The sequence below is a fragment of the Zingiber officinale genome, chromosome 10B (genome assembly GCF_018446385.1).
Source record: "Zingiber officinale cultivar Zhangliang chromosome 10B, Zo_v1.1, whole genome shotgun sequence".
Lineage (NCBI taxonomy): Eukaryota > Viridiplantae > Streptophyta > Magnoliopsida > Zingiberales > Zingiberaceae > Zingiber > Zingiber officinale.
Window position 1 is genome coordinate 76,193,387 of NC_056005.1, and position 72,089 is coordinate 76,265,475.

Below are 72,089 nucleotides of genomic sequence, written 5' to 3' on the forward strand. Positions count from 1 at the left end.
ATCTTCGTTCTTGATGAAACCAAACTGTTTGATTGCATCATCGAATCGAAGATTCCAGCTCTGAGAAGCTTGCTTTAGTCCATAAATGGACCTATGTAGCTTGCATACTCTGCTAGTATGCTGTGGATCTACAAAACCCTAAGGTTGTATCATGTACACATCCTCGAGCAGGTTTCCATTCAGAAACATGGTTTTGACATCCATCTGCCATATCTCATAGTCATGGTAAGCTGCAATAGCAAGTATGATCCGAATGGACTTAACCATCGCTACTGGAGAAAAGGTTTCATCATAGTCAATACCATGAATCTGCTTGAAACCTTTAGCTACCAAGCGACCCTTATAGATAAGTCCATCCATGCCAGTCTTTCTCTTAATGACCCACTTACACCCAATGTGTTTTACCCCTTCAGGTGGATCAACCAAAGTCCATACTTGGTTGGTGTACATGGATTCCATCTCGGATCTCATGGCCTCTAGCCATGTCTCAGAATCTGGTCTCATCACAGCTTCCTGATAGGTGGTAGGTTCATCCTCTATGAACACAATGTCATCATGGTCAGACAAGAGAAATGAGTATCTCTCAGGCTGACGACGTACCCTAGCAGACCTGCGAAGAGGTATGTCTACTTGAATTGGTTGTTGTTCCTCAACTCTTTGTGGAACAAACATCATCCACAACACTTTGTGGTTCCAGTTCAACATCCATCGAATCTTCAGTGCTATGGTCCACATCTTGAACTTCTTCAAAATCGAACGTACTCCCACTAGTCTTTCTAGAAACAAAGTCCCTTTCTAGAAAGACCCCAGTCTTTTCCACAACTATCTTGTGCTGACTGAGAATGTAGAAGTAATATCCCTTATTTTCCTTGGGATATCCAATGAAATAACACTTGTCGGATTTGGGTCCTAACTTGTCTGAGACTTGACGTCGAATGTAAGCCTCACAACCCCAAATCCTCATGAAAGACACCTGGGCATCTCTCCCAGTCCGTATCCTATATGGTGTCTTTATCACGGCCTTGGATGGAACTCGGTTGAGTTTAAAAGCTGCCGTGTCTAGAGCATAGCCCCAAAGGTATGTCGGAAGATCTGTGTGACTCATCATAGATCGTACCATATCTAATAGGGTATGATTCCTCCTTTCGGATACACCATTCCATTGTGGTGTTCCAGGAGGAGTGAGTTGGGATAGAATCCCACACTCAGCTAGGTAGTCACGAAACTCATGGCTATGGTATTCTCCACCTCGATCTGATCGAAGTATCTTAATACTCTTGCCAAGCTGGTTCTGTACTTCATTTTTGAATTCTTTAAACTTTTCAAAGGATTTTGACTTATGTGTCATCAAGTACACATAACCATATCTACTGAAGTCATCAGTAAATGTGATGAAGTACCTATAACCGCCTCTAGCAGCGACATTGAAAGGGCCACATACATCACTATGTATAAGACCTAACAAGTCAGTCGCTCTCTCACTGTGCCTACTAAAGGGAGTCTTGGTCATCTTGCCTAGTAGGCATGACTCGCACGTCTCATAAGATTCAAAATCAAATGAGTCCAGCAAACCATCCTTATGGAGCTGGGATAAGCTCTTGTCATTTATATGACCTAAGCGACAGTGCCAGAGATAGGTTTGGTTCAGGTCATTTGACTTGAACCTCTTGGTATTTATGTTATAGATAGGGCTTTCAAGGTCTAGAATGTAGAGTCCGTTCATCAGAGGTGCACTATAATAGAACATATCTTTTAAATAAATAGAACAACATTTGCCCTTAATTATAAAAGAGAAACCTTTCTTGTCCAAACAAGAAACTGAAATTATGTTCTTAGTTAATGCAGGCACATAACAACAATCATCCAACTCTAATACAAGCCCAGAGGGCAGAGATAGAAAATAAGTCCCTATAGCAACAACAACAACCCGTGCTCCATTGCCTACGCGTAGCTCCACCTCGCCCTTCGCCAATGCCCTGCTATTTCTCAGTGCCTGCACATTAGTACAAATGTGAGATGCACATCCTGTATCTAATACCCATGATGAAGAAATAGATAGATTGACTTCTATAACATATATACCTGAAGTGGAAGTCTCACTTCGCTTCTTCTTAAAATCTTCCAGGTACACCTTGCAGTTCCTCTTCCAATGCCCGGTCTGACCACAGTGGAAGCAGGTAGCATCCTTGGCGACCCCTCCTTTAGGCTTCAGTGCCTTGCCTTTGCCCTTGGCTTGGGACTTTCCTTTACCTTTGGGCTTGCCCTTGCCCTTGTGTTTCTGAACCATCAGAACAGAGTGGGGCTTTGCCTTCTTAAGGTTCATCTCAGTAGTTCTTAACATGCTAAGCAGCTCGGGCAGTGGCTTGTCAATTTCGTTCATAATGTAGTTTAGAACGAACTGACTATAGCTATCTGGAAAGGATTGCAAGATCAGGTTAGTGGCCAGCTCTTGGCCAAGCGGGAATCCCAATCTCTATAGGTTTTCTATGTACCCAATCATTTTGAGTACATATGGGCCTACGGGAGCCCCATCTGACATCTTGCACTGAAACAATGCCCTTGATATCTCAAATCTCTCATGCCTCGCTTGTCCTTGATACAGTTGATGAAGATGTTCAACCATATCATAAGCGCCCATCAACTCGTGTTGCTTCTGAAGCTCAGAGTTCATGGTCGCGAGCATTAGACAGGACACATCTAATGTGTCATCTTGATGCTTCTTATAAGCATCTTTATCTGCTCGCGTGGCATTGGCAGGAGGAGCCTCCGGAATGGGCTGCTCCAGAATGTACAACTTACGTTCCTTGGTGAGAACTATTCTCAGATTCCTGTACCAGTCCAGGAAATTTGCTCCGTAGAGCTTGTCCTTCTCAAGGACAGAACGCAGAGAGAAAGTGTTCGTATTCGACGTCATGGTTATCTACAACAGAAAAATGTAGAAAATAAATATCATATTCTTTTAAATCACTTAATTAGGCCTTTAACTAAATGATGCTCCCATTGAATTCTATAATTCATGTGTGACAAGATCCACATCATACTAACCCTTGAGTTAGCTTTGGCTAATACGCCCAAGATTTAGTATGATCGGTAGGTAACGATTTACCAATTACATCTCTATGCGACTCTTGTTTATAGGATCATTATCCAAAGTTATATTAAAACTTGAGTTAGCTTTGGCTAATACGCCCAAGAATTAATATAAATGTGATTTATGTCCAACCTTTCCAACCAATGGAAGAATGCCTATAGTTGTACTCGATCCAACCGAGTTAACTAGGAATACTCAATCTAATTGAGTTTGTACTCACCCATGCGTTGATAAGTGGGACCAAGATTGTCCCTCCGTACCCTACCAAGATAATATGTGTTGCTCTGCTTTGGCATATTCAACAACACATGTGATCGAGGTAGTGATAGGTATCACGGCACGGTAGGCATTAGAGTTGACGTGATTTAGATCTAATCTAAATGATGATGCGTATCATATACTCGATAGATCTAATCTAATCGAAAGGGTGCATCATGTGCACGACTTAGATCTAATCTAATCGTTAGGCACTAATTAATTACTTAATCATGCATCACATATACACAAGCAATTAATTAAATTAATTTATGATTTTTCATGGCCCTACTACGCTCTTCTCAAGCCAATGATAAGATCGGATGGTCAACCTAGGGTCAACAGCTTCTTAAGCTCCTCCATTTGACCACCTTGTGTTGCTCGCGCCCTCCTCGTAACTCCGTCTCGAGTGGACCTTCCACGGCTCCAATTTTGTACATTACAATTTTGAAATTCGAGTTACATTCGAGTCTAAACTAATTTACAACAAGAATAAATAGAGAAAGGCATGACACGCAGGTCGCGTATCAAACAATACAGCACATACAATCACATGACGGCACGCAGGCCATATTATGAATTACAACACAAAATATACCAATCCAATTGGGTCTTTTTGGGCCATGACTATAACAAATTATACATAATTCTAAATTATGTATTTTATATAATTTTATATAATTTTAATACCAATTTTTATAATTTTTACGAGTAAAAATTCCCGGCGGTCCCATTTAGCGGTTTTCGGGTGTAATCGCGGAATGAATCCCCTTAAGAGGCCAGGGGCAGCGCCTCTACCCGCGATCTAACAATCGAGAGTGTCCCTAAGTGATCCTACAATGCCTTAGTCCGCTGTCCCAAAAATTTTTGGGGCGAAACCTTGCCGTTTCGGAAAAATCTTCTCGGTAGTCGAAGCCAACAAGTATCGAAACACTTGTGCTTCGCTTGTACGAGAAAAATACCCATAAAAACTCTAAAAATCAGAAACTTACAGAATGTTACAGTACTAAATTTTTGCATAAAAACAAAAACTAAACTCGTACAAACTTCGCACGTGGCTCTGATACCACTGTTGGGTTTTTCGGGCCGCGAAAACCGCTTTTTCGCGTCGTGGAAACCCCGAAGCCCTAAGCCACCGGATCCGTACGAAGTAGAAATAAAAAAATAAATATGAGTACGAGTTTCTAATCTAAATCTACACTAGATTTACAAAGAGGAAACCCTTTATACCTTCGATGCATGCCCTTTTCGTATCCCGCTCATCCAAGGAGATGCCGGATCTCAAGTTGTCAAAGTAGACAACTCTCTAGAAGTATCCACACGAACTAATTAGGTGGAGAAGACCAAACAATAGGTGTTCTAGCACCTAGATGGTGTTCGGCCAAGAGAGGAGAGGAAGAGCAAGAAGAGAGAGCACTTGAGGAAGAAGAAGATGTAAATGACACTTAAATGAAAAATGAATTCATTCCCTTCACAAAAGTGGCCGGCCACTTTCACAAAAGTGTAACCCCCATTTTGCATTATGTGTGGCCATTAAAGAGATTTGTAACCTCCATGAGGTGGCACACACATGTGCTAAACATGATGATGTGGCACCTCATCGTTGGCCACTTAATGCCAAGTCACAAATGATGTGGCATAAAGTCAAGTCAAACATGACTCTTCCTCTTCCTCTCAAGTCAAGTCAAACTTGACTTAATCTCTCTCATGGTTGATCTAATCCAACCATTTAATTCAAGCCAATTTAATATAATGAATCTAATTTATTTAATTAAATTGATTCAATGAGTCATAATCTAAATTAGACTCATTGAACACATGAATCAACTTGAGTCCAACTCAATTAGCCCAATTAGGATTACTCTTAATCCAATTTGATTCATCAAATGAATCTAATCCTCTTGGTTCATCATATGAACCTAATCTCCATCTAATTGTCCTTAGTGTGTGACCCTATAGGTTCTTATAATGTTGGCAATGCCCCTAAACCTGATCCGGTGGTAAGAGCCCGGGACCCCTAACGAGGGGTGAACGCCACGTGGAGGTCAAAAGGCCAGGTGGTCCATCGAAGAAGGGTGAGCCGACCGGACTCATGAGAAAAGGGCAAGCCGATCGGTCTGCCAGTAAACATCTGATAGTAAAAAGCGCCCTGATAGGGATCGGGGTTCTGACGCTCAATGAAACAGTAAGTAGTGGCCGAGCGGAAGGCCTAAGAGAAGGCAGGACGTAATGGGCGCGCCGCCCGACCGGCGCAGGGAATTAGGGCCGTCCGAACGGCGCTCTTCGTCGAGCCGGCCGGATGGACGTCCTGGCTGGCGGTGGGTAAATAGGGACAGGAACATCTGCTGACAGCCGTCAAGTCGTATGGCTAAGCCATACTCCTAGTCTGACAACGGGGTGTCCTGTTGTCCCATCGAAGGCGCGATGGGACTGTTGCAGTATGGCGTCAGGTAAGCTTTCTGACAAACACATACCGAGGTATAGGCTGCGGACACGTACGTGCCTCGGTAGGCGTGTAGAAGCTCTTTCACCACTCTATATAAAGAGCCGCAGACTTCGCCGGAGGTACGCGTTCTACAACCTTTGGAGCCACTTTTTCCACCACTTGCTTACCTGACTTGAGCGTCGGAGGGTCGCCGCCGGGAACCCCTTCCCGGCCTGACTTCTGTGCAGGTTCGTCGGAGCTTCGTGAGACTAGCCGAAGATCTACATCGGCGACCCGGAGAGTGCCACGTGCCCAGCGTCCGTGGATTCAGCGTTCGGACTGGATCAATTTGGCGCCGTCTGTGGGAACGCTCCTGCATCCGATTGGAAGCAATGGACGAGGCTGGACGACAACACATGGTGACGCTTTCGAACGAGGAACTCAACGCTCTGATCGAGATAAGGGCCGCCAAGCTCGTGGAGCAAAAACAGAAAGCCACAGCCGAGCGGCCGGAGCAGCAAGCAACATCAGCATCTGGTGGTCAAGCGGAAGCACCACCGGCCACCGTTGCCTTTCATCGAGCCCTATTCCGTACCCCTGAGGCCATACCAGCTCATAGAGATAGGGAATCTTCTTCGGATGAGATGCCTAGACGAGATGACAGAAAAGGGAAATCCCCCCGAGCGGACGCATCACCCGAGAGGATTAATCGCCAATTTTCAGAGGCTATTCTGAGAGATCCTCTGCCGAAGCACTATGTGCCTCCGACGATCGGCAAGTATAATGAGACAACTGACCCAGATGATCATCTGGGTAAGTTTGATAACACAGCTACTCTCCATCAATACACAGATGGAGTAAAGTGCCAAGTTTTTCTTACCACCCTCTCGGGATCGGCTCAACGGTGGTTTCGGAGGTTGCTGGACGGATCTATCACCAGCTTCAAGGACTTCCGAACGACCTTCCTCCACCATTTTGCGAGCAGTCGACGCTATCAGAAAATGAGCGTGAGCCTGTATGACATCAAGCAAGAAGCCCGTGAATCACTCCGAGCTTACATCCAGCGGTTCAACAAAGTGGCGATGGATATTCCAACGGCCACTTCGGAAACCATGATGAATGCCTTCACACAAGGCCTGGTGGATGGGGATTTTTTCCGGTCACTCATCCGAAAGCTGCCCCGAGATTACGATCACATGCTACACCGGGCTAACGAATACATCAACGTGGAAGAAGCGCAAGCGGCCAGGAAAAAGGAAACTCCAGCCGAGCGGGCTCCTCCGGCCCAGCGGAAACCGCACGCCGCTCATCAGCCTCCTAGAGGACCAAGGGCCGAAGCAATCCGATCCCCCCACGCCAGGTCCCATATGCAAGAGGTAGCTGCCGCTCGGCCCAAGCCAAAGAAGAGATGGACCCCGATGTTCTGCTCCTTCCACCGGACGGATACGCACAACACAAGGGATTGTCGAAGTCTTCCCTTCGTGGCTCATCCTGTGCCCCGGAATGCCGTACGACGGTCTCCCTCAGTCGACAGGCGACAGAGAACTCATGGAGCCGATCGGACACGAGCTGATAGGCCACAGCAACAAACTCCCGATCGGCATCGCTCTCCAAGGCAGGAGAATCGCTGAGCATCCAGAGAACGGTCTCGACCGTCCGCTCGGGAAGAGGAAAATAGAAGCAATACTTCCTGAGGCGAGATCAACGTTATTGATGGCGGGTCGACCGGAGGAGACTCCAACCGAGCTAGAGAGGCGAGCGTCCGGCAGTTCCAGATTCATGCGGTCGGCTGTAGCCGAGAACGAGCGGAAGGACCCAAAATTAGTTTCGGGCCCGGAAACTTGGAAGGAGTTGAAGTACCTCACGACGATGCTCTGCTCATCAAAGCGGTAATAGCCAATTACACTATTCACCGCGTCTTTGTTGACACAGGGAGCTCAGTCAACATCATATTCAAGAAGGCGTTCGATCAGCTGCAAATTGATCGAGCCGAGCTGTTGCCCATGACAACTCCGCTCTACGGGTTTACGGGTAACGAAGTTCAGCCGGTCGAACAGATCCGGCTGGCTACCTCGTTGGGAGAAGAGCCGCTCAGGAGGACAAGGACAACAAACTTCGTGGTGGTCGACTCTCCCTCGTCCTACAATGTCATTTTGGGACGACCGGCGCTCAGCGAATTCCGAGCGGTCGTCTCAACCTTCCATCAGAAGATCAAGTTCCCCGTGGAAGACAAAGTGGGAGAAGTACGGGGAGATCAGCTAGCAGCTCGACGATGCTACATCGAGGCCAATTCTGCTCGGAAGGCGCCCCGGATCGAGGTAAACGCCATCACCGAAAAGCCACCCTCTTTAATTTATGAAGAAAAAGAGGAAGTGCAGATTCATCCAACCCGATCGGAGGCCACGACTTTTATTGCGTCCGATCTGGAGGAGAAGCAGAAAGAGGAGCTGATCCAATGCCTCCGAAGAAATCATGATGTCTTCGTCTGGTCGACACATGAGCTGCCCGGAATTTCGCCGAGCATAGCGCATCACGAGTTGCATGTCCGACCGGACGCTCGGCCAGTAAAGTAAAGAAAAAGGGACTTCAGCGCCGAGCAGAATTCCATCATCCGAGCAGAGGTGGAAAAACTTCTGGAGGCCGGCCATATACGTGAGGTGCAGTTCCCGAGCTGGCTGGCGAACGTAGTATTGGTCTCCAAGTCGGGCAACAAATGGAGAGTATGCATAGATTTCAGGGATCTCAACAGAGCTTGCCCGAAAGATTTTTATCCTCTGCCCCGGATAGATCAGCTGGTGGACTCTACGGCCGGCTGCGAATTAATCTGTATGCTTGACGCCTACCAAGGCTATCACCAAGTGCCGCTCGCCGATGAAGATCAAGAAAAAGTCAGCTTCGTGATGACCGACGACACTTATTACTATAATGTGATGCCGTTCGGATTGAAGAATGCGGGGTCCACATATCAGCGCTTGATGAATAAAGTATTCAGAGAGCAGATCGGGCGGAATCTAGAAGTTCATGTGGACGACATTCTCATTAAGTCCGTCCGAGCGGCCGATCTCTTCAAGGACATGGAAGAAACCTTCCGAACGCTACGCAAATATGGAGTCAAGCTAAATCCCCAGAAGTGCCTGTTCGGAGCAAAAGGAGGGCGATTCTTGGGGTACATAGTGACTGAGCGGGGCATCGAAGCAAACCCCAGCAAGGTGAAAGCTCTGCAAGATATGCCGCCTCCAAGAAATACAAGGGAAGTGCAGCGTTTGACCGGTCGGATAATTGCTTTGTCCAGATTCATCTCCAAAACTACCGACTGGAGCCTCCCTTTCTTCAAAATCTTGCGCAAGGCCACTAAGTTTCACTGGGATGAAGAATGCGATCGGGCGTTCAAAGACTTGAAGGCATATCTGAACTCTCTCCCGGTATTAGCCAAGCCGACTGCGGGTGAGCCACTTTATATGTACTTATCTTCAATCGAGCATGCAATCGGCTCGGCTTTAGTGAGGTCGAACGGAGAAGAGCCTGTGTATTTCCTTAGTCACATTTTAAAAGATGCTGAATCTCGCTACACTGGGCTCGAGAAGCTGGCTTTCGCTCTGGTCCTCGCCGCTCGGTGCCTTCGTCCATACTTCCTGGCGCATACGATCATTGTCAAAACCAATAGCCCGCTCGGACGTGTTCTACTAAATCCAGAGGCATCCGGACGGCACATCAAATGGACGACCGAGTTAAGTGAATTTGATATCCAATACCAGCCCCGCTCGGCGATCAAAGCGCAATCCTTGGCCGATTTTGTGACTGAGGTGCAAAGGACGGAGCCGGAAGCTATGTGGAGAATATATGTGGATGGGTCGTCCACTCGGCTCGGAAGCGGGATTGGAATATTGTTACTCTCCCCTCAAGAAGAGAAGATGCACTTATCCGTCCGGCTGGATTATAAAGCTACCAACAATGAAGCAGAGTATGAGGCCCTCATAGCCGGCTTGCAGGTAGCTCGGCATGTGGGAGCCGGTCGGGTAACGCTTCACTCGGATTCGCAGTTGGCCGCTCAGCATCTTTCTGGTACCTTCGAAATTAATAGTGCTCGGCTTAAGCTCTACACTGAAGCCTTCGAGAAGCTCAAAGCCGATTTTAGAGAAGTTGTTGTCCAGAAGATACCCAGAGCAGAAAATCAAGCAGCTGATGAGTTAGCCAAACTCGCGAGCTCAATAACGCCGGTCGCCATTCAGCAACCAATTGAAAATGTACTGTTGGTGGCGCACATCGATCGGATGGAAGGCCTCACATTTCCCAGCAACTGGCGGACACCCATCATAGAGTGCCTCCGCTTGGGCGCCACACCATCCAATGAGTATGAAGCCCAGCTGCTAAGGAGGAGAGCCGGTCGGTTCACACTCATCGGCGATCAGCTTTACAAAAAGGCTTTCTCACGCCCGTTGTTGAAATGCGTGAGCTCAGAGGACTCGGCTTACATCCTCCAAGAAGTACATCAAGGATCGTGCGGAGGGCATCCGGGCGGACGATTGTTGACCAAGAAGATCCTCTTGGCCGGGTACTTTTGGCCGACTTTACAAGTAGATGTCGCTCGGACTGTGTCGACGTGCCTCTCATGCCAGAAGTACCATAACTTCAACCACCGACCGGCAGAGGAAATGAAGGCATCAACAGTTTCATGTCCGTTCGATCAATGGGGAATGGATATTGTCGGTACATTTCCGATGGCAACCGGGCAGCGGAAATTTTTGCTAGTGGCGGTTGATTATTTTTCCAAGTGGGTGGAGGCCGAGCCGCTAGCCAAGATCACCGAACAGATGGTCAAAAAATTTATCTGGCAACACATCATCTGTCGGTTCGGCATCCCTCGCCGATTGGTTTCCGACAATGGGCGGCAATTCACAGGGAAGATGCTAGAGGAGTGGTGCAAAAGCTACAGCATCGAGCAACACTTCACGTCCGTGGCTTATCCCCAGAGCAACGGTCAAGCCGAAGTAGCCAATCGGGAAATTCTTCGTATTCTGCGCGCTCGGCTCGACCAGTTGGGAGGAAGTTGGACGGATGAAGTGCCGGGCATCTTATGGGCCATCCGAACGACGCCGAAGGAAGGGACGGGAGTCACGCCGTTCCATTTGGTGTATGGCGGCGAGGCGGTCATTCCGGTCGAAGTCGGCGTTGAGTCCGTCCGGATCCAGAGCTATGATGATGGCAACGCCGAACGGAGGAACATGGAGCTAGATTTGGTCGACGAGGAGCGAGCCAAGGCGTCCGTTCGGCTGATGGCATACCGGCAGCGGATGATGCAAAACTACAACCGCCGCGTAATCCCCAGATCATTCCAGGTCGGCGATCTCGTCTGGAAGAAAGTCAAGCCGGTCGACGACGTTGGCAAGCTTGAAGCTCCTTGGGCGGGTCCCTTCAAGGTTATTGAAAAACTCCGCTCGGGCGCTTACTACTTGGAGGATGAAGACGGGCGGCAGCTGGATCGACCGTGGAGTGCAAATCATCTCCAGCCTTATCGAGCTGGATGAAAGGTGCACGAATGTAACCCATTTGTGTGTATATGCTAGTCGCCCGTGTCCTTGTAATGCAGGAAGTGAAATTAGATCAAAGGATGGCCAAGGGTTCCGCCGATCGGCAATGTAGAAGTTAGCCGTAAAGGCCGTCGAGCTCCGACGTCAAATATCGAGAGACGAGCCGGTGTCTATAAACGTCCGAGCGGAAGACCGTCAAGCTCCGACGTTAAATATCGAGACACGAGCCGGCGTCTATAAACGTCCGAGCGGAATACCGTCGAGCTCCGACGTTAAATATCGAGAGACGAGCCGGCGTCTATAAACGTCCGAGCGGAAGGCCGTCGAGCTCCGACGTTAAATATCGACAGACGAGCTGGCGTCTATAAACGTCCGAGCGGAAGACCGTCGAGCTCCGACATTAAATATCGAGAGACGAGCCGGTGTCTATAAACATCCGAGCGGAAGACCGTCGAGCTCCGACGTTAAATATCGAGAGACGACCCGACGTCTATAAACGTCCGAGCGGAGACCGCCGAGCTCCGACGTTAAATATCGAGAGACGGGCGTCTATAAACGTCCGAGCGGAAGACCGCCGAGCTCCGGCGTTAAATATCGAGATGATCCGGCTCTATAAACGCCGAAGCGGAAGACCGTCGAGCTCCGGCGTTAAATATCGAGATGAGCGGCGTCTATAAACGCGTCCGGCGGAAGGCCGCCGAGCTCCGGCAATATCGAGACGAGCCGGCGTCTATAAACGTCCGAGCGGAAGACCGTCGAGCTCCGACGTTAAATATCGAGAGACGAGCCGGCGTCTATAAACGTCCGAGCGGAAGACCGTCGAGCTCCGACGTTAAATATCGAGAGACGAGCCAGCGTCTATAAACGTCCGAGCGGAAGACCGTCGAGCTCCGACGTTAAATATCGAGAGAAGAGCCGGCGTCTATAAACGTCCGAGTGGAAGACCGTCGAGCTCCGACGTTAAATATTGAGAGACAAGCCGGCGTCTATAAACGTCCGAGCGGCTCGCATTGTGAAAATCTAGCGAAAACCCCTTTGAGGTAAGGCGCGAAGTAAGAGATGGTTAATCAGAATTAAAATTGCGAGCAAGTGAATGAGTGACGTTCGCGTGCCGAGCGGCTGCTTAATTGCGTGGCGAAAGACGTTATTGAAGGCAAGTGGCTTGGGTCCATGTTAAAGCGTGGAGCCGAGCGGAGGAGTTTTAAAGAACACTTCACACATGACGAAAGAAAATTTTCTTGCCAAAACAAAAGATGAAGGAAAGGAAAAGATTATCTATTAAGCACAGGGCTAACCAAAAAAGTTACAGCAAAAATAAGTTTGGCCAAACGGCGGGGATACAAAAAAGTTCATAAGAAACACTCCTCTCATGCGTCGAAATCAAAAAGAGCATCAGGGATGGCGCCCATCACGGTCGCGAGGTCCTCGGGAGGGATGGTCAGCTCGGCGGGCAGGTGGCCTTTGGCCTTTAAGTGATCCACAGCCGCTTTGATCGCCTCTTCAAAGGTGAGGGAGATCTTGTCAGTAAATTTCTCCCCAAAGGCATCCGAGCGGACGAATGCCTTCCTCACCTCGTCGGAGCGAGCTGACTCCCCCTCTTGATACTCTTTGAGCTCGGCGTGGGCAGCGTCGCTGGCAGCTTGGAGATCCTTCAATTCTACATCAAATCTTTGAAGATCGGCCGAACGGCTCTCCTTCTCGGTGGCCAGAAGGGCATCCAGATCCTTGATGCGTTGCTCTAGCCCTCTGATCTCCACCTTCATTCGGTCCATGTCATCGATGGCCTGGCGCTTCCGGGTGATCACCGTCTTGATCTCCTTATCTCGTTGTTTGACCATTGCTTCGAGCCGAACGACCTTGCTCGCTAGATCGGAAGCTCGTTTCCGTTCGGCTTCTAGTAATTTTTTGGCCTTCTCCAGAGCGGTCGTCGACTGTTGACTGTCCCCCGCGGCCTTGAGTTTTTTCAATTCATCCTCCAGCTCGGCCAACCGATTGCTAACGGCAATTTGCTCCACCCAGTTCTACGAGCAAAGGTGAACAAGTTAAAAACTTAATTCAAATACACGAACAAAGGAAAAGAGCATACCCCGGTGGTCTGTTGAAGGTTGCTGTCGCCGAGCTGCCCGGGAGTCATCGCTTTTATTCGGCGCCGAGCGTCTTCCCATGCTTTTGCAAGAGGGCCCGTCAAGGTGATCTGCTGCTCGGGGACCACTGGCCGATCAGCAGCAGCCATATATTCCTCTGAGGGGAGGCGCAGGACGGTTTTAATTAAATTATGGCCGCTTGACTCGCCCTGAGAAGCATCGGCCTTACCGGATGGCCCACCGGTGGATAAGGAAGGAAGCTCGGCCAAACGCCTGATACGGCGTAGAGCTCTTGAAGGGCTGGACGGCGGCACCTCAGAGCTTGCCCTGGGAGAGCCATGTGGGGTCGGGGTACTCTCTAGGGAAATCGTCCCGGACAACACCGGAGCATCCACGCCCCGCTCGGGCTGTGGATCATTAAGTGGAATTGAGGCAGATGCGGATTCCGGTCGTCGGCGCTTCCGAGTGACTAGCGGAACATCATCGGCCGAACGACCCTCCCCCTCGGCTTGGGTAGAAGGTTCTGTGCCGCCCGCTGCCTCGTCATGAGCGGTAGTGGCTACTAAGGCTTCAGGGGCATCCTGACTCCCCTCGCCTAATTCGCCGGTCGGATCGGCTGGATCAAGGCCCCGCTCGGCGACCTCCTTGTTCTTCACCGCCTCAATTTGAGCGGCTTTCAATTTGAGCTTCTCGGTCGCCTTAGCACGCCACATAACTTCAGCTGCAGAAACAAAGATTAAATCAATTAGAACAAAAGAAAAAGGAGGGATGAGAATCGCTTACTCATGCTGCAAGGCAGATCGGCTGGGGTGGAAGACAGGCCGAATATATACATTACTCCTGGGAGAAGTAGCTTGTCAATGTGATAGCACTGACCCACCAACCACTCGGCCGCATGAAGGTAGGCCGCATCACCTCTAAATTTTCCGAGCTCCGGTTGCGCCGGCATCGCCGTCTGCCATTTGGTGCGAAAAGTTGGCTGCTCGGGAAAGCGCACATAGAAAAAGTGCTCCTTCCAATGTTTGTTGGAGCTCGGCATATTATCAAAAAGGACGAAGCCTATCCTAGATTGAAAAATAAAGGTACCCCACTCGGCTTGCTTGGGATAAAAAAAGTAGTGAAAAATCTTAGGGTCGAGGGGGATGTTGTTCAGTTTAAAAAGGACTATCACTCCGTTCAACAACCTAATGGAGTTAGGGACTACCTGGCCGAGCGGAATGCGAAAATAATTGCAGATTTGTAAGAAGAACTTGTGGGGTGGAAAGCGTAGCCCGGCCAAAAATTGGTCTCGGAAGAATAAAACGGTGCCAGGCGGCGGTTCATGAGGCCGATCGGTCGGTGAGGCTAACACTATTTGGTGGTCGGTCGGCAAATCATAGGTTCGAGTGAGGCGCAAGGCGTCCTCCTCGTCGAACCGACTTTCCATTGTCTAATACCAAAGACCCGGAGCACCGCTGGTCGGCTGTGAGGAGTTGGTCATGGTATAAGGCTAGGGAGGGACGCGCGATGGAAGGAGGGAGAAATAAAAACAGGGAAAGAATGCGGGATGATGAAAGAAATCGCTAATAGAGAGAAAAAAGGAGAGACGACAAGGGAGAGGAATCCTTACGGGCAAAGAAGATGATCGAAGGGGGCTGTAGGGTCGCCGGAGAGCCGGAACGCAAGGTCGCCGGAGAAGAAAGGAGCAGCGAAACGTCGGGAGAAGATGAGGCCGAAATGCGGTGGAAAGCGGAAGTCGGCACTTTATAAGGGCGGCCGCTATTGATTTCAGCCGTCCGATCCAGGTCGCCGATATCGAGGTCACCATCTAGCCGTTCATTTCAAACGGCGGCTGTCCCATCGGAAGTGACGCCACCGCCATACGCTGACAAACGCACGATCGCCACGTGTCAGCAGGATACTGGCCGCATTTAATGAGCTCCCCTTACCGTGCGCAGCGCACGTGACGGGTGGTAGGGGAGAGCATCGGACATGGATTCCAAGAGAACACGAGGCACAGACAAGATACCGCCGAACGGATGAGTATACCTATGCCTGGCCGAGCGGGCTAATGCAGTGATCATTGCTCAGTCAGATCGGCAGTCCAGTCAGTCGGACTTCACCTCCTTCGACTAGACTCGAGGGGAAGCCAAGTGATCCAGTGGTAAGAGCCCGGGACCCCTAACGAGGGGTCAACGCCACGTGGAGGTCAAAAAGCCAGGTGGTCCGTCGAAGACGGGTGAGCCGACCGGACTCATGAGAAAAGGGAAAGTCGATCGGTCTGCCAGTAAACATCTGATAGTAAAAAAAGCCCTGACAGGGATCGGGGTTTCGACGCTCAATGAAACAGTAAGTAGTGGCCGAGCGGAAGGCCTAAGAGAAGGCAGGACGTAATGGGCGTGCAGCCCGGCCGGCGCAGGGAATTAGGGCCGTCCGAACGGCGCTCTTCGTCGAGCCGGCCGGGTGGACGTCCTAGCTAGCGGTGGGTAAATAGGGACAGGAACATCTGCTGACAGCCGTCAAGTCGTATGGCTAAGCCATACTCCTAGTCTGACAACGGGGTGTCCTGTTGTCCCATCAAAGGCGCGATGGGACTGTTGTAGTATGGCGTCAGGTAAGCTTTCTGACAAACACATACCGAGGTATGGGCTGCGGACACGTACGTGCCTTGGTAGGAATGTAGAAGCTCTTTCACCGCTCTATATAAAGAGGCGCAGACTTCGCCGGAGGTACGCGTTCTACAAGCTTTGGAGCCACTTTTTCCACCACTTGCTTACCTGACTTGAGCGTCGGAGGGTCGCCACGGGGAACCCCTTCCCGGCCCGACTTCTGTGCAGGTTCGTCGGAGCTTCGTGAGACTAGCCGGAGATCTACATCGGCGACCCGGAGAGTGCCACGTGCCCAACGTCCGTTGATTCAGCGTTCGGACAGGATCAAAACCCATTTAGGAGCATAAGTAATGAGCGGTATCTAGCAACACATCATTACTACCCAAGTTACAAAAATGTCGAGATCCAACATCACCATGTGACTACTAATTGTGACTCTTCACAATATATGACAAGTGTCCTTCTATCCTAGACATCTAGATTGATCAATGTGAGGCATAGATTGTGTCATCCTCTGACCAATCTAAGTCTTGATCTCCAAGTAGACTCACTAAATTAAATGAGCTCAACATTTCATATTGACTCATTTGGGCATGGCCATGCACTTCGTGGTCTCACTCTATCAAGAATATCGATGTCGCTCCCATCATATAGGAGGGATAGATCCCATCTACATCACTCACATCCCTCTGCATAATTCGTTACATACCCAGTAATCGCCTTTATAGTCCACCCAGTTACGGGTGACGTTTGACGAAACCAAAGTACAGAACTCCTTATGTAGGGAACCATGGTGACTTCAGGTCTAAGGACTAGTAGTCATACTAATAGCCACATGAGAAAGTATATGACACTCATATAACGATCTATGATGCTTTCTCATGGCGGGTCATTCAATATACATTCTCCAATGCATACCCATGTGTCAACTTGATATCTCCATATCCATGACTTATGAGATCAAGTCATCGAGTTGACCCACATGCTAGTCTCGTTGTATTAACATTGTCCCTGAATGTTAATACTTGATTAGGAATGATTAAGAGTAGTGTTCCCTATATCATCTCACTATCGATTCAACCAATCTATTGATATAGGTAAGAACCTTCTACTCAAGGATGCTATTATACTTAGTTATTTGGCACTAATACAAGTAAGCATAATAACCATAAACAAATGCCTTTATTTATATATAAGAATATGATACAATAAGTCCATAATACAATCATCAAATGATTGACTCTAGGGCTCTAACTAACATTTCCGGTGATTCTAAGGGCGGAACTTCAACGTTTCGACTCCGGGGAGCGAGGATTGGATCCGAAGATGGTTCTTCATCATAGATAAGCTTTTCTTCCCTTTCTTTCTTGGATTTGGGGATCAAGATGTTTATCTTTTCTTATTCTTTTGGATTTTTCCCTTGTTCCATGGATTAGATCTCTTGTTCTAAGATGGAGGGAGTATTTGTAATGGAGATTTGATGTAAACTCTTGTGGATTTGCCAACATTCCTATTTCTATGATTTTGCCCTGTTTGTATATATTCTTTTATGTGTGGATTGTTGTGAATAGGGCTTAATTACCATGCTTGATTGAATGTTTGAATATCTTGTGGATCTTGTAGAGGTAATCCTCATTCGATTTTCCGAGGGACGTTCGTGACAGGAACATGCCCGTGTAAGGACGTTTGAGGGGTAATCTTGAAGGGGAAATTAGGTATTTCAAGAGGCTAGGATAGATTGTATGAATCATAATACTAAACAATTTGGATGAATCATAACTATTTCAAAAATATCTCTACTATTCAAGCTTAAGTACTTAAGTGTAGTGAAAATAAGATCCTTAAGGTTAGGCCAAGACTTATACCAAAATCTCTACAATACTTAGCTTATTTCATGCAACTAAAGATAGAGAAAGGAGATACACCATGTAAAGCCCTCCCTTCCCCTACTTATTGCAAGGGCGGCGCTACGCGAACATACATACATGCATATGAATCATTGCAGTGGAAGAAGAAAAATTTTAAAACTTAATCATACAACAAACCATATGAACATGCCAGCATTCATGCATATAAAATTTATTTACTATCTATTACTTGAAACATGATACATGCTTGTTTACCTAGAGCATAAAGCGTACTAAATAAGAAGGAAACTAAACATGTATATTGTTCTCTAGAGTTCATGATAACTAACAATTCTCTAATTAAACAAGTACTTAACATTTCAAGGTTTCATGGAAACAAGAGCAAGTATAAGTTCACCTTAAGTATAAACCATCCAAACAAGCTCAAGTTAATATCATCAATAGTAACAAGAAAAGAAATAGTTCACATGCAAAAGCTTAAAACATATATAAGTCTTGAAGCACAAACACAGATCTCTTCTACCATGCGACTGCCACACACATCTTTGCCCTCCCTACTGCTCCCTTTAGTTTATCCATTCTTTACCCTTTTCTGCAGTACAAGGAAATTTAAAACTATAAGCACATAGGCTTAGTAAGATCATTTCCTACTCACAAAAATCCATAAATCATGAATTAAACATGGAGTAGTGATATATTCATTTAACCAACATCTAGATTTAACATTTCATGCTGGCATAAAGTAGTGTCATACTCATTTGGGCAAATCATAAACATAGCATATGAGAGCATAAACATAAAGTAGTAGCATGTTCATCTAGGTACCATAGACATATCTCATGAGAGCATCCTCCTAAAGCATAATGATCATATAGCATGAAATAAGTATATGCAAGATGTTCTTTTGAAAACATGTATCGAAATCATATAGCATGAAATAAGTGTATGCAAGATATTCTTTTGAAAACGTATATCATATAGGTACTTAAACATAAATCTCAACATGAGGGTCTGGCATTGTACCACATAAATGAATTGCGCGCATCCCTAATAAATCCGAGGTATCTAATCCTGAACCTAATAGGGAACTAGGTCCGTGCTTCGACCTAGGGGCAACGTAGGAGCCCATCCCATGGACCATTCTTAGGGTCCGGTACAAGCCATACAAAAGTAAAATAGCATATCATGTTTCTTATCATATCATGAAGAGTGCTCTTAATCCCAACTTATAGGGAAGCATCTCTTAGGCATTTCATCATACATAAGCCTTTCATAAGCATAACATGGTGACATAAAGTTCACATATCACATAGCATATCATGAAGAGTAATTATCATGCATAGTTGGGGTTTTGATCTTTTTACCAACCCTAACTCATATCTTGGCCGAAACTTGCATGAAACTTGATCTTAAATCTTAAGCAACTTTAAACAAGGAAAGCATCCTACTAGCATCACATAATACATAGTATATCATGGGAGAAAACATAAACAATTCTAGTTGGAGTTAAGCTTCCCTAATCCATTCCATTTCCTTCTTGGCCGAAACTTGCATGGAACACGATCTTAAATCTTAAGCAACTTTAAACAGAAAGCATCCTACTAGCATCACATAATACATAGTATATCATGGGAGAAACACATAAACAATTCTAGTTGGAGTTAAACTTTCCTAATCCATTCCATTTCCTTCTTGGCCGAAACTTACAAAAGGTATAGTCCTAGGTTTTAAGCAACACAAAGCATGGAAACTTTAAACCAATATCACACAATACATAGCATAACATGTGAGACTTTTTGCAACATAGGTGAGTTTCTAACCCAAATTTCTAGTCTTTGCCAAACATATAAAGCATGATTCTAGGTTTCACTTAAACAACTTTAAGCATGAAACTCTAAACTAATATCATACAATACATGGCATAGCAAATAAGACTTTTAGCAAGCATAGATGAGTTTCTAACCCTAATTTCATATCTTGGTCGAACCTTCTAAAGCATGGTTCTAGGTTTCATTTAACAATATTTAAGCATGAAGCTCTAAGCTAATATCATAGAATACATGGCATAGCAATTAAGACTTCTAGCAAGCATAGATGAGTTTCTAACCCTAACTTCAAGCCTTGGCCAAAACTCTAAAGCATGGTTCTAGGTTTCATTTAACAATCTTTAAGCATGAAGCTCTAAACTAATATCATAGAATGCATGACATAGCAAATAAGACTTCTAGCAAGCATAGATGAGTTTCTAACCCTAACTTCAAGCCTTAGCCGAAACTCTAAAGCATGGTTCTAGGTTTCATTTAACAATCTTTAAGCATGAAACTCTAAACTAATATCATAGAATGCATGGCATAGCAAATAAGACTTCTAGCAAGCATAGATGAGTTTCTAACCCTAACTTCAAGCCTTGGCCGAAACTCTAAAGCATGGTTCTAGGTTTCATTTAACAATCTTTAAGCATGAAGCTCTAAACTAATATCATAGAATGCATGGCATAGAAAATAAGACTTCTAGCAAGCATAGATGAGTTTCTAACCCTAACTTCAAGCCTTGGCCAAAACTCTAAAGCATGGTTCTAGGTTTCATTTAACAATATTTAAGCATGAAGCTCTAAGATAATATCATAGAATACATGGCATAGCAATTAAGACTTCTAGCAAGCATAGATGAGTTTCTAACCCTAACTTCACACCTTGGCCGAAACTCTAAAGCATGGTTCTATTTTTCATTTAACAATCTTTAAGCATGAAGCTCTAAACTAATATCATAGAATGAATGGCATAGCAAATAAGACTTCTAGCAAGCATAGATGAGTTTCTAACCCTAACTTCAATCCTTTGCCGAAACTCTAAAGCATGGTTCTAGGTTTCATTTAACAATCTTTAAACATGAAGATCTATCACATAATAGCTTACACATCATGAGGAAAGATAAGCAAGCATGGTTAACATTTTTAACTCTCCTCAATCCTTGTTTCATGTCTTGGCCGAACTTACAAAACCTAATCCTAGGTTTTAAGCAACATAAAAACATGGAAAAACACTCAAAAACTACTTGTACTACAGGTGAGGGAGATACTTACATCCTCTTGCTTAGTTTACTAAGAAAATACCTTTGGTGAAGAAGAAGAAGAAAGCTTTTGCTTCTAGAACTCCCTTTTTGCTTATCTTGCTTGTAAGGGGAAGTAGGTTTTAAGAACTTCTCTTTGTGAAGTTTTCCTAGGAAGAAAACCTTTAGCTTGAATTCGAAAATGGGAGAGGGGAAGCTTGGAGTTTCGGTGAAGGAAGAAGAAGGAGGAAGAAGGAAAAGAATAGTTTTTCTTTCCCTTACTTCTATTTATTCCAAATGAAAGGGAGAAGGGAAACACCTTTTCATTCTTCCCTTCATTTATTCTAAATGAAGGGAGAAGGGAAAATGAACTCTTCATGCTAAGTAAAGGGGAGAAAGGTGTAACGCCCGCCCTCCCTGCTAACTCTAAGGGACGGGGCTACGATACTCCATGTACAAATTTATCTTTTTAAAAAAGCGAAAGACTTAACATAATTTTCTTAGTTTAATAAAAACTTTTCTTTTGTTTTTCTTTTCATCAAATCTGAATTACACTATCATGGCATCAATAACATGATAACAAAATTAGTAGAAACATAACATCAAGTCATACATACGGTACTACAATTCATGATACCAAAGCATAGTTCTTTAAAAGATTTTAAAGCAGGTTCTTTTTTTTAACGCCCGCCCTCCCTGCTAACTCTAAGGGACGGGGCTACGATACTCCATGTACAAATTTTTCTTTTTAAAACAGCGGAAGACTTAACATAATTTTCTTAGTTTAATAAAAACTTTTCTTTTGTTTTTCTTTTCATCAAATCTGAACTACACTATCATGGCATCAATAACATTATATCAAAATTAGTAGAAACATAACATCAAGTCACACATACGGTACTACAATTCATGATACCAAAGCATAGTTCTTTAAAAGTTTTTAAAGCAGGTTCTTATTTGGTTGCCTAGCCACTGCCACACACATCTCCTTGCCTCTCCTGCTGCTCCTTTAGCTCATCCAGCTTTTTCCTTTATCTATGGTACAAGGAAAGTAAGTTATGAGCACTCATGGCTCAGTAAGTTCCTTTCCTACTCACTAAAACCAAAAATCATCACATGATCAAAGAATGTCTCAACATAACATAATCTCAACTAGACATGACATAACATATCATACTCTTTAAGCATATCATGCAACATAACAAAATCATAACTAGTCATGGCATATCATCTCTTAAAGCATAGCATGAAACATAACATAATCATATCTAATCATAGCATATCATAGAGTCATCATAAGGTGGCATGGCATATCAAGCTCTTAAAGCATAGCATGAAACATAACATAATCGTATCTAATCATTGCATATCATAAATCATAGCATCATCACAACATGATCATAAGGTATATGCAATATGATTTTGAAAACATGTATCCGAAAAACATGTGTATGTCTCATGATCTTTAAAACCATTTCTTCTTACATATATACTTGAACATAATATCAACATAATCAGGGCCCCGGCTTGTACCACACATAGATAAATCACGTAGATATGCGCGCTTCCTAAGTATGTCCAAGGTAGCATGTCTTGAATCATACTAGGAACTAGGTCCGGATCACACAGCCATAGACCTAGGGGCGTACTAAGGAGCCCATCCCTTTGTTTTTACTAGCCTGGATCACACAGCCAAAGGCCTAGGGGCTGATTAGGAGCCCACCCTTGGTACAATCCTTACAAAGTAAAGTAGCATGTATAAAAATGAATCATTTAGTCACATAGCATATCATAGAAGTATGCATCACTTAGGCATACGTTATGTCATAAAAGTATGCATCACTTAGGCATACATCATATCATAAATAGTATGCATCACTTAGGCATACATCATGTCATAAAAAGTATGCATCACTTAGGCATACATCATGTCATAAAAAGTATGCATCACTTAGGCATACATCATGTCATAAAAGCATGCATATTTTCACCACATCGCATATCATGAGAGCATGCATATTTTAGGCACATAGCATATCATCAAAGCATGCATATTTCTATCCACATAGCATATCATGAAAGCATGCATATTTTAAGCACATAGCATATCATCCAAGCATGCATATTTCTATCCACCTAGCATATCATGAAAGCATGCATATTTTAAGCACATAGCATATCATCAAAGCATGCATATTTCTATCCACATAGCATATCATGAAAGCATGCATATTTTAAGCACATAGCATATCATCCAAGCATGCATATTTCTATCCACATAGCATATCATGAAAGCATGCATATTTTAAGCACATAGCATATCATCAAAGCATGCATATTTCTAAGCACATATCATATCATGGAAAGTATAAATCACAAGAATACATGTTTAAGCATAAGGGTGTATCATGTGATTACACTATCATAAGAAACATGGTAACATAGTTAGCTTGGGTTCTAAACTTCCTAATCCCTTGGGTTCTTATCATGGCCGAACCCCCCCTTAGATCTCAATTTAGGTAAAAACAACCTCCAAGCATGTGGAACCTAAATTATCATCACATCAATTTCATAGGAAGCATTATAAGCATGATTAACTTGGTTTCTAAGTTCTCCAAGTCCCTAAACTTCATGTGGCCGAACACTATCAGGTGTGAAACAAGGTCCCAAATGTCATGAAAGCATGGAAACCTTAAACCATATTTATAGCATTTTTTTCCAAATAACATAGTAAGCATATTTGAGCTAGTTCCTAAGTTCTTCAAGCCCTTAACATATGTCATGGCCGAAATTTAACAAGTATTCATTAGGGATAAAAGCAAGCATACAAGCATGTGAACTTGAACTAACATCATGTATAAATTCATAATAAGGCATCATACAATGGGTATGGCCGAAACTTACCCTAGCCTCATTTTAGGTCATTAAACAACATATAGCATGAGAACTTTGGCTTTCTACTTATCATATTTCATGTAGAGTGACATGAGCATATTTAATTTTTGTTCTAGGGTTTCTAGGGCATCTATCCCTTCATGGCCGAAACATACAATGGTCCATTTAGGTCATGGAAAAATTATACAAGCATGTGACTCAATCAACATATTATCATATTTCCATAAGAAGCATTTTTAACACAATTGGTTTCAATTCTAAGGCCTCTAGGTCATTTAAACCCTACTTGGCCGAGACTCATCAGTGTTTAAATTTGCTTCAAATAGCCTAAAAGCATAGGAAGTCATACAAGTTTCATAGCATGTATAAAGACAAGCATAATAAACATACATGTGAATTGTGTCTTAGGCTTCCTAGGTTTCTTTCCTTTTTTTCTTTTATTTTTCCTCATGGCCGAAACCTACCAATGTCTAAACTAGGTTTTAAGTGGCCTAAAGCATGGAAAACCTAACTAAGTTTCATGGAAAAAATTACTAAGAACATCATATACAAATTTGGTTCATAAACAAGCTAGGACCCTTGTGATCTTACATGTCATATATCATGTAACTAAATTCTCTATACCCTAATTAAGCATGAGAGCATTAAACAACTTTCATATCTTAATATCACAGAGGTCTTGAGCATGTTAAAATTTTGTTTAAGCTTTTCTAAGCTATCCATCTTATCATGGCCGAAAATCTTAATGAAGAGTTCATGAATTTCTAGCAATATTCAACATGCAATTCTTTAAGAGAACTCTATATTCTATCATATAAACATGGTTACTTAAATTTAAAGGTCTTCCTAACCCTAAGCTCTTTTCTTGGCCGAAACATATGAGTGGATTTCTTTTGGTTCCAAGTAACTTTTAAGCAAGAAAAACCAACAAAAGACCCTTAGTAATTCATGGAAGGAATCTTGTACTAGTTTGGTTAAACAATGATTTCCCTTACCTCTTTAAAATATTTTTGGCCGAAATTCTAGGCTTAGGTACTCGTCTGACCAAGCATCATATAGGTATAAAAACATGAAGGAAAACCTTCCTACATAGCATAGAAAAATATCATGAAATGAGGACTTGTTTAAACCTTCCTAGATTTGAAAACTCTTCTTTGGCCGAATTTTTCTTAAATTCTATTCTAGGTTTTCTAATCCTCATAAAATCTGAAAAGCACATAAAATGCCTTGTACCACAGGTGAGGGGAAGCTTACTTCCTTTTCGCTTGTGGATCTAAGGTGTGGTGATGGAAGAAGTAGCCTCTTCTTCTAGTTCCCTTCCCTTGATTCCTTGCTAAGTCCTCCTTGTATCCTAGGTTTTCTTAGGAGAAAACCTTGGCTTGGGCCGAAGATGGAGGAGAGGGGACTGAGGGTTCGGTGAGGGAGAGGGAGGATGAGGGAAAATGAGAGAAAAATAGAATTTTCCCTTTACATCATTTTTTTTTTATATTAAGGGGGAAGATGTAGCAAAATTGGTTTTTACTTTCCTTCTCCTTTAACCCATTTTATATTTTCTTTTATTTATTTTATTTTCTAATTTATTCTCATCATTTATGATGAGAACAAGGGGGAATGAATCCCCTTCATTCTCCATTTAATGTCACGGCAAGAGTGGGAAAAGAGAGAGAAAGGGAGGAAGGCAAATTGTCTTTCTCTTGCTCTTTTCTTGCTTTCTCTTCTTAGATCTTTACTCCTATCTTTATCATGCATTCCATTTCCTTGCTATCAATATCTTCTCTCTATCCCAATTGGTTTCTACTAATTAATTCTATAAATTATAATATAAGAGGTTCAAGGTTCAATCCTTGACCTCCTCTTCTTTTTATTTTATTTCTTTTTGCTTCAACTCACTTCTTATTATTTTTCTAAGGCAAAATTTATCATTCTCTTATTTATCTTAAAAGTTTAGTGGGTGTTACAAAAGGAATGATTAACTTTTCTTTTAAGTGAAGGGAGGAAGGTGTCCCTTCACCATCCATACCCTTAACTACAATTTCCCTTTCCTTCCTACCAATGCTTGCTTTGGAGCTAATGGTTCTCCCACACTACATAAGGCTTTGTCACCTACTAAAAGGTTCAAGGTTCGAACCTTGGCTATGCTTCTTTTTGGTTCTATTTTCTCTTATTAATTTTTTTTTTTGAAAGAGTCCACATAAAGCCCATTCTGATCATGCAACAATTTATATAAAATTACTTGATACTTTTTGGGTGTTACACACGAAACATACTAAACAACACATGAACTAAGAAAATGCTAGTCATTTTGTTATCAGACAAGTAGCAGAAAAAGTAAAAGGTTTGATGTTCTCAAATATACCTCAAAACTTTTTTTTATATATTTTTTTCAAAAATGAAAAAAATGATGAAGAATCACAAGTAGGAAAAGAAAGTGCAAATGAGGTATAAGTAGAAATATGAAACAAATAAAATGCGAATAAGCAAAGCAAACTAAATAAACAAAGCAGAATAATAAAATATGTAGAAAGAAAAGAAAAACTCGACTCGACTCAGGTTGTGTAGACACAACACCCCCCAGACTTAAACTTTTCATTATCCCAATGAAATCAATATAGTGGCGAGGTGGGGGATAAGGGGGTTCCCGATGTGTGCCGGAGGGAAATCTAGGCATACCAGGAAGATGACCAAGGTGTTGATAATATTGATAAAGGGCATCTACTTGTTGTCTAGTAATATCCATATCATCCATAAAATTCCTCATTCTTTCCTGGTCAACCTCATAGTCCTGAACGAACCCTGCCACTTGACAATGGAAGTCCCTAGTAAACTGAAAATGATCCTGTACCTCCCTAAACTGGTCGTCAGATAACTTGAAACAACCCTCCAACAATCATTGTTAGGTATTTTTCTTCTCTGAAGGGAGTCTAAGGATGCACGGAAGTCAGAAAAAATCAAATATAGAGGGTCCCATACCATAGGCAAAAGAGTGCCTAGGAGGTTCCGGATATCTGGAAGGTTGCGGGAATCCTGATGATGAGGGCTCTTGGTGGTACTCGGTTTCTTCTATTATAGAGGTAATGGTTTCGGGGATTAAGTGAGTAATCACCCAATTTGCGGGGTTGCGAATTGAAGTGCGCTCAGGGCAAGGAAGGAGTAATGGAAAACCATTCTTCCTAGGGAAGGCAAACGCATTCTCATCCCAACAAATCATCTTCATTGCAAGACAAGAATCGATGTCGATCTTGTCATTACCATGAATAACCTCTAATCCATCAAGCTCACAACCCAGATTGAATGTTATTTGGGTGATCAATCCACCAAATACTATCATCCCTGAAGATGTTTTAGCCTCTCTCAATAAATTTTGTAAGAAATGAAATCCGGAATCAAAATCCACTTTATTCAACATCGCCCAAAGAGAATAAAGCTCTACTTTTCTAACCACCCCCATCACTCTCTCCTAGACCAAAAATCATTTTACTCATCACTCGGTGAAGGTATCTAAAAGTCGGGTTTTGCATGCGGGATGCCTTAGCTCTAGAGGGTTTATAAGGGTCCTTTGATCCGATTATTGACGTCCAAAATTCATTCCATCTATTCTCATCATCAAATCCACGGGCACCACCAATGGGTAAACCAAAACAATTATTAAAATCACTAAAATTCCATCGAACTTCTTTATTCATCATCCTAAAAGTTATGACCCCTACGTAATCATCCTCAGATGAAAATTTAACATCAATCGAGCTTAAAAATTCAAGGACTAGGCGGGGGTAAGTCAGTGAATAGGCATACATAATATCATTCCAGTCTAAAGAACTAATCATCCAGTCTACGTCATCCCTAATTCCTAGCATATCCAAAGTAATAGGATCCATATATTTAGTGCATGTAATTTTCCTAGTGACAAGGATATCATATCTAGCTTTATGTTCATGATTTCTTAAAATAATATTAAACTCGTTTTCGTTACCTTCATCGCGTGCCACCCTTTTTCCTTTGCCTTTTGAAGAAGAAGCTTTCCTTTGCCTTTGTCGCCTCTCGATGCATCTCCTTCGCCAGATCCACCGCTTCCTCGGCGAAGTCTCTTCAAGATTTGCAACATTATGTGCAAGGCTTTGAGGAATTTCTTGTGGAGATGGATCTTGAGGATCGAAGAGAAGAAGAAGGAAGGAAAATAGGGGAGTTGCTTCTCTCTTTCCGGATTTGTGGCTTAAAGAAGTCTTTGATCTAGATGTAGATCTAAGTAAAGAAGAACTCTAAAGGTGGGGATTAGGGTTTGATGAGGTGTAGTGGGGAGGGGAAGACTTTTGGGAGAGAAGGAGATGGAGATTAGGGATATTTAGAGGGGCGGGCGGCACACACGGGTAGGGGCATGGCCGTGCCTTATAGACACGGCCGGCTACGTAGGTTTTTCTGCACGGCCGTGCCAATTGGCACGGTCCCCTTTCTTCTCCCCTCAACCAAAGTAACAATGTTGTACCGGTTGGCACAGCCTGCGCCTTCCTCTTCTTTGCATTGATCGCACGGTCGTGCCAATTGGCACGACTTGTGTCTCTTTCTCCACTGGTCCTCTTGCACGGCCATGCCAATTGGCACAGCCGGTGTCTTTCTCTTCTCTGCATAGGCCACATGGTTGTGCAAGGTTGCACAACCCGTGGCCTTTGTCCCTCTGTCGTCTTCACACGGTCGTGTGGGGTCACACGACCGACTCCTTTAAGCGCACGGTGACTCGCCTTTCGCCACTTTGGTTCTTCTGACGCCTCCATGCCCATGAAATGCTCATGGCCAGCTCGTGGAGGCTATGCACATCTTGAAAATGAATACCCAAAAATAAGGAAATAATAAAAGTACTCGACTTGAACTTACTAGAACTAAAATGGAACAATGAACTAGAATGAAAAACCCTTGGGTTGCCTCCCAAGAAGTGCTTGTTTTAGGTCTTTAGCTCGACCCCATTTCAGTTAATGTGGACTAAACCCATGGAAGCACGACTCTCCTCCTAGGGTTAATGCTCTAGTCTGCACCTTTAGTTTCGCTCGTGTAGGACAAATGTACTTCGTATTGCTCGCTGGAGGGGACCTCTCATGGAAACTGCACTCCTCGACTTTGTGTATGTTCATCTTGCTAGAATTTCCCTGAGAAGCGGAGACGTAGTTAGAAGAATCAGATAAATCAAATTCTAACCTTTCTTTGCCAATCTCCTAGGATAACTTATGACTTTTCACATCAATGAGGGCTCCAGCTGTGGCAGAGAATGGTCTTCTAAGGATGATCGGTATCTTGGGATCCTCCTCCATATCCAAGATAATGAAATCTATGGGAATGATGCATCCGCCTACTTCTAGTGGCACGTCTTCCACTATTCCCATTGGGTATCTACATGAATGGTTAGCTAATTGCAATTCCATAGTAGTCAGTTTAATATTCTGGAGTCCCAACTTCTTACATAACGAGTATGGAAGTAGGCTAATGATGGCTCCCAAGTCGCAAAAAGATTTCTGTATGAGTTCAGACCCAATTTTACAAGGTATGGGAAAACTCCCTAGATCCTAATGTTTAGGTGGAATATTTGCCATAAGTAGAGCGCTACAATTTTCTGTTAATGTTATGGTCTCGAAGTCGCCCTTCTGTCTCCTGTTAGATAAAATTCCCTTTAAAAATTTTGCGAACTTCGGCATTTGGTGCAGTGCATCGATCAGTGGCACTTCTACACAAATTTCCTTAATCTTCTTCAGGAATCGGTTGAACTCTTCATCCTTTTGGGATGTTATCAGTTTCTGAGGGAAAGGAATTGTCTAACTTTGTGGGGGAATTTGAAGAGTTCTTTCAACTTTCTTGGTGATCTCCTCTCCATCCCTGTTCTGGATCTGATTGGGCATTAGGGGAGAGGACTCTTTCTCTGAGTCAGGTCCTTTCTTAGTAGTGATTTGGGGGTCTCCCATAGTTCGGCCACTCCTCAGCTCGATGTGGTTGCAGTGTTCCACCGGGTTTATATCTGGCTTTCCTAGAAATGTACCTTGTGCTCTTGAAAAAGATTGGGCTATCTGGGCTATCTGGCTGTCTTGTATCTTCTAATGTTTTTCTGAATTTTCTAGTCTTTGAGTCAATTGCTTGATCTCATTTTTCATCTCTTTTTGCTCTGAGAGAGCTTCTTCAAGCATCTTTTCGATTCTGGACAATTGTGAGGTTGCTGTTGTTGATAAGTCTGTTCCAGATGGGTAGCTCTGTTGCCCAGGTTGATAGCTTTGTTTTTCTTGTCCTTGGTCCTGATTATTCCGGTATGAGAAATTTGGGTGGTTCCTCCATCCAGGATTATATGTGTTGGAGTACGGATTGTTTTGCTTTTGGTTTTAACTGACTATCGCATCGCATTGCTCAAGTTGGTTTATCTGTGCTTGTTTTAACTGACATCGTATCTTGAGCATGATCCATACTTCCGCAAGTTTCACAAACACAAACTATTGCATTGGCCGTGTTGTTTCCCATGGCCTCAAACTTCTTAGTCAGAGCGTCCAGCTTTGCAAACATGAGTGTGACTGCATCTACTTCGAATTTTCCTGACGCCTTTATTGGATTCCCTGAGAAAGAACTACCAGATCTTTCAGTTGCCCACTAATGGTGGTCCTGTGCCACATTCTCTATGATCTCTTCAACTTCATCAAGGCTCTTATTCATTAGTGCTCCTCCTATTGTAGAATCGAGGGATACCTTCATGTGATAGTTGATTCCATTGTAGAATGTGCGTAGAACCAACTATTTCTCAAGGTTTTGATGGGGGCATAGTCTCAGCATACTTTTGAATCTAACCCATACTTCAAATAATGATTCTGACTCTATCTATTTGAAGCTTGCGATCAAATTCCTCATATGGGCAGTTTTGCTTGGTGGGTAGAATTTATCTAGAAATTTCTACTTATCCTGCTCCCAAGATGTTATGTTGTTTGTTGGAAGAGAATTTAGCCACTGCTTGGCTCTGTCTTTCAGGGAAAATCCAAAAAGAAGTAATATTACTGATTTTGGAGGGACACTATTCACTTTCATAGTACAGTAAATCTCGTAGAAAAGCTCTAAGTGATGGTTTGGATCTGTTGGATCGCGACGGCCGGTTTGAAGGGGGGTTGAATAGCCTGAAAATAAAAAACAAACCATTCTCGAACTCTTAAACTAACACTTGCATAAATAATTAACTAAACAAACAGAAAGATGAGGCTCACAAGATTTGACTTGGTTACAACCAGGGAGGTTGTTAATCCAAGGAAGATGATCGTATTAAAAACTCCTTCAGGTGGAGAAGCCTCTTACAATGATGAAGCACAGAAAACAAAAGCTTAATTACAGAGAAAGTGTAGAAGTGTAGAAAGAATGAATTGCTTGAGTTGTTTTAGATGAATTGAAGCTTCTGGACCAAGGCTGTATTTATAGCCTTGGTCGAGGTGCCGATCAGGCTTCCGGTCTTCTCGATCAGGCTTCTGCTCTAGCTTCCCATCCCTCAGAATCACCGTGTGCTTCCTTCTCGTCCACCAACGTACTGATCCGCAGTCTTCGTCCCTCTGTCGCACCGCGTGCCGACCTTCTCGCTAGTTGCGTCTCTTGCTCCTCGAGCAGTCTTCCACTCCGACTTCTCGTCCCTCGAAACCACCGCATGCTTCCTTCTCGTCCGCCGGTGTACTCTTCTGCAGTGCCTCGTCCCTCGGACGCACCGCGTGCCGTCCTTCTCGCTAGCTGCGTCTTTCGCTCAACTACCTGTGCTCCTAAGCTCCTACACACTTAGACACAAGGTTAAAAATACACATGTCCTAACTTAACTTTTTGATCACACCAAAAGAACCTTGGGGTTCCAACAATCTTCCCCTTTTTGATGTGATCAACCCAAGTTAAGCTAGGGTAAAAATAGACATAAAAATAAACTAAATAAATTTACAATTATGTGCAAAAAGATTCAAAATTTTTAATTTGTCTACCTCCCCCTACACTTATACTTTTCCTTCTCCCTCTTTCATCACATTAAAAATGGGGTTCCAAAAAAAATCTAAGGGTTAAAAAAAATTTATAACTTTTTTTTTTAAAAAAAACTCTAAGTTGAATAATCTCTAGTTAGAGAATTTGCAATAATTTTCAGAAAAAATATTCTAAGTTAAATAGTTTTTAAGTAAAACTTTTTATGTAAGAAAATTTCCAAAAAAAAATTCTAAGTTAAGCTTTAAGTAAGAGAATTTTAAAAAAAAAATCTTACTTATGAAATTTTGCAAAAATTTTTGAATTTTTTTTAAGTAAAGATTTTAAGCATAATTTCAGAAAAACTTTTAACTTTTATGTAAAAGGTTTATGAAAAAAAATCTTAAGTAAAAAAGATTTAAAATATTTAAAAATGTTTAAAAACTTTTTAAAACATTATTAAATTTCTACCTTAATGCTTTTATCAGAAAGTTAATTAAACATTTCATTTTAATATTTTGGATTTCAGGTTGTGGCGAGGCACTAGGCCTTCTTGGTTATTGGAGCAACAACCGCTACTTTAGACAAAGCCTCATAGAGAAACTTATTGTTTAATTTTCTCGTTGAAAGCGCTAAATCTAATTAAAGGTTCAAATTAAACATGACTTTGGAACCCAATAAAGGTTCCAGTCTACTGGATTAACTAAAAATTTCTTGGGGACATACTTTTTTACAATGTTTCTAATTTGTCCTTTATGATATCTAAAATACCAATTTAAATTGTTAAATTTTCTAACATTGGTATTAGATGAGCATGCATAGTTTTTCAAGTTATTTACTTGTACTTTTAAATTATCAATTTCTACTTATAATTTTTCATTGTCTAGTTTAATTCTGTCGAATTTTTCTATTGGGCAAGATTTAGCTAATATTATTTTTAAATTCTTAATTTTTTTTTCTAATTTACAGCAATCCTTAGTTAATAATTTAACAAATTTAAACAATTTGTCGGGAGGAAGGGATCGTACCTGACTTACCTTGTAGATCTTGTTGTCCATTTCTCCCCCTAAACTATTGCTTTCTTCTGATGTGGCTCCCCCTTAATCGATACTCTCGATGCTCATTTCGAAAGAGCTTGACTCGCAATCGTCGTCTTGATGACTCACCATTAATGCGAGCCCGGAGAACGCCTCGACTTCCGATTCGAACGATGTATCGTTCCACGTCGCCTTTAGGGCTTTGTGCTTTTGGACAGGCTTCTTACCTTTATCCTTGTCCTTGTTCTTTAGCTTGGGACAGTTGTCATTGACGTGGCCTTCTTCATCGCAGTGGTAGCAATGGATGATCCTTTTCTTTTTCCCCTACGGATGGTTAGATTTCCTAGATTTACAAAAATTCTTAAACCGTCTTACCATCATTATCATTTCCTCGTCGTCGAGAGAAGACTCTGACTCAGGTTCGTCTCTCGATGCTTTGAGGGCGACATTGTGTTTAGGCTCTTTCGTACCTGCACATCTTGACTCATGCACTTCAAATGTCGAAAACATTCTTCTAATGTAATTTTCTCTAAATCTTTCGAAATGTAAAAGACATCTACTAGTGACGCCCATTTTGAATTTCTTGGAAAAGAATTTAACGCCTACCTTAGTGAATCTCGATTACTTACCGTCTCTCCGAGATTCGAAAGTCCAGTGATGATTTCCTTTATCCTTGAGTGCAGATACGCAACTGTCTCGTCTTCCCCAGGTCGCAGGCTGGTGAGCTGGTTGCGGAGTAGATCTCATTTTACGAGCTTTGTTTTAGACGTTCCTTCGTGCAGCTCAAGGAACTTCTCCCAAAGTTCCTTCGTGGAGTCATAGTTACCGATCCGGTTGACTTCTTATAGCGGAAGAACGGTTAGTAGATGATAGTCAGCTTTGTCGTTTGCCACATAGTCGACCTGCTCCTTTTTCATCCAGTAGTGTTTCTCCTTACCCTCTGGTGCTGTAAAATAGAATTCCAAAATTAACATTAAATCAAAATCGGTTTTAAAAAATACCTGCATTCGCTTTTTCCAGCTAACGAATTCCCCTTCGAACTTCGGCGAGTAGATAGTTGGTCTGACCATTATCTTTGCTTCGATTGGCGATTAGTCCTCCTGAAGCGCCTTGGCTCTGATACCACTTGTTGGATCACGACGAGCGGCTAGAAGGGGGGTTGAATAGCCTGAAAATAAAAAAAAATCCTTCTCGAACTCTTAAACTAACACTTGCATAAATAATTAACTAAACAAACAAAAAGACGAGGCTCACAAGATTTGGCTTGGTTACAACCGGCGAGGTTGTTAATCCAAGTAAGAAGATCGTACTAAAAACTCCTTCAGGCGGAGAAGCCTCTTACAATGATGAAGCACAAAAAACAAAAGCTTAATTATAGAGACAGCATACAAGCGTAGAAAGAATGAATTGCTTGAGTTGTTTTAGATGAATTGAAGCTTCTGGACCAAGGTTGTATTTATAGCCTTGGTCGAGGTGCCCCGAAGAGGTTCCGGGCGCCCTGGGGGGGAATAAAACTTTATCCCCCAACGTTCAGATCGGGTTTGACGTGATCTGGTCAAAAAGTCAACTCCAGGCGCCCGAAAGGGTTCCGGGTGCTCCTGAGGGGTCCGGGCGCCCCGGACTATTCCGGGCACCCCGGTTGGAAAAGTCAACCCCATTGACTTTTTCTAGCCCGGGTCTTCTGCTCCGGCTCTGTTCGCCTCAGACCGAATCTTCCGCTCGCTTGTGTGATCTCTCCCATCCGAAATAGGGCTCACCCGAACCCAACTTCTGGTCTTCTTGAGCAGACTTCCGCTCCGGCTTCTCGTCCCTCGGAATCGTCGCATGCTTCCTTCTTGTCCACAAGTATACTCATCCGTAGTCTTCATCCCTCGGTCGCACCACGTGCTGACCTTCTCGCTTGTTGTGTCTCTTGCTCCTCGAGCAGTCTTCCACTCCGGCTTTTCATCCCTCGGAACCACCGCACGCTTACTTCTCATCTGGCGGTGTACTCTTCCACAGAGCCTCATCCCTCGGACCCACCGCGTGCCATCCTTCTCTCTAGCTGCGTCTTTCGCTTGACTACCTGTGCTCCTAAGCTCCTGCATACTTAGACACAAGGTTAAAAACACACAGGACCTAACTTAACTTATTGATCACTCCAAAACAACATTGGGGTTCCAACAGGATCGTCGTGCGGTCCTCCTTCGAATTGATTTTGCTAAACCATGTGGATTACTGTAAGCTTGATTTCAAAATTGTTGGCTTCGATTGGCGATCGAGTGATGCTAGACTGAACCCCTCATGCATAAGGTGTTGCGTAATCCTTCAACAGTTTGTCAGCCATTTCTGAAGATTCCTGTGTGGCTTGAAATGTTTTCTGTAGGTTTCTTCTTCTCAGGAAAGTCCTATCAATCTATGGATCAAACAGTAGAAGTCGTCTTGAAAGATTAGCTCTTCGCATGCAAGAACAAGGTATGGAATATTTTGAGTGAAATAAAATAAAATGAAGTAAAGCAAAGAAAAGAGTTGAAATAATATTTTTTTTAGTGGTTTAATAAAAATGCAGAAAGTAAAGAATAACAAAAATAAAAACAAAGTCTAGTCTAACCTAATATGATTTTTGATAATGTTATAGACGCAGTTCCCCAGTAACGGCGCCAAAAACTTATTATGATTCCGCAAGTTCCCCGGCAACGGCGCCAAAAACTTATTACGATTCCACAAGTGCACGGATTCATCGTTAGTAATAAAGATTATCGATCCCATGAGAACTGGTTATAAGCACTAGCAATGGTTCACTTAAGATTAGCTAAACTACCGATGATTGTAGTTATCTAAAGAAAAGAGATTGGGAAGCGAAAACGAGAACTAGCAAAGAAGAAGTAATTGACTTGGTTTATGAAGAGTCCTAAGAGTTCGGTTTCATTGTTGTGGTATAATGTAACACATTCTATCCTTTACTCATTGTCCATCAACATGCATTCACCGAAAGGTAAAGCAACTAACCTTAAGTACCAAATAGAGATGATCCCTATGAAATTCTGTTATGGTTAACCCCTGCCACTAGGGCACCTCAGTAGATCACAAGAACGCAACTCTAATTGGTGTCATTAAGGATAGAAATAAGGAGCTTAGTTTGGTCTCTTACTTCCTTGTGGAAATGTTGCCTCTCCTTTCAAGAAAGTACCCTAGATGTCCGTGAACGGGTTACCCTTGTCACTAGGGTCCCTCGGGTGTATAAACTTAGATACTCTATCTACGAGTTAGCAATTCCTACACAATCAATTAACATGCAACAGGCATGCATAATAGTTGAAACAAAGCAAACAATATCATCCAATGAATAGAGGCATAAATGTGAGTCTTACATCAAAACCAATCCACAACTACTCCCTCATCCTAGAACAAGGAATCTACTCCATAGACGCCGGAGAAAACCCTGAAGATATAATGTAATTAAGAATACAATTCTCAAACATGAAGAGAGGAAGAGAAAAGAATGCTTATCCAATGATGATGAGTGATCTTCAGATCTAATCCTTTGCTTCTGAAGTCGATGTGGTGATGAAAGATCGTTGGACGGAGCTCCTGGACAGCGTGGAATGACACTAAGGTGATTCTCCCTTTGACGGCTCACCTCCCCCCGAGGAGAAAGGTTAAAACCCTTCTTATAGGCTAAGGCACAACGCCGCACTGCATTGGCTATGCCAATATGGCACAGCTGTGTCTTCTTTTGTCTCTGGCCATGCTGCACGCCCGTTCCAATTGGCATGGCCGTGTGAATCTTGGACTCGACTCCTGGGACACCGCCGTGCAGGATTGCATGGTCGTGCACTGCTTGGTTGTGGTCGTGGGGGGCACGGTCATGCAGGATTGCACGGCCATGCAAGGACCCAACTCTGGTTGGCCGCACAGCCATGCAAGAGTTGCACGACCATGCACTTCTCTTCTGTTGTTTGGCCACACGGCCATTCGAGATTGCACGGTCGTGTTCTCTGGCTCGTTCCAATGCATCGACAATCACTATTTTTGCTCCAAAAGTTGTCATTGTCAACACAAAACCATACAAAGAGCAGATATTTGAACAAAAGATTATATATTTTGAGTATATGATAAATGAGATGATCATGCAAAGAATATATACAAATAAAGTAAGTGATTGTGCGTTAAAGCATGCATAAACGATCATAATATTTACGCACATCATTTAAGTAGCCATTAGGTGGTGGTAAAGCATCACATTAGAAATAGGAAGCTATTCATTATATGTTGATTATGTGTGAAGAGATGCTTCAACTTTCACTTAATATAAAAGGGGAATGGAAGAGATCAAAAACCTAACTTTTCATCTCCTCTTCTCCTCCCTAGCCGAAACCTCCTCCTATTCCCTTCTTTGTAATTTTAGACCAAGAACCCTAGGGTTCCAAGGCTCTAAGTTCTTCAAGAGAAGAATCTAAGAGGAGAGTTTTCACAAGGATTAGTATGCGTGGGGAAGGGTGACTTAGAGATTAAGGCGTACAAGAGAGGTTGTCTTTCCTACACCCTATAATAGTAAGATCTATCGAAAGGATGTAAGTACTACTCACTTGCAGTATAAGTTGCTTCGATGATACATGTTGTGATGTTTTTTATGCATGTTAAAGAAGATACATGTTGTGTTATGTTGTATGCATGTTAAAGAAGATACATGTTATGATATGTAAGATTCCCTCTGAATTTTTGGGATTAAGAGCATGTTTAGAGTATTTTGAATTGCTTCCCATATAGTTTTGGGGCTAAGAAGCATACTCAAAGTGGCCTAAAGTGCTTCCCTATAAGTGTGGGGGATTAAGCGCACATAAGGTGCTTGTTTAAATGACAAGTAAATGCAACTATAAGAAACCAATATGTAAAAGAAAGTATTTTACTTTAAAGTGGCATGTACTGGACACAAGGTCCATGGGTGAGCTCCTAGATTGCCCCTAGGCCCCTAGATCACCTAGTAGTACCTTAATAGGTTCGGGATTAGCTACCTCGGATCTTATTAAGTGTGCGTGCAAAGTGGTACAATGCCAAGCCCCAAGCAAGTTTATTATTATTTTCACTAGTTATGTAATATAAAGTTTTCAAACTTCGTTGTTTATCTTAGTAGAAGTCTTCTTAAGTTTGAGAACTAGAGTTATGAAGTGTAGCATGGATGAACTCTATAGTATGGCAAGATTTATGTTTCCATTGCATGTTTACATTGCTAGCACAGTTTTAAGTTGATGTCTTGCATGATAAATCTATTTAAAAATGTATGCCATGTACAAATTTCCGAATTATGTGTTTTAGCATGAATTATTGTCAAATACGAGTTTTGTGTTTTCCCCAAGTGATTTGGAAAGCATGTTCCTTTTTTTTTATGCTTGTTTTGTGAGTAGATGGTACTTACTAAGCATTCACTTATAGATTTGCATTTCTTTATACTGCAGATAAAGGTAAAGGAAAGCTCGAGTAGGAGGAGGCAGCAGGAGTGATGATTTGTGTGTGTGTGATGGAACAATGGAAGGATCTAGGAACTTGCTATATGGATTATGTTAGAACTTTATGCTAAAGTATTTTCTAGTCTCTGCTTTACGTGAAATACTATCACTAGTTGTTTAGGATGAATTTATCAGTTGGGTAGTAATTAGAGTGGCAAAGATAAGTACAAAGGGGAGAACAACCCTTTTTGTAGAGCAGGGTGTGACCCCCACATGGCCCGTGACACGGCCATGAGGATTCACACAACCTCAGACTTCTCCCTCTCGGCTAAGGTGACACGACCATGTGGATTCACACGGTCGTGCACCTCTCCCTCTCGGGCAAGGTGACACGACCGTGCATCTCTCCCTCTCGGCCAAGGTGACACAGCCGTGTAGATTCACACGGTCGTGCACCTCTCCCTCTCGGCCAAGGTGACATGGCTGTGTGGATTCACACGGCCGTGCATCTCTCCCTCTCGGCCAAGGTGGCACGGCCGTGTGGATTCACACGGCCATGCACCTCTTCCTCTTGGCCAAGGTGACACGACCATGTGGATTAACACGACCAAGCACTACCAAGGTGACACGGTCGGGCATCGCCACACGGCCAGGTAGCGCTCCTTCTCGGATAAGGCTACATGGTCAGTCAGGGCCACACGACCCAGACCTGTTAGAAGCTCTAGACTCTCTTCCAGCTTTGCTTGGCTCCAAGTCACATCCTATCAATTGAAACAAGTTTAGGATAGGTCTCTGAACCAAGCAGTATATAATGTAAGTATAAAATTGAAAAAAAACAATGAAAGAGTAACGTCTGCCAGGAAAGGTAAGGCTAGAAGGACGGGGCGTTACAGTTTGGTATTAGAGTAAGTTCCACCCTTCCGCCACACACACATCAAGCATTGATTCTGCAGCTTCCAAGTAAGAAAGAACCTTCACACAACTTTTATGCATTTTATTTCTGTTATGATTAGTAAGAACTGTTGTTAAGATTAAGCATGTTTATACATGATAGTGCCAATGATAGCAAGTAAGAATGAGAGCATGCTTATACATGAAAGTGCTAATAATATCAAGTAAGAATGATGATGGGCTGACGTATGTCGCACTGGTTGAGTTATGAATATGTAGATGGCTAGAGTACGACCGACTAGACAGCCGAGAGTTAATGAAGCTCAGCCAGAGACAAATGAGTCTGCACCACCACCTAACATTTTAGAAGTAATAACTCAACTATAGAGATAATTGGAAGAATAGCAATAGGTCATAGCCACCCTGACTGCTAACCAGCAAGCTTCTCCTGTACTCCCACTGGAAGCCAATGTGGTGGCACCAAATGCGGTCGAGGTTCCATCAGTTACACCTACAACGCCTGCAAGGGTAGTGAGGCAAGAAGCATACCTTATCCAGTGGCAGAAACTAAAACCAAAGAACTTCTCTGGCACTAATGAACCATGGGATGCTCAGGCATGGTTCAAAACACTGGAGAGCATAATGGAGCTACTAGACTGGCCGGAGGTAGAAAAGATAAAGTGTGTTTCCTTCTGGCTCACTAGTGAAGCAAGAATGTGGTGGGAACGAGTCAAGGCATAAAGAATAGTGAATCAAATGACCTCGTCTGACTTCAAGACTGAGTTCTTCGAAGAATTCTTTCATATGCAAGTCATAGACAAACATTACGATGAGTTCACGGAATTCCGACAAGGAAGTTTATCAGTTGACGAAGCCATGAAGAAATTCAATAGGCTAGCTCGCCTCTGCCCGGAGCTGGTCAGCACAGAACGAGAAAGGGTAAGGCTAATGCTCAAGATGTTGAGGCTAGAGAAAGCTCTGAATGTAGCTAGCGGAATTAATAGACCACAGATTGTCGAAGAGCTGATTAGTAGTGCCCTGATCACGGAGCATTACCTAAACAACATCAAGCTGCAGAAGCCAATATTGATTGAGAATAAAAGTCAAGGGAGTTCTGGCACTCAAAAACCCCAGAGCCAAGGTTCAACCTAGAAGGGGAGCTCCAAGAGAAAGCAATGGAGTACTAAAAAGGGAGGATCCGTAAGCAAGCAGCCTAAGTATGCCACGTGTCCCACGTGTGGAAAGATGCATCCTAGACTTTTGTCGTAAGGGCACTAGTGCTTGTTATACGTGTGGTCAAGCGGTGAATATGGCCAAGTATTGCCCGACAAAGATCAACCTACCTCCAGCACAACCGGTTCAGTATGGAGGCAAGCAGGCACAGCTACACCAGATGCAGGGCGCGTTGGAGGGTCCTCTTATTAGCCAAGGCAGACTTGAGGCTCCACCAAGTGCTACAAATGCTCGAGTTTTCTCCCTTACCAAAGAGGAGGTAGCAAACGTCTCCACTGTTGTCACAAGTCAGATACACATTTTTAGTCAATATGCAACTGTGTTATTTGATACTGGAGCAACCCATTCGTTTGTCTCCATAGCATTTGTTGAAAGAATAGATATACCCCCGGAGGTCCTAGTGGACAATTCTTGACAACGCTACCCTTGGGAGAGATAATGACATCTACGCACTGGCTACGTGCTGTGCCAGTCAAAATTTCAGACAGAGAACTGTACAATGATTTGATAATGCTGAACATGTCCGACTATGATGTTATTTTGGGATGGACTTTCTGAGAAAGTATGGTGCTTTCATCGAGTGTCATTAGTGAAGAGTCCTATTCCAACCTGAGGTAGAATCTAAGTTTAAATTCATCAGAGAATCAAAGAAGAGAACCCAGAAATTCTTATCGGCCATAAAAGCTCAGAAAATGTTAGTCGATGGATGTGTCAGGTTTCTAGCCCATGTGGTTAATACCCAACAAGAAAGAGACCAAAAGTTAGAGGAAGTTAGAGTCATATGTGACCACCCAGAAGTGTTTCCTGATAATTTGCCCGACTTATCCCCGGATAGGGAAGTTGAATTTGAGATTGAACTCATCCCTGGTACCCATCCAATCTTAAAGGCACCCTACCGCATGGCTCCGGTAGAATTGAAAGAACTTCAGGGATAGCTATAGGAGATACTCGATAAGGGTTTTATTCGCTCTAGTCACTCACCATGGGGAGCTCCGGTGTTGTTCGTAAAGAAGAAGGACGGGTCCATGCAAATGTGTGTGGACTACCGAGCGCTAAATAAAGTAACAATTAAGAATAGATATCCCTTGTCGAGAATTGATGATCTATTTGATCAGTTAAAGGGATCCATAGTCTTTTCCAAGATAGACTTGCGGTCCGGATATCATCAAGTGAAAGTGAAAGCAGATGATGTACCGAAGATGGCATTCCAAACGAGGTATGGGCATTCCAAGTTTGTAGTCATGCCTTTTGGACTGATGAATGCTCCTGCTACATTTATGGATCTGATGAACAAAGTATTCAAAGCATATTTGGACAAGTTTGTAATCGTCTTTATAGATGAAATCCTTATATACTCCAGAACTCTGGAAGAACATGCTGAACATCTGAGAGCAATATTGTAGATTCTATAGCAAAGTCAGTTGTACGCAAAGTTCTCCAAATTCGAGTTCTGGCTCGATCAAGTGTCCTTCCTAGGTCACATTATTTCCAAAGATGGGGTTATGATGGACCCAACAAAAATAGAAGGTATAAGTAACTGGAATAGACCCATGAATGCCAGTAAAATCAGGAGTTTCCTTGGGTTAGCAGGCTACTACAAGAAATTTGTAGAGAACTTCTCAAGGATCACCTCCCCATTGATAGTACTTACCAGAAATAATTGAAAATTTGAATGGGCAGAGGATTGTGAGAAGAGTTTCACTGAACTGAAAAGGAGACTGACCAGTGCTCCAATCCTGACTCTTCCAAAGAATAACGAAAGCTTCGCTATTTATAGTGATGCTTCTAAATTGGGGCTCGAGGCTGTACTGATGCAGAATGCCAAAGTCATCGCCTATGGCTCGAGACAACTCAAGGATTATGAGAAGAACTATCCTACTCATTATCTTGAGTTATCAGCGGTAGTCTTCGCTCTCAAAATTTGGAGGCATTACTTATACGGAGCTCAATGTAAGATTTACACAGATCACCAGAGTCTTAGGTATTTCCTCACTCAGAAAGACCTGAACATGAGACAACAGAGATGACTTGAACTGGTCAAAGACTATGAATGTGAAATCATCTACCATCCAGGGAAGACGAACAAAGTGACAGATGCACTAAGTAGGGAATTTTGTGCAACTTTATTGTCCCTATTTGCTATGTCTCATCCCCTACAGAAATAAATAGTATATTTTGGGTTTGAAATTATTACTGGACAGCTCTCCACTTTTACATTAGTGTCAACCCTATTTAAAGATATACAGAAAGGGCAGGATGAGAATCCAATATTCAGAAAATCAAGCAGGGAATACAGGAAGGAGAAAATGGAGAGTTCCGAGTATCAAACCATGGGATACTATATTATGGCGATCGACTATGTGCCCCTAATCAAGAAGAACTGTGATAGAAAATTTTAGAAGAAGCCCATTGAACACCCTACATTATGAATCCTGGTTCCACTAAGATGTACCAAGATGTAAAGGAACGCTTCTGGTGGTCTGGAATGAAAAGAAACATTACAAGATATGTCAATACATGCCTGACATGTCAACGGTTTAAAGTAGAACATCAGAAATCGGCCAGAGTTCTGCACCCTATCCAGATCCCAGAGTGGAAGTGGGAGGATATATCTATGGACTTCATAGAAGGACTACCCAGAACCAAGAATGGATACGATACTATCTGGGTAATAGTTGACAGATTGACCAAGTCTACTCATTTTCTAACTATTAGAATATCCTACTCTATCGAACAGCTGGCACAAATGTATATTAAAGAGGTTATCAGATTGCATGGAGTTCCCAAAATCATAATTTCTGATAGAGATGGTCGCTTTACTTCACACTTCTGGGAGTGTGTTCAGAGAGCTCTTGGCACTAAGCTGTAGTTTAGCACATCATTTCATCCTCAAACTGATGGGAAAACAGAATGAGTAAATCAAGTTTTGGAGGATATGCTACGGGCTTGTGCCTTAGATTTCAAAGGGATCTGGTGCTGATACCTATGCTTAGCAGAATTTGCATTCAACAATAGCTACCAAGCTACTATCGGAATATCACCCTATGAGGCTCTGTATGGGAGGTGATGTAGATCTCCTATCTATTGGTATGAAGGTGGTGAAAAGAAAGAAATGAGACTCCAGACAGATCTTATCAAGGACACCACCAAATCCATTCAGAATATTCACCTGAGAATAGAAACTGCTCATAGCTGGCAGAAGAGCTATGCGGATGTGCACCGTAGATTGCTGGAATTTGAGGTTGGGGATTTAGTGTTCCTCAAAGTAGCTCCTATGAACGGAGTGATGGAGTTTGGAATGAAAGGAAAGTTGAGTCCACATTATGTGGGGCCATACCTGATCACTAGAAGGGTTGGCAAGGTAGCTTATAAGCTGGAACTACCTTAGGAAATGTCAGTCATCCATAATGTATTTCATGTCTCAATGCTGAAAAAGCATATTCCCGATATAAACCATGTGATTGAGTCACAGATGGTACAAGTTCAAGAGGATCTCAGTTATGAAAGTTGACCTATTCGGATAATAGATCGAGAAGTTAAGAAGTTGAGAAACAAAGAGATACCGTTAGTAAAAGTGTTGTGGCAAAGTCAATAGTATGAAGAGGCAGAATTATCAATAATTGTTCTAAGTTCGAGGATGAACTTTTATATAAGGTATGGGGATTGTAACACCCATAAATTTCCTGTTCTCCAAAAGAGCAAAAAGAAATAGAAGAAGAGAAAATAAATAAAAAAATATATACATAAATGACTCAGGTTGAGATTTGAACCATAAACCCTTGATTTAAGATTGGTTTAAGTAGCCATTACGTGGTGGTAAAGCATCACATTGGAAATAGAAAACTATTCATTATATGTTGATTATGTGTGAAGAGATGCTTCAACTTCTACTTAGTATAAAAGGGGAATGGAAGAGATCAAAAACCTAACTTTTCATCTCCTCTTCTCCTCCCTACCCGAAACTTCCTCCTCTTCCCTTCTATGTAGTTTTCGACCAAGAACCCTAGGGTTCCAAGGTTCTAAGTTCTTCAAGAGGAGAATCTAAGAGGAGAGTTTTCACAAGGATTAGTACGAGCGGGGAAGGGTGACTAAGAGATTAAGGCGTACAAGAGAGGATTGTCTTCTCTACACCCTATAATAGTAAGATCTAGCGAAAGGATGTAAGTACTACTCACCTGCAGTATAAGTTACTTTGATGATACATGTTGTGATGTGTTTTATGCATGTTAAAGAAGTTACATATTGTGTTATGTTGTATGCATGTTAAAGAAGATACATGTTACGATATGTAAGATGCCCTATGAAGTTTTGGGATTAAGATCATGTTTAGAGTATCTTGAATTGCTTCCCATATAATTTTGGGGCTAAGAAGCCTACTCAAAGTGCCCTAAAGTGCTTCCCTATAAGTGTGGGGGATTAAGCGCACATAAGGTGCTTGTTTAAATGACAAGTAAATGCAAGTATAAGAAACCAATATGTAAAGGAAAGTATTTTACTTTGAAGTGGCATATACTGGACACAAGATCCATGGGTGGGCTCCTAGATCACCCCTAGGCCCCTAGATCACCTAGTATTACCTTAATAGGTTCGGAATTAGCTACCTCGGATCTTATTAATGATGCACGCAAAGTAGTGCAATGTCAGGCCCAAGCAAGTTTGTTATTATTTTCACTAGTTATGTAATATAAAGTTTCCAAACTTCATTGTTTGTCTTAGTAGAAGCCTTCTTAAGTTTGAGAACTGGAGTTATGAAGTGTAACATAGATGAACTCTATAGTATGACAAGATTTATGTTTCCATAGCATGTTTACATTGCTAGCATGGTTTTAAGTTGATGTCTTGCATGATGAACCTATTTATAAATGCATGCCATGTATAGATTTCCGAATTATGCGTTTTAGTGTGAATTTATGTCAAGTATGAGTTTTTTGTTCTCCCCAAGTGATTTTGAAAGCATGTTCCTTTTTTTTTATGCTTGTTTTGTGAGTAGATGGTACTTACTAAGCATTCGCTTATAGATTTTTATTTCCTTATACTGCAGATAAAGGTAAAGGAAAGCTCGAGTAGGAGGAGGCAGCAAGAGCGATGGTTTGTGTGTGTGTGACGGAACACTGGAAGGATCTGGGAACTTGCTATATGGAATATGTTAGAACTTTATACTAAAGTATTTTATGCTCTCCGCTTTGCATGAAATACTATCACTTGTTGTTTAGGATGAATTTATCAGTTGTGCAGTAATTACAGTGTCAAAGATAAGTATAAATGGGAGAACAACCCTTTAGTAGAGCAGGGTGTGACCCCCACACGGCCCGTGACACGGCCTTGTGGATTCACACGGCCTCAAACTTCTCCCTCTCTGCCAAGGTGACACGGCCGTGTGGATTCACACAGCCGTGCACCTCTCCCTCAAGGCCAAGGTGACACGGCCGTGTAGATTCACACGGTCATGCATCTCAGTCTCTCGGGCACGGTGACACGGTTGTGCACCTCTCCTTCTCGGCCAAGGTGACACGGCGTGTGGATTCACACGACCATGCATTTCTCCTCTCGGGCAAGGTGACACGACCGTGTGGATTCACACGACAGTGCACCTCTTCCTCTTGGCTAAGGTGACATGGCCATGTGGATTCACATGGCCGTGCACTGCCAAAGTGACACGACCGGTCATCGCCACACGGCTAGGTAGCGCTCCTTCTTGTTGGTTGGTCCTAGGATTTCTATAGTTTCCTTCTACGTTGCTTCTTTGGTTATTTGTTAAATATATTCATTTGTTTAGTTTGTAAAGTTGCGTTGATGTATTATCCTTCATCTTGGATCATCGTTTGATGTGGCTATTTTTTTTCAATGACGTAGTAATTGATTAACACTTATGTTTTCTTATAATTTTTTTTTTATTTTGTATCTTCATTTTTTGTGTTCTTATTTGATTTAATTTACTTGTGGTTTAGTCTCTTCTTTTTTAGATATTTTTCATGAATTAATGAAGTTAAAAGGTGGGAAAAAGTCTAGTAGTAGTTTGTTACATTACGAAGCTCCCCTCCCCCTTGGCTATAGCATTGAAGACTTTCTACCACATGGAGGAATCAATAAGTTCCAATCTGTTGCTTACTCTAATGTAAGAATCTCCAAAAACATGTTAGTGACAAAGGAGAAAAAATGGATCTTTTGCTTTCTTATTGTTCTTTGTTGTATATTAATTTGTTGTTCTCATGAAAATTAAGTGTGACCATTTGATCTTTTGCAGTTCATGAGGAAGCCATCATGTTATTCCTTCTTATATTCTAAACCGTTGTCATGCCCCGTTTCATTGCTGATTAAGGTGGGAAGCACTTGTAGCAAAGCAGTATAGACCCAACAACATTGGTAACACCTTGATTTATGAATTATAACTGCTATTGAATAGGTGGAAGCAGATCAAGCATTCACCAATAATCAAATCGCCTTAGATAGAGTAAATTTATTCTTTGAAGAAGGACGAAATTCTTCTTGTGAAGGAATTATGCTGAAGACTCTAGATGATTTTGGGTATTCTGCATCAAAACGTTGTGAGGCATGGCTGAATGTATCCTAGTTTCTAACTGTTCTATACAGACTATCATTTTACTAATTTTCTTTCTTTTAGGTAAAGCGTGATTATGTTGAAGGAATAGGTGACATTCTTGATCTTGTTCTTATTGGTGCTTGGCATGGAAATCGAAGAAAAGCTGGATGGTACAAATTTTGAGTTTTTTGTTCTGCTGTCATTTTTTATGAAATCCATGGCATTTGACATTTCACAAGGATATTTCATATTTGTGGATTCCATCCTTTAGGTATAGTCCTTTCATCGTGGCGTGCTACAATCCAGATACTGAAGAATTTCAAAGTGTCTGTCACGTCATGTCTAGTTTTTCAGATTCATTTTATTTAGAGGTACTCTTTTTTGTTTGGTTTCATGCCCAACTCATACATTCCATGAATAGCAAATTAAGCAAATTGATTATTTTGAAATTTTGCCATCTTCTAAGATTTATGGTATTTTTGGCCTAAGATTTATATTTCTCTTCTGTTATCTTCACCATGCTATGCTCCAATGAAAGGTAGAAACTTTAGTAAATTAAAGAATGTATGTTTGGTGCTTTTGAGCTCAACAAAGATAAGATAAATTAAACTAATTCCCTGTCAGGTAATTTGTTTGTGTTTGATGTATCAGTCTTTATTGTGCTGACTTCCTTTTATCATCATGCTTCGTTCAACTACTTTACCTTATCAAGATCGATTAGAAAAAGGATTAAATTTTGTTTTCCCTTTTCATTCGATAACTTTTGAATTGATCATGACTTTTGCAACTACTTCTAAGATTCTGTTCAACTGCCTTCTTCTTAAAGAATTGGATGCTCTGTAGTTGTGGGCGAAGTAATACTGATGACCTACTTGCACAAGAAACACATTGAAAAGGGAAATACATAATTATTATAAGACAGTTCTATAGTGCTGTAGTGAAAATGTACTATTATTAAAGGTTAAAACAAAATGATAATCTTAAAATTACCAACTAGTGTTGGAAAGCTTGCAATGCTCCCCTTTGATGGATCAAATCAAGCTCGATTATTATAAGTTAAAGGTAATAATTTGTAGCCAAATGTGATGGATATAGTTTCCCATTAGATGTGTAATGGGCCTTTTTCTTGCAAGGGGAATGGTTGGCTGATCAAGAACTGGACAAGTAATATATATTATGTGACTTTCTTTTCTCCAGAACATAAATAAATAAAGGAAATAATGCCTTCTAGTTTTAAGTCTGAAATTTATTTATTGTTTTTATTTTTGATTTATCTTGCATGGCATAATGTTTTCTTCTTGATTTTGTTGTTGGAGCAGCTCATGCTATCCGATGGTTTTGGAAGAAGAGAAGCAAAATACCAAAATGAAATCTTTCATTTTAAAACTTCATTCTTCTTGTATTTATAGTCTCCAGCTTTTCTTAGTGTTTAGAACAAAAGTGAAAAACTAGTTCAGCAAGCATATCATTGGATTAAGGTATTATAAATTTCCCCACTCTTAAAAACTGTTAAAAGACTACGGATTTTATCCTTCCATAATCAAGATTCGTTCTCCTGTTGACAATCAGAAACTGAGATTGAAGCGGCAGATATTGAATACTATTTTTGGTACCTTAATATCTGTAAGGTATTTTTTCAGGTCGTTAATAATTTAAATTGTTTCTACTACAGCGTGGATAATCTCTATAAGGACATTTTTCTTTGTGGCAAGATGGATGGTCAAGGTTGGGTTCCCGTCTCATTGAGTGTTACCTTTAACATGGTGAGTAATCCATGTCATTATGGATATGAGGAGTAATTCCATATTCAAAAAATTTAACTGTCTCTACTTCCTAACACATCACAATATATGCAGGTCAAAAGGGTGACCACGAGCACAACGGTGATATTATATGCTCTAAGAGATTCGACAGAACTTGGAATACAGGTACTTCACCCCCATCTTTTCCCCTCTTGATTCTACTCTTATCAGCTATGTTTCTTAAATAATTCATCTTGGTATTTTTCTTGCAATCATCTACAAGTAGAGAAAATTAGAAGACGAGAGGATTGGATGAGATGGTTACTGCCCTCGATGGAAAATCCAAATGGTCATGGTTCCACGCCTCACTTGACATTGAACCATGATGATTCAGCCATCCACCCCATGCAGCCTCTCAGATTAGAGGAATCTTCCAGCCAGGCCACCATGAGTCATACTCAAACTGAGGTAGCACTTGATAGGGGATCAGCATCCTGTAGCTGCAACAGCCAGTAGGGTAGATATCCAGCTCAACTAGAAGAACTTTTTCGTAGCTGTTCAGATCATGAAATAGGTAGTGACTGAATCATCATGAAATAGTCTTTTGGCTATTTTTCATTAGTTTTAAATAGAGTTTATTTATTTATTTGTATTGGGATAAATTTTATTTGAACATGAGATATGTTTCTTCTTTTGTGATTGTAATTCTTGTATAACTAACATTTTGAATGATATTGATGTGGGGAATATTCTTTCTTGATTATGATTCTTTATTATATTTTAAATTGAAATATGATATATTGGTATTAAAAGATAATAATTTAAAAGACAATGGTATAAAACCGTTATTATTGTCTATCACCCTCAAAGACAACGGTTAAAAACCGTTGTCGTAGCCCCAAAAACAGTTGTAACTGGTAGAAAAATGCTCTAAATAATAACAGTTTTAAACCATTGTCTTTTCATTCAAAGACAACAGTTTAAAACCGTTGCAAAAATGTTGTCTTTTCATTCAAAGACAACAGTTTAAAACCATTGTTGTAGCCCCTCACTTTTAACAACACTGCCAATTACAACAGTTTTAAAGGGCCTACGACAACAGTTTTTAACCGTTGTCTTTTAATATTTTTGTTGTAGTGTATGATGAATGATGAAACTAGCAAAAACAAAAAAAAATATTATGCAAAAACTAAACTAAATCAAATGCATCTAATGCATCTCCCCGGAATTAAACTTTTCATTGTCCAAACGAAAAGTAAAAACAATGTGGAGAAGATTTATGAAATTTAGAGAAGTTACCTAGTGATGAGCACAAAATGATTGATATTCATGTTATTAAAAATATTCCTCAATCCAATGCTCATATTTCTCCACAACTTTGAATTCTATAAAAAGAAAAAGATAGTCAAGAAAAATTAAGTAGAGGGTATGATTTATTATCAATGAAGTAAAAAGAAACAAGAAAGAACTAAAGACATAAAAGAAAATAAGGGAAATGAACTTGGGTTCCCTCCCAAGAAGCGCTTGTTTAAGGTCATTAGCTCGACCACCTCATTAGATTCATCTAAATCTCGCTCTTGGAGGGGTAAGATATTTTAGAACCCTCCTACCAGAGGTTCATATTATGGAGAGAGCTTTCATCAATGGAGCTACAAAGTAAAGTATAACTCTCTCCATCTTCGTCTTCTTAAAAGTTTTTTTAGGTGGTCGAAAACGGTTTAGATTGAGCTTTCAATCATTAGCCCAAGTGAAATTTGCACATGCAATGAAAGTACAAATCTCCCACAAACATATTAGATAAGATAGAGCCATAACCATATTAAGATAAGCAGAATAAGAAATAAAAATTGAATCACATCCAACAAAGTCAATGGTAGGTACCTGTATAAAATTTTCCAAAAGATCACAAGAAGTACTAACCTTGCTTTGCTGAGAGATACGTGATATTTCTAAACATGTGGATGTGACTTCCTCTGAATCAAATGATGATTCTGGCTCTAGCTTAGGTGTTGGTGATATCAAAGATGATGATTCTTGAGATTCAACCATATCTACATGATTCCTACACATTGGTCCACAACATGCTCAATCCTTGCAACTCTTACAACATCTAAGGATTGTGGGGGCAAAGAGGTGATTCTTGAGATGCTGCTTCCACAACACAGCTCCCTACACATTGTTCCATATCAACATCATCAACACAAACATTAAAAAACAAACCAACATCAATATTCTCAATAGGAGAATCAACTATAGGGGGATCAATAACTTCACTTGCAGTTTTAAGTTGATCTACCACATCACATTCATCATTTAAAAATTTAATTTCACTATTTCCAATAAAACCTGGAGGTAGATCTAAAAACTCGTTATCCACTGCATTATCATCACAATCCTCATCTGAAGAGTCTTCATCTTTATACACACTATGAAATCCGCACTCAACCTTACCAGTATCACAGAATTTTTTAAAGTCATTGTTCTCATTGACCCCCACTAACCTTTGTGGAAAAGGAATCCTTAGCAAAGGTCTTGGGGAAGGTACTTCTAACTTCCCATATTCCCTTTTAGCTTGTGGAGGAGATTCAACTTGCTTATCTAGTGTTGGTATGATCAATAGTTGAGGAAAAGGTACTTGTAGCACTTGGCAACCTGCTGGGATAATGGAACTGAGTTCATGGGGTTTTCTATTGTTCTTCTCCTCAATTCTCAATATGTCCTTCTTCATAAATTCTTCATGATTCTTGCCACTTCTGAACTTAAGATCATTATCTTTTACACTAGATCTTTTCTACGAAGGAGGGGAATCTTCTTTAAACCATTTTGAAACAATACTTTCAATCTTTGCCCCAAATGCTTGAACTCCTCATTCTGTGACTTGGAAATTTTAACATTCTTGGGTGGTTGAACTGCATTTTGTTTGACAGACTCTCTTGTATTTATAGATTTCACTTCCTAAATATTTAAGGGAGATTCCATCCAACTTTTGCTCGACCATCCATGGAGGTTCAAGGCCACTTGGTCAATTAATATATAAACTTCTTCTATACTTTTGTCCATAAGAGAATCTCCAGCTGATGAATCTAACAAGTACTTATCAGAAAAATAAATTCCCCTATAGAATATGTGTAAAATCAGTCATTTCTCCAAACCATGATGAGGGCACAGTCTTTGGAGACTCTTAAATCTATCCCATGCTTCAAATAATAATTCTCCATATGTCTGAGCAAAATTTGTAATGCAATTCCTCATATAAATTGTCCTACTTGGAGGAAAAAAATGATTCAGAAATTGCTTCTCCAATTGTTCCCAATTTGTGATGCTTTCAGGCACACATCGGAGAGAATATAACCAAGTCCTTGCTTTAAACTTGATAATGAAAGGAAATGTCATCAACCAAACTGAATCCGCTGCGACACACTCATAGTTCACCATATCACAAAGCTCTAGAAATATCTCAATGTGAAGATAAGGACTTTCTGATGCTTCTCCTCCAAATTTATGATCTTATATCATGAAAATTAACTCCGGGTCTAGTTGGTAAATATCTGATTCAATATGAGGTTGCACAATGGGAGATAAAAATTTTGCAGAAATGGGTGCAGAGAAATCTCTTAAGGCCCAGCTTGACATGTTAGTGCTCATGGATATTCAAGGAAAAAGATTAGAAGAAAAAAAAAATTTGAAGAATCTAAGACAAGAAATAAAATGCAATATGAAAAGAAAGAAAGAAAACGCTGAATTTAAATTGCAAGAAAGAAAGTGCATAATGAAAACAAGAAACAAAAGACAAAAGGAAAAAGGAAAATGTCTAGAATAATTCATATTCTAATCAACTAATGTTAATCGAAAACAGAGTTAACAAGAAGTATTAACATGAAGTAGAAAGATATACAAGATGAAAACAGAGTTCTAAAGATTAGTTACAACTATGCTAATGAAAAAAAGAAGAAAGGTTATGTTTAGTCTAACTTAATTGATAATCTCTAATGTTATAGCGCAGTCCCCTGCAACGACGCCAAAAAATTGTTGGCGTTCCACAAGTGTACGGAAATGTCGTAAGTAATAATAAAAGATATCATATCCACAGGAACTAGAATAACCACTAAAGATGTCTCAACGCGAGTTAGCTAAACAACTAATCAATTGATTCACAAAGGCAAAGTGTAACTATGAAAAGTAAAACATAGAAACAAAAGAATAAGAAACAAGAATAAAGGTAATGATAAAGGGATGTTCTAAGAGCTTCGGTTTCTTTGTAAGGATGTTCAATGTAAATGATCTACCAAATTTATTTCTCAATTGTCCATCATTTATAGAGAGTTGTCGGTTCTCTCTTGCAATAGACAACCGGCCTATGACTAAAATCTATACCTAAATGTGATCAAATAGGATTGAATCTATGTTGTCCTTATATGGGCTTTCCTGTCACGTTCGTCCCTCAGACAATCAACATAGGAATTCATCACTCATCAACTGCATCGAGATACAAAGATTAATGCAAACTATCCATCCTACCCCCTTGAATAACCCTATTTCACCTTCAAGATCACCCCTCAAACGTCCTTACACGGACATGTTTGTCACGCACGTCCCTCAGAAAATTGAATGAGGAATTACCTCTACAAGATCCACAAGATATCCAAACATTTAATCAAGCATGGTAATTAGACACAATCACAACAATCCATACAAGATCAAATTGATACAAATAGGGAAAAATCATAGAAATAGGAAATTAGCAAATCCACAAGAGTTTTACATCAAATCATCCTTACAATTGCTCCCTCCATCCTAGAACAAAGAAATCTACTCCATAAAATGAGAAAAGAAATCTGAAGAGAAGAAAATTACAAGCATTCTTGATCCCAAATACAAGAAAAGGAAGAAAGAAAGCTTATCTATGATGAAAACCCGTCTCCAGATCCAATCCACAATCTTGGAGTCGAAACGTTGAAGATCCGCCCTTAGATCATTAAAAATCCCTCTGAGAAGATGAGGAACCCCCCAAATCTTGATTTCCCCCAAAAGGTAGAAGATTTCCTTTCAAATCTTGAAGAATGCCTTATATAGAGGAGGGGTGTGGGCGCCACACGGCCCAGAGACATGGCCGTGTGAAGCTCACACGACTTGGCTCACTCCCCTCACTGCTTATCTCACACGGTCGTGTGGTGTACACAGCTGGGCATGTATCTGTCACTGCTCCCCTAGTACGGCCGTGTAGATCTACACAGCCCTCATTGCTTCCATCTCTGGAGCTCCTACACGGCCGTGTGGTGCACACAGCCAAGACATTCTTGGGCTCTGGAAATGTTGCACATCCGTGTAGATCAACACGGTCGTGTACAACTTCAGTTTTGGATGGCTTGCAAGGCCGTGTTGTACACACGGCCATGAACCTTCTTGGCATCAAACCTGGCATAGCCGTGTGATGCTCACACGGCCATGGCTTCTTCCTTCTCTGCTGCAGCCACACGGATGTTGATCACCACACGACCTGGGCAACCCCCCATGTCATGGCCATGTGGCACACAGGGCTTGTGCCTTCCTTCTTCGTTCAAGCGTCAAATCTTCTCCAAAATCGACTCCTGCACAAAGAAAATGCCCAAAAAGTATATCTTCGAACAAAAAGAGTAAATATGCTGAAAGAAAAGCTGGAAGTATGAAAATACATAGATAAAGCATGCTCGAAGTACGTGAATGTGCATCAAAATATGCTAAACAAGTGTATACAATCTACGCACATCACCCGCCACTGTATTAATTTCATCGGGACGATGAAAAGTCTAAGTCTAGGGGGTGTTGTGTTTGCACAACTTGAGTCGAGTCGAGCCCTTTTCTTTTCTTTCTACAAATTTATTTAGTTTGCTTTATCTACTTTCATTCCATTTTTATTTCTTTTAGTTTCTTATTTCTTGCATCTCATTTGCACTTCCTTTTCCTACTTATAATTTTTCATCATTTTTATTTTGAAGTTTTGAGGCATATTTGAGAACATCAAACCTTCTACTTCCTCTACTGACTTGTCCAATAGCAAAATAACTAGTGCGTGTAATTTCTTAGTTCATGTATTGTAGAGATAGTATTAGTATGTTTGGTGTGTAAGAAAATATGCTGCTAAACACGCAAACGTGCAGCGGAAAAACATATTTCCTCCAAAAGATCATTGCGAAGGGAAAGAGAAATTACTACATATACTAGGTTTTCTAACATAGCACGAGAGATTATACCTTTGGTGCATGCTCACGGACTCCCGACAGCTCGGATCACAGCACGATCTCATGTTTGTGCCTCTACGGTATCCACGCGAACAAGCGTACGTTTGTCTCACAAACTCACAAGATGGAGAAAGGTTGTGCTAGCAACCTATGGAGTGGATTTCGGCCAAGAGAGGAGAGGAGCAATAAGAATGAAGATCTACTCAAAATGAAGAGAAAATTGCTTAAGTATTTTCATTCAATGAAAATACTTAATTAGCATTAATGGCCTTAATGAGTATTTACACTCCATTAAGGATCACACTTGTAACTCCTCGTTTCTAATGAGTGTAACTCCTCATTTCAAATTCAATTTTGAAAATTTAATGAAATGAATAATTAAATTTCAAAATTCAATAATGATCTTCATTGATCCTCACTTGAGTCTAACTGAAGTTTCCTCACTTGAGTCTAACTCAAGTCTAATTCAATCGAGTCTAACTCAAGTCTAATTCAATCGAGTCTTACTCAATTAATCCTCATGCAATTCAAATTCAATGAATCACTATTTCATTAATTCAAATTGACTCCTTGAGTCTAATTTGAATGGGACTTAATCTAACAATTAGATCCAATTGAGTCCATCTCAATAAGTCCAATTCGGATTAGACATAATCCAATGATTCATCATATAAACCCATCTCCAAATCTACTTGTTCTTTGTGTGTGACCCAATAGGTTTTGGTAACATTGGCAATGCACCCAAATCAATATTTAGACACATAAGCAATGAGTGAGATCTAGAAAGACATCATTGCTACACAAGTGACAAGAAGGTCAAGATCCGACCTAACCTGTCCGTGGCTATTATCTTGAATAACTTGGTCCCTCTATCATTGATATCTAGATTGATCAATGAGGCATAGACCGTGTCATACTCTTATCAATATTTGTGTTTCTTGATCTCTAAGTAGACACACTGAATCAAATAAGCTCAATATCTTATATTGACTCATTTGAGCATATCCATGCTTTCTTTATGTCATACTAATCAAGGAGCCCACAGATATCGCTTCCGTCATATGGAAGGGATAGATTCTTTCTATATCACTCACATCCCTCCGCATAATTCATTGCGTTCCCAGTGATTGACTTTATTGTCCACCTTGTTATAGGTGGCGTTTGCCGATACCAAAGTACACAACTCCTTATGTAGGGAACCATAGTGACTTTAGGCCTAAGGACTATTCATACCAATGGTCACATGAGAATGTTTATGACACTCATATAACGATCCATGAAATATTCTCATGGTGGGTCATTCAGTATATATTCTCTAATATATACCCAAGTGTCAACCTGATATCTCATATCCATGACTTGTGAGATTAAGTCATCCGTTGACCTACATGCTAGTCTCAACGTAGTAATATTGTCCTTGTATATTAATGCTCGACTAGGAAGAGTTAAGAGTAGTGTTCTCTACAATATCTCACTATCAATTCAACTAATTGATATACTTTAGATAAGATCCTACTACCCAAGGCCATTATCATATTTATTTAACCGACACTGAACTGAAATAAATATAATAACCAACTTTGCCATTTATTAGTAATGATATATGATACAAAATGAGCCATTTACAATCATCTCATAATTGGTACTAGGGCTAATACTAACATGGTGTACCTCCTTTCTCTATCTTTAGTAGCATGAAATAAGCTATGTATTGTATGGAGTTTAGTATAAGTCTTGGCCTAACCTTAAGGATCATACTTTCACTTCACTTAAGTACTTAAGCTTGAATAGTAGAAATATTTTGAAATAGTTATGATTCATCCAATTTGCTTAGTACTTTTGTTTCCATGGGGATTCCTTAGTTACATTTTGGTTACTGGATGACCTCGGCTCATGGAAGCTCATTTGGAAAAATCTAAATCCCAACATATGCATCTGACATTTGTGATTAATGCTACACCTCTATAGGACCAAAAAAAGAGTTGAATAAAGGATAAAAAATAGTTTTCGTGATTGGAAACTAACAATTTACCCCTTTGAGACCGAGTTAGGTTATTGGGAAAATAAATGTTATGTTTCTCTTGATTTCGAGTAGTATCCTTTGAGACCTTGTGTAATTTAAGGAAAATGAACCAAGTGTGTGGCAGGTAAGTGCCTATCACCAGGAATATTAGGAACTCAATTGTATGACGACTTGACTAGGACAGAAAATTGAAACTTGAAGAGTTTGAGTTACTTATTGCACCAAGCACAAAGAACTTATGCTTAGGCCATACTTAGGTTACTCCACAATCATGCTTATCAATAAAACTAGTTGATAGAGTTAGGCGAGTACACTAGGGATTATGATACACTATAAGAACTCATTGTTGGGATCTAGCGCGCCAAAGACGTGGAAACACAGGGAAAAAATTACTAGATCCTCTATCCGGCAGATCCATGCGAAGGGAAGAAACATTTTCTATTCATAATCTAAACTAAGCTACATGATAGGATTATACCTTTGTTGCATGCCCTTCGCAATCCCGACAGCAACCTCTTCTTGTTTAGATGCAGATCTTAGCGCATTCAAGCATCCACGCCTCTACGGTATCCACACGAACAAGCCTTGCCTTCGTTTGTCTCACAAACTCAACAAGATGGAGAAGAAAAACACACAAGGTTGTGCTAGCAACCTATATGTGTGTCTCGACCAAGAAAAGGGAAGGAGGAAGAAGAAGATCAAGGGGACTTTTCAACTTCTCAAGCAAAGAAAAACTTATAAAAAATATCATTCAAATGATATTTATAACCATCTTATGGTATACCAAGAGTCTCCACCCTTTCATCTTCTAATCTAATGGCTCAAAATCAACCATTCAATCCAATTGTTGAATTTTGACCATTCAACTTCCTTTGTGAACTCAAGTTCACCCAATGAGTATAACCCATTGATTCCCATGCAATTGAACTCAATCCAACAATTGATGGGGTGATGAGCAAAATAATCTTTGGTCGAGGTGAGAGTGATGGGGTGGTTAGGAAAGTGGAACTTTATTCTCTTTGGGTGATGCTAAATAAAGTAGACTTTGATTCTGGATTTCATTTCCTACAAAATTTGTTGAGAGCAGGTAAAGCATCTTCGGGGATGATAGTGTTTGGCGGTTTAATCACCCAAATACCAATAAATCTAGGTTGTGAGCTTAATAGGCTTGAGGTCAATCATGGTAATGACAAGATCAACATCGATTCTTGCCTTGCAATGAAGATGATCTGTCAGGATGAGAATGGGTTTTCTTTTCCTATAAACGTTGGTTTCTCATTACCCCTTCCTTGTCCTGTGCGCACTTCAGTTCGCAACCCTGCAAACTGGGTGATCGTTGATTCAGTACCCAAGTTCCCCCCCCCCCCCCCCCCCTTGTAGGAGACACCAAATACCACCAAGAGCCCTCGTCATCAGGATTCCCGCAACCTTCTGGACATCCAAAACCTGCTAGGCACTCCTTTGCCTATGGTACTGGACCTTCGAGATTTGATTTGTCTGATTTCCATACCTCCTTAGACTCACTTCATGAGAAGCACAATACCTAATAACAATTGTTGGAGGGTCATTTCAAGTTGTCTGACGACCAGTTTAGGGAGGTACAAGACTATTTCCAGCTTACTAGAGATTTTCATAGTCAGGTAACAGGATTTGTTCAACATTATGGGGTTGACCAGGAAAAAATGAGGAATTTCATGGATGATATGGATATTACTAGACAACAAGTAGACACACTTTACCAATATCATCAACACATTGGTCATCTCCCTGGTATGCCTAGATTTCCGTCCGGCACACATCGGGGACCCCCTTATCCCCCTCCCCCGCTGTTGACATTCCGCAAGTGTACGATAATGTCATAAGTAATAATGAAAGATATCGTATCCACAGGGATTGGAATAATCACTAAAGATATCTGAATGCGATTTAGCTAAACAACTAATCAATTGATTCACAAAGGCAAAGTGTAACTATGAAAAGTAAAACATAGAAACAAAAGAATAAGAAACAAGAATAAAGGTAATGATAAAAGAATGTTCTAGGAGCTTTAGTTTATTTTTAAGGATGTTCAAAGTAAATGATCTACCAAATCTTATTCCTCAATTGTCCATCATTTGTAGAGAGTTGTCGGTTCTCTCTTGCAATAGACAACCGACCTAGGACTAAAATCTATACCTAAATGTGATCAAATAGGAATGAATATATCTTATCCTTATACGGGATTGCCTGTCACGTGCGTCCCTCGGAAATCAACATAGGAATTCATCACTCATCAACCGCATCGAGATACAAAGATTAATGCAAACTATCCATCCTACCCTCTTGAATGACCCTATTTCACCTTCAAGATCACCCCTCAAACGTCCTTACACGGGCATGTCTATCACGTACATCCCTCAGAAAATTGAATGAGGAATTACCTCTACAAGATCCACAAGATATCCAAACATTCATTCAAGAATGGTAAATAGGCACAATCACAACAATTCATACAAGATCAAATTGATACAAATAGGGAAAAATCATAGAAATAGGAAATTGGCAAATTCACATGAGTTTTACATCAAATCATCCTTACAATTACTCCCTCCATCCAAGAACAAAGAAATCTACTCCTTAAAATGAGGAAAGAAATCTGAAGAGAAGAAAATTACAAGCATTCTTGATCCCAAATCCAAGAAAAGGAAGAAAGAAAGCTTATCTATGATGAAGAACCGTCTATGGATCCAATCCACAATCTTGGAGTCGAAAAGTTGAAGATCCGCCCTTAGATTATCAGAAATCCCTCTAAGAAGATGGAGGAACCCCCCAAATCTTGATTTCCCCCAAAAGGTAGAAGATCTCCTTTCAAATCTTGAAGAATGCCTTATATAGAGGATGGGTTTGGGCACCACACGGCCCCGAGACACGACTGTGTGAAGCTTATATGGCCTGGCTCACTCCCCTCACTGCCTATCTTACATGCCTGTGTGGTGTACATGGCCGGGCATGCATCTGCCACTGCTCCCCTTGCATGGTCGTGTAGATCTCCACAGCCTGCACTGCCTCCAGCTCTGGAGCTCCTGTACGGCCCTATGGTGCACACGACCAAGGGATTCTTGGGCTCTGAAATGCTGCACGGTCGTGTAGATCTACACGGTCGTCTACAACTTCAGTTCTGGATGGCTTGCAAGGTCGTGTGGTGCACACGGCCATGAACCTTCTTGGCTTCAAACCTGGCAAGGTTGTGTGATTCTCACACAGCCATAGCTTCTTCCTTCTCTGCTGCAGCCACACGGGTGGTGATCACCACACGGGCTGGACAACCCCCCATGTCATGGTCATGTGGCACACAGGGTTTGTGCCTTCCTTCTTCATTTAAGCGTCAAATCTTCTCCAAAATCGACTCCTACACACAGAAAATGCCCAAAAAGTAGATCTCTAAACAAAAAGAATAAATATGCTGAAAGAAAAACTGGAAGTATGAAAATGCATAGATAAAGCATGCTCGAAGTACGTGAATGTGCGTCAAAATATACTAAACAAGTGTATACAATCTACACACATCACACCCCCAGATAAACCTTTGCTTGTTCTCAAGCAAAACCTGTAATCTATATTCATGTGATTAAATAGTGTATCATAATCTCTAGCGAGTCAATCTAATCCTATCAAATGATTTCATTAGTGAGCAAGATACAAAAGTAGTTTGAGTATGACCTAAATATTAGTCCTCCGTGCTCAGTGCGAAAGTGGCCTATGTCTATCAAGTTTCAATCCCTAAGTCTAGTCAAGTCGTCATATAATCGTATTCCTTATGCTCTCAGCGATAGGCACTTACCTGCCACACGCTTGGTTCATCCCTCTCAATCTACCCAAGGTCTCAAAGGTGTGCTCGATATCAAGAGAAGCATAGCAGTTATTTCCCTAGTAACCTAATTCGGTTTCAAAGGTATAACTTGATAGTTTCCACTCACAACAACTATTTTTTATATCCCTTATTCATTTTTTTCCCTTTTTTCATCACTATCTTTTTTTAAGTGATTGCAAGATGCAACACTTGAACACAAATGCATATAAGTGCAAATGTTGGGATATTTTGATTTTTCCAAATGAGTTGACATGATTCGAGCCTCATCCAGTAACCAAAATATAGTTTGAGAAATCACCATGAAAACACTAGTACTAAACATGTTCTATGAATCATGACTATTTTCAGAGTTTTCTACCATCAAAACTAGGCAAAGTGTATAGAGGTCCTAAAACAAGGTCAATACTTAAACTCTTATAGTAAAAACATTGCTCACTTCATGCTATCATAGATAGAAAAAGATAGATCAATACACATACTAGCACCATAAATAACACAAAACCCACATAAAATCTAGAATAAACGTGCTAGTATTTTACATTAAGGAACAAACAATCATGATATCACTACAACAAAAATCTCAAAAGATAACACCACAAAGACAACGGTTTTGGAAGAAACTGTTGTCAATTTGATAAAAGACAACGATTTTTGACAAAACCGTTGTCTTTGAGCTCCCATAAAATATAAAAGAGAACAATTTTGTTAAAACTGTTGTTGTTGAGCGATTTTATTTTAAATCAATGCCACATTTTACAACGGTTATCTAAAACCATTGTCTTTAAATACTTTTTAGGGGTTAAGACAACAGTTTTATAAACCGTTGTGTTTTTATATTATTTTATATAGTCAAAGACAACGATTTTAATAAACCGTTGTCGTTGACTTTATTCTTTCATTGTTTTCCCCTTCACATTTTTTATTGCAACCATGTTTTACTTACCCTTTCTGCCAAAAATTTTTAGCGCCATGTTTTCCCCCCTTATCCTTCTCAAACCCTAACCTATTTTTCTTTCCCTTTCCTTATACAATCTCTTCACGCAATGAACCCTTGCTGTTTTTTCTTCCTCCTCCTTCCTTGATCTCTGATCGAGTTGCCCCTCCTCCACGGTCAGACAGACTTCCACCCCGATCTTCTCATCTTTGGCACAAACTCCTTCTACACCTTCAGCCTCAACCTCACCATCTTCTTGCTAGTCGTGAAGACCACTGCTCTCACTATGAACATTGCCAGCATCATCAAGGATGGGCTCCTCATTGCCTTCTCCCGGTCCATCATCGGTGACACAATCACCCCCATCAACCTCTTCCTCTATCACGTCACCTTCCTCAGCATTTCCTACTACAACAAGGGGCCTCATGTCCTCTTCTCCCACCACATCCATCCGCCTCTAGGGTTTCCTTGTTCTTCATGGTGCTCATTCTATCTGTGTTCTTTCTACAAGAGTCCTCTACCAAAAAGGCTCTTCTAGGCTTTAGAGGCGAGAGGATCAGGAACATATAGGCGAAGCAGCATCAGACTCATAAGGCCGCGTACGTTTACTTGTGATAAATTTGAGTTAAGCAATGCTCTTTTGTTCATCTTCCGATCTTCTTCTGTTGTTTTCTAACCCATTCTTTTGTTCTTCGATTAACATCACGAATCCTCAACTTGTTATTTTCTGAGTTTTTTTTCATCACTTGATGTGTTATTGGTTAATCTGAATTTGTGGTGATCTTTTTTTCTTGTGCAATGGTTTATTTTGAGTGCATTGCAGCATGTAGGATTTTATTTATTTTGGGGATTTCTATAGTTAACTTGCGTCGATGTATTATCCTTCATCTTGGATCGTCGTTTGATGTGGCTGTTTTTTTTCCGAGGACGTAGTAATTAATTAACATTTATGTTTGCTTATAAAATTTTTTTATTTTGTATCTTCATTTTTTGTGTTCTCATTTGATTTAATCTACTTGTGGTTTAATCTCTTCTTTTTTAGATATTTTTCATGAATTAATGAAGTCCAAAGGTCGGAAAAAGTTTAGTAGTAGTAGTTTGTTACATTACGAAGCTCCCCTCCCCCTCGGCTATAGCATTGAAGACTTTCTACCACATGGAAGAATTAATAAGTTCCAATCTGTTGCTTACTCCAATGTAAGAATCTCCAAAAACATGTTAGTGACAAAGGAGAAAAAAATGGATCTTTTAAAGTCAAGCATGAGGAAGTTATCTTACAGTCAAGCATTGAAGACTTTCTTTGTTGTATATTAATTTGTTATTCTCATGAAAATTAATTATGACCATTTGATCTTTTACAGTGCATGAGGAAGTTATCTTGATATTCCTTCTTATATTCTAAACCGTTGTCATCCACCGTTTCTTTGCTGATTAAGGTGGGAAGCACTTGTAGCAAAGTAGTATGGATCCAACAAAATTGGTAACACCTTGATTTATGAATTATAACTGCTATTGAATAGGTGGAAGCAGATCAAGCATTCACCAATAATCAAATCACCTTAGATAGAGTAAATTTATTCATTGAAGAAGCACGGAATTCTTCTTGTGAAGGAATTATGGTGAAGACTCTAGATGATTTTGGGTATTCTGCATCAAAACGTTGTGAGGCATGGCTGAAGGTATCCTAGTTTCTATCTGTTCTATACAGACAATCATTTTACTAATTTTCTTTCTTTTAGGTAAAGCGTGATTATGTTGAAGGAATAGGTGACAGTCTTGATCTTGTTCTTATTGGTGCTTGCCATAAAAATGGAAGAAAAGCTGGATGGTACAAATTTTGAGTTTTTTGTTCTGCTGTCATTTTTATGAAATCCATGGCATTTGACATTTCACAAGGATATTTTATATATGTGGATTCCATCGTTTAGGTATAGTCCTTTCCTCGTGGCATGCTACAATCTAGATACTAAAGAATTTCAATGTGTCTGTAGCGTCATGTCTGGTTTTTCAGATTCATTTTATTTAGACGTACTCTTTTTTGTTTGGTTTCATGCCCAGCTCATATATTCCATGCATAACAAATTAAGCAAATTGATTATTTTGAAATTTTGCTAAATATATATATATATATATATATATATATATATATATATATATATATATATAATACTAATAATAATAATAATTATTATTATTATTATTATATAATTCTTAAGCCTAAGATTTATGGTATTTTTGGCCCAAGATTTATATTTCTCTTCTGTTACCTTCACCATGCTATGCTCCAATGAAAGGTTGAAACTTTAATAAATTAAAGAATGTATGTTTGGTGCTTTTGAGCTCAACAAATATAAGATAAATTAAACTAATTCCCTGTCAGGTAATTAGTTTGTGTTTGATATATCTGCTGACTTCCTTTTACCATCATGCTTCATTCAACTACTTTACTTTATCAAGATCGATTAGAAAAAGGATTAAATTTTGTTTTCCCTTTCCATTCGATAACTTCTGAATTGATCATGACTTTTGCAACTGCTTCTAAGATTCTGTTCAACTACCTTCTTCTTAAAGAATTGGACACTCTGTAGTTGTGGGCGAAGTAATACTGATGACCTACTTGCACAAGAAGCACAACGAAAAGGGAAATACATAATTAATATAAGACAGTTCTATAGTGTTGTAGTGCAAATGTACTATTATTAAAGGTTAAAACAAAATGATTATCTTAAAATTACCAACTTGTGTTGGAAAGCTTGCAATGCTCCACTTTGATGGATCAAATAAAGCTCGATTATTATAAGTTAAAGGTAATAATCTGCAACCAAATGTGATGGATATAGTTTCCCATTAGATGTGTAATGGCCATTTTTCTTGCAGGGAAATGGTTGGCTGATCAAGAATCGGACACGTAATATATATTATGTGACTTCCTTTTCTCCATAACATAAATAAATAAAGGAAATAATGCCTTCTAGTTTTAAGTCTGAAATTTATTTCTTGTTTTCATTTTTGATTTCTCTTGCATGGCATAATGTTTTCTGCTTGATTTTTCTATTGGAGCAGCTCATGCTATCCGATGGTTTTGGAAGAAGAGAAACAAAATACCAAAATGAAATCTTTCATTTTAAAACTTCATTCTTCTTGCATTTATAATCTCCAGCTTTTCTTGGTGTTTAGAACAAAAGTGAAAAACTAGTTCAGCAAGCCTATCATTGGATTAAGGTATTATTAATTTCCCCACTGTTAAAAACTGTTAAAAGACAATGGATTTTATCCTTTCACAATCAGGATTCGTTCTCTGGTTGACAATCAAAAACTGAGATTGAAGCGGCAGATATTGAATACTATTTTAGGTACCTTAATATCTGTAAGGTATTTTTCTCAGGCAGTTAATAATTTAAATTGTTTCTGCTGCAGCGTGGATAATCTCTGTAAGGACATTTTTCTTCGTGGCAAGATGGATGATCAAGGTTGGGTTCCCGTTTCATTGATTGCTACCTTTAACATAGTGTGTAATCCATGTGATTATGTATATGAGGAGTAATTCCATGTTCAAAAATTTTAACTGCCTCTACTTCCTAACACATCACAAAATATGCAGGTCAAAAGGGTGACCACGAGCACAACAGTGATATTATATGCTCTAAGAGATTCGACAGAACTTGAAATACAGGTACTTCACCCCCATCTTTTCCCCTCTTGATTTTACTCTTATCAGCTATGTTTCTTAAATAATTCATCTTGGTATTTTTCTTCAAAACCTGTTCCTGCAATCATCTACAAACAGAGAAAATTAGAAGATGAGAGGATTGGATGAGATGGTTACTTCCCTCAATGGAAAATCCAAATGGTCATGGTTCCACGCCTCACTTGACATTGAACCATGATGATTCAACCATCCACCCCATGCAGACTCTCGGATTAGAGGAATCTTCAAGCCAGGCCACTATGAGTCATACTCAAACTGAGGTAGCACTTGATAGGGGATCAACATCCTGTAGCTGCAACAGCCAGCAGGGTAAAGATCCAGCTCAACTAGAAGAACTTTGCCGCAGCGGTTCAGATCATGAAATAGGCAATGACTGAATCATCATGAAATAGTCTTTTGGCTATTGTTCATTAGTTGTAAATAGAGTTTATTTATTTATTTGTATTGGGATAAATTTTATTCGAACATGAGATATGTTTCTTCTTTTGTGATTGTAATTCTTGTATAACTAACATTTTGAATGATATTGATGTGGGGAATATTTTTTCTTGATTATGATTCTTTATTATATTTTAAATTGAAATATGATATATTGGTATTAAAAGATAATAATTTAAAAGGTAACGATTTAAAACCGTTATTGTTGTCTATCACCCTCAAAGACAATGGTTAAAAACCGTTGTCGTAGCCCCAAAAACAGTTGTAACAAGTAGAAAAATGCTCTAAATAATAAAGGTTTTAAACCGTTGTCTTTTCATTCAAAGACAACAGTTTAAAACCATTACAAAACTGTTGTCTTTTCATTCAAAGACAATAGTTTTAAACCATTGTTGTAGCCCCCCACTTTTAACAACACTGCCAATTACAATGGTTTTAAAAGGCCTACGACAACAGTTTTTGACCGTTGTCTTTTAATATTTTTGTTGTAGTGTATGATGAATGATGCAACTAACAAAAACAAAAAAAAATTATTATGCAAAAACTAAACTAAATCAAATGCATCTAATACATCCCCCCGGAATTAAACTTTTCATTGTCCAAACGAAAAGTAAAAACAATGTGGAGAAGATTTATGAAATTTAGAGAAGTTACCAAGTGATGAGCACCAAATGATTGATATTCATGTTATTAAAAATATTCCTCAATCCAATGCTCATATTCCTCCACAACTTTGAATTCTACAAAAAGAAAAAGATAGACAAGAAAAATTAAGTAGAGGGTATGATTTATTATCAATGAAGTAAAAAGAAACTAGAAAGAACTAAAGACATAATAGAAAACAAGGGAAATGAACTTGGGTTGCCTTCCAAGAAGCGCTTGTTTAAGGTCATTAGCTCGACCACCTCATTAGATTCATCTAAATCTCGCTCTTGGAGGGGTAAGATATTTTAGAACCCTCCTACCAGGGGTTCTTATTATGGAGAGAGCTTTCATCAATGGAGCTACAAAGTAAACTATAACTCTCTCCATCTTCGTCTTCTTAAAAGTTTATTTAGGTGGTCGAAAACAGTTCAGATTGAGCTTCCAATCATTAGCCCAAGTGAAATCTACACATGTAAAGAAAGTACAAATCTCCCACAAACATATTATATAAGATAGAGCCATAACTATATTAAGATAAGAAGAATAAGAAATAAAAATTGAATCACATCCAACAAAGTCAATGGTAGGTACCTCTATAAAATTTTCCAAAAGATCACAAGAAGTACTAACCTTGCTTTACTGAGAGATATCTGATATTTCTAAACATATGGATGTGACTTCCTCTGAATCAAATGATGATTCTGGCTCTGCCTCAGGTGTTGGTGATATCAAAGATGGTGATTCTTGAGACTCAACCATATCTACATGAGTCCCTACACATTGGTCCACAACATGCTCAATCCTTGCAACTCTTACAACATCTAAGGATTGTGTGGACAAAGGGGGTGATTCTTGAGATGCTGCTTCCACAATACAACTCCCTACACATTGTTCCATATCAACATCATCAACACAATCATTAAAAAACAAACCAACATCAATATCCACAATAGGAGAATCAACTATAGGAGGATTAATAACTTCACTTGCAGTTTTAAGTTGATCTACCACATCACATTCATCATATGAAAATTCAATTTCACTATTTCCAATAAAACCTGGAGGTAGATCTACAAACTCATTATCCACTGCATTATCATCACAATCCTCATCTGAAGAGTCTTCATCTTTATACACACTATGTAATCTGCACTCAACCTTACCAGTATCATAGAATTTTTTAAAGTCATTGTTCTCATTGACCCCCACTAACCTTTGTGGAAAATGAACCCTTAGCGAAGGTCTTGGGGAAGGTACTTCTAACTTCTCATATTCCCTTTTAGCTTGTGGAGGAGATTCAACTTGCTTATCTAGTGTTGGTATGATCAATCGTTGAGGAAAAGGTACTTGTGGCACTTGGGAACCTCCTGGAATAATGGAACTGAGTTCATGTGGTTTTCTATTGTTCTTCTCCTTAATTCTAAACATGTCATTCTTCAGAAATTCTTCATGATTCTTGCCACTTCTCAACTTAAGATCTTTATCATTTACACTAGATCTTGTCTGCGAAGACGGGGAATCTTCTTTAAACCATTTTGAAACGATACTTTCAATCTTTGCCCCCAAATGTTTGAACTCCTCATTCTGTGACTTGTGAGTTTCAACATTCTTGGGTGGTTGAACTGCATTTTGTTTGACAGGCTCTCTTGTATTTATGGCTTTCACTTCCTGAATATTTAAGGGAGATTCCATCCAACTTTTGCTCGACCATCCATGGAAGTTCAATGTCACTTGATCAATTAATATATAAGCATCTTCTATACTTTTGTCCATAAAAGAACCTCCAGTTGATGAATCTAACAAGTACTTATTTGAAAAAGAAATTCCCCTATAAAATATGTGTAAAATCAGTCATTTCTCCAAACCATGATGGGGGCACTGTCTTTGGAGACTCTTGAATCTGTCCCATGATTCAAATAATGATTCTCCATATGCCTGAGCAAAATTTGTAATGTAATTCTTCATATAAATTGTCCTACTTGGAGGAAAAAAATGATTCAGAAATTGCTTCTCCAATTGTTCCCAATTTATGATGCTTTGAGGACGGAGATAATATAACCAAGCCCTTGTTTTATCTTGATAATGAAAGGAAATGCCATCAATCGAACTGCATCCGCTGAGACACCTTCACAGTTCACCATATCACAAAGTTCTAGAATTGTCTCAATTTGAAGATAAGGACTTTTTGATGCTTCTCCTCCAAATTTGTGATCTTGTATCATGAAAATTAACTCTGGGTCTAGTTGGAAACTTTCTACTTCAATATGAGGCTGTACAATAGAAGATAAAAATCTTGCAGAAATGGGTGCAGTGAAATCTCTTAAGGTCCTGCTTGACATGTTAGTACTCATGGATATTCAAGAAAAAATATTAGAAGAAAAAAAAATTAAAGAATTAAAGACAAGAAATAAATTGCAATATGAAAAGCAAGAAAGAAAATACAGAATTTAAATTGCAAGAAAGAAAGTGCATAATGAAAACAAGAAAGAAAAGACAAAAAAAAAAAGAAAAATGTCTAGAATAATACATATCCTAATCAACTCATGTTAATTGAAAACAGAGTTAACAAGAAGTATTAACAAGAAGTAGAAAGATATCCAAGATGAAAACAGAATTCTAAAGATTAGTTACAACTATGCTAATGAAATGAAAAGAAAGAATATGTTTAGTCTATCCCAATTGATAATCTCTAATGTTATAGCGCCGTCCCCGGCAATGACGCCAAAAACTTGTTGACGTTCCGCAAGTGTACGAAAATGTCGTAAGTAATAATAAAAGATATCGTATCCACAAGGACTGGAATAACCACTAAAGATGTCTCAACGCGAGTTAGCTAAACAACTAATCAATTGATTCACAAAGGCAAAGTGTAACTATGAAAAGTAAAACATAGAAACAAAAGAATAAGAAACAAGAATAAGGGCAATGATAAAGGGATGTTCTAGGAGCTTTGGTTTCTTTGTAAGGATGTTTTATGTAAATGATCTACCAAATCTTATTCCTCAATTGTCTATCATTTGTAGAGAGTTGTCGGTTCTCTCTTGCAATAGACAATGAGCCTAGAACTAAAATCTATACCTAAATGTGATCAAATAGGAATTAAGCTATGTTGTCCTTACATGGGCTTGCCTGTCACGTGTGTCCCTCGGACAATCAACATAGGAATTCATCACTCATCAACCACATCGAGATACAAAGATTAATGCAAATTATCCATCCTACCCACTTGAAAGATCCTATTTCACCTTCAAGATCACCCCTCAAACGTCCTTACACGGGCATGTCTATCACATATGTCCCTCTGAAAATTGAATGAGGAATTACCTCTCTAAGATCCATAAAATATCCAAACATTCAATCAAGCATGTTAATTAGTCACAATCACAACAATCCATACAAGATCAAATTGATACAAACAGGGCAAAATCATAGAAATAGGAAATTAGCAAATCCACAAGAGTTTTACATCAAATCATCCTTACAATTACTCCCTCCATCCTAGAACAAAGAAATCTACTCCATAAAATGAGGAAAGAAATCCGAAGAGAAGAAAATTACAAGCATTCTTGATCCCAAATCCAAGAAAAGGAAGAAAGAAAGCTTATCTATGAGGAAGAACCATCTCCAGATCCAATCCACAATCTTGGAGTCGAAACATTGAAGATACGCCCTTAGATCGCTGGAAAATCCCTCCAAGAAGATGGAGGAACCCCATAAATCTTGATTCCCCCCAAAAGGGAGAAGATCCCCGTTCAAATCTCGAAAAAGGCCTTATATAGCGGAGGGGTTTGGGTGCCACACGACCCTGAGACACGGCCGTGTGACGCTCACACGGCCTGGCTCACTCCCCTCACTGCCTATCTCACACGGTCGGGCATGCATCTGCCACTGCTCCCCTTGAACGACCGTGTAGATCTACACAGCCCGCACTGCCTCTAGCTCTGGAGCTCCTACACGGCCGTGTGGTGCACATGACCAAGGCATTCTTGGGCTCAGAAATGCTGCACGACTGTGTAGATCTACACGGCCGTGTACAGCTTCAATTCTGAATGGCTTGTTGGGCCATGTGGTGCACACGGCCATGAACCTTCTTGGCTTCAAACCTGGCACGACCTTGTGATGCTCACACGTCCATGGCATCTTCTTTCTCTACTGCAGCCACACGGGTGGTGATCACCACACGGCTTGGGCAACCCCCCATGTCATGGTCGTGTAGCACACAGGGCTTGTGCCTTCCTTCTTAGTTCAAGCGTCAAATCTTCTCCAAAATCACCTCCTGCACACAGAAAATGCCCAAAAGGCAGATCTCCGAACAAAAAGAGTAAATATGCTGAAAGGAAAGCTGGAAGTACGAAAATGCATAGATAAAGCATGCTCGAAGTACGTGAATGTGCATCAAAACATGCTAAACAAGTATATAAATCTACGCACATCACCCTCCACCGTATTAATTTCATCGGGACGATGAAAAGTCTAAGTCTGGGGGGGGGGGGGGGTGTTGTGTTTGCACAACCTGAGTCGAGTCGAGTCATTTTCTTTTCTTTCTGCAAATTTATTTAGTTTGCTTTATCTACTTGCATTTCATTTTTTTCCCTTTTAGTTTCATATTTCTTGCATCTCATTTGCACTTCCTTTTCCTACTTATAATTTTTCATCATTTTTATTTTGAAGTTTTGAGGCATATTTGAGAGCATCAAACCTTCTACTTCCTCTACTGACTTGTCCAATAGCAAAATGATTAGCACGTGTAATTTCTTAATTCATGTGTTGTAGAGATAGTGTTAGTATGTTCGGTGTGTAAGGAAATATGTTGCTAAACACACAAACGTGCAGTGGAAAAACATATTTCCTCCAGAAGATCCATGGGAAGGGAAAGAGAAATTACTACATATACTAAGTTTTCTAACATAGCATGAGAGATTATACCTTTGGTGCATGCTCACGGACTCTCGACAGCTCGGATCACATCATGATCTCATGTTCACACCTCACGGTATCCACATGAACAAGCGTTCGTTTGTCTCACAAACTCACAAGATGGAGAAAGGTTATGCTATCAACCTATGGAGTGGATATCGGCCAAGAGAGGAGAGGAGCAATGAGAATGAAGATCTACCCAAAATGAACAGAAAATTTCTTAAGTATTTTCATCCAATGAAAACACTTAATTAGCATTAATGGCCTTAATGAGTATTTACACTCTATTAAGGATCACACTTGTAACTCCTCATTTCAAATGAGTGTAACTCCTCATTTCAAATTCAATTTTGAAAATTGAATGAAATGAATAATTAAAATTTGAAATTCAATAATGATCTCCATTAATCCTCACTTGAGTCTAACTCAAGTATAATTCAATAGAGTCTTACTCAATTAATCCTCATGCAATTTAAATTCAATGAATCACTATTTCATTAATTCAAATTGACTCCTTGAGTCTAATTTGAATTGGACTTAATGTAACGCCCGCCCTTCCCCTACTGATAGCAAGGGCGGCGCTACCCGAACACACATACATGCATATACACTCATTGCAGCGGAAGAAGCAATATTTCTAAATCTTAATAATACAACAAACCATGTGAACATGCCAGCATTCATGCATTTAAAATTTATTTACTATCTATTACTTGAAACATGATACATGCTTGCTTACCTAGAGCATAAAGCGTACTAAATAAGAAG

General features: G+C 40.5%; 2 non-coding genes across 2 annotated transcripts; both read left to right on the forward strand.

Moving 5' to 3' along the window:
- The first annotated feature begins 51,735 nt into the window (after positions 1 to 51,735).
- On the forward strand, positions 51,736 to 51,841 carry LOC122030759. Its single transcript, XR_006125597.1, has one exon. It is a non-coding gene; the product is annotated as a small nucleolar RNA R71 (small nucleolar RNA).
- A 16,424-nt stretch (positions 51,842 to 68,265) lies between these two features.
- On the forward strand, positions 68,266 to 68,371 carry LOC122030622. The gene has a single exon (XR_006125498.1). It is a non-coding gene; the product is annotated as a small nucleolar RNA R71 (small nucleolar RNA).
- Positions 68,372 to 72,089: the final 3,718 nt, after the last annotated feature.